Source organism: Thalia democratica, chromosome 4, assembly GCF_965202585.1.
Source record: "Thalia democratica chromosome 4, ktThaDemo2.hap1.1, whole genome shotgun sequence".
NCBI classification, from domain to species: domain Eukaryota; kingdom Metazoa; phylum Chordata; class Thaliacea; order Salpida; family Salpidae; genus Thalia; species Thalia democratica.
Genome location: NC_139168.1, coordinates 69,578,305 through 69,650,393, shown reverse-complemented (window position 1 = coordinate 69,650,393; position 72,089 = coordinate 69,578,305). Strand labels below are relative to the sequence as shown.

The following is a 72,089-nucleotide window of genomic DNA, read 5'->3' as shown; positions in this document are numbered from 1 at the left end:
AAATTGCTTAAAATATTCTTAAGAGAAGAAGAAACTTGATTGATCAAACTTTTGAGAAAATTGGTTGTAAATAAGTTTATACTTGAAATTAGTAACAAAACTGTTTATATTTCATTAACTAGTTGAAATTTTTAGTTCATGAAGTTTTTCTTTTAGGATATATTTCAAGCTTAACAATATGGGCCTGAGTTAATTGATAAAACAGTACTCTATTATTGAATTAATAAGATTTTGACCAACTATGTCTAAACATTTAGTGGTTATTGGCCAGGCAAATCAGCTTTTTACAATATTCAATTTTAAAGAACCAATAAACATGTATGAATAACATTACAATTTAGAAAATAGCTGTGTCATAAATTACTTTTAAGTAATGGATCTGTTTCCCATTCTTTACAATATTTCCTCTTGTATTTCTTTTGAAGCTCAGTTTTCGACATCTTCTTCTACAATATCTTCTTCAACAAAAATTTCTACAGTTAATGGCTGAAAAAGAAATATATCAAAATTAAAAATAATACATTTCATTACTGGTATACTTGGTTTTCAAAAGAATGTTTTATAAGACTTATTTAAAACTACAAAACCGTTACTAAAAATAATTATATCCATAAAATACTCTTGTCAAACCTAAAAAAACACTTATTTTTAACCAATAATAAGTTTTTACTTACTCTAAACTTAACTAAATAGTCTTCATTTTAAACTAATTAGCTTAAAAAAGTAGTTTTCTTTAGAGTTTTGGAGCCTGTTTAAATGTATTACACTATATTTTTTTATCTAAACATCTAAATGTTTATTTATTTAAGCTAAAATAAAAAAGAAAACAAAGTCAGATTTACTAAAAAAAAGATTTGTAAGAAACTTTTTGTCATGTTAAATAATACTATTTCATTAATAGTATTGAAACCTTTGTAGAAAAGTAAAAACAAATGTACTATTGATCTTTTCTATTTATCAGTCTTTTTTTTACCTTAATGTCTTTTTTTAGTATTTTTAGAATTCTAGTTTCACGAAAGTGTTAAACTTTATAAGTAAAGTTTCTTAAAATTTGAGGTAGATAACTTTAATAAAACATTTAAATATGAGAATCTGTAAAGAAATTACAGTGTGTTTCATGTACTTGTATATGCTCTTATAATATATCAACAGTTAATTAAATATTTGTTGGTTTATGAAAACTTTCTTACCATTTTTTCATTAGCTTTTATATAAGACCTTATGTTAAGGTGACAAGAAAAGGATTTCAATACTCTTTTAAAACAAAAGTTAACATAAGCTCTTGAATGAGGACTCAAATTAAACAATATAAAATGTTTTTCATTAAATACTTGAATTGTAATTAAGTATAACTTTAAGGTTTAGTTTAGTAAAAAGTTTCTGGTACAAACTTATTATGTGGAGTTTTATATTTCCAATTTTCAAATATTTCAATCAAATTTAATTAAAATCAAAGAAATGTAATAAAAATTATTTCTCTACTTACTTTTTAAGAAAATTAATTCAAACTTTTAGGAAAAGTTTCTTTCATTATGTGAAAAAATAAGTAGTAAAAATTACAAAACATTAAAAAAGTAAATACTTTATAACCAACAAGTAAAAAACAGTTATATGGTTTTTTTGTAAGTAAATTTACTCAATTTTTTTAAGCCTAGAACAGGGCTGTTTATTGATAAGTCAATGTTAGACTGAGAATGTTTAAGAATGATTGCTTATAAACTTTGTGAGTATTAATGATATTAATGAAATAGTCTAATTTGTTTTTCTTTTTAAATTGTGCCACTGATTTTAATAAGAACTGAATAAACTCTCTGACTTTCTTTCCTTAAATGTTAAAAACTAGTTTAAGCACAAGTAAAGACTAACTTCTAGCCAAACTGAAAACTTAAAATTCAAAGTATTTTTAAAAAAACTATCTTACCCCTCTTGGGCCTTAACTATTTTGAAAAATAGGTTTTTATTACCTTAATAAATTATTTTTTTATGAAACTTGCTAAAAATTTAACTATTTCTTTGTAAAATTTAATCTGCTTTATAGTTATGATTACTTGTTTCAAATATAAAATGTAAGTAAAGTTTAAAATGCCTAAACTTAAATCATAATTTTAGTAAAGGTATTTATTTAGAACAATGTTTTTTAAATTTTTATAAACTTTAGGCAACATAACTACTAACATTTTAATAAAAAGCTGTTTTATTTGATTATAAGATGTTTATTGAATAATTTTTTTTATACAAGTTTATTAAAATTTGTAATGTTTCTAATAATTAAGCAGTTATATTTATCAAAATGAGATTTTGTTATTTAAACAATATAAACTATAAAAAAAGCCCTTACACACAACTTTAGTCAGATGAAATCAATTATAAATAAATTAAGTAAAAAAAATTAATATACAAAAGTTTAAGGCATGTTTTTAATTATTATAATCAAACTAAAAAAACAAGATGTTAATTTAAACTCATGTTTTAATAAAATTTTATAGTTAAAACAAGATATGTCAATATAAGCTAAAAAATACTAATCATTGAATAATTTACATGTTTTTTTACTTTGGCTGTACTCATTTCTGAAGAAACATTTATATAGAAATTTAACCATTTCAATTTCTGAAGTCATGTGTATTTTGAAGACAGATTTTAAATTCCTTCGGTAAATCCCCTTTTCATTGATCTTATTTTTGGCCTTGAACCTAAGGTCGGATCCCATCTATACTTACATGTAGATGAACTTTTACAGCTAGAATAAACTTCGCAAAAATTGTATAGTTCAAAAATTTTGTTAGCATATTTTCTTCAAATTCTTTTCTGTTGCCGATGTTTTTGTTGATGCAATTAGAGTACATGTATAAAAGCGAACGGTACAGATTAAATATTTTGTCCATGTAGTCTTCTAAAAGTTTAAGTGAAGTTTGGAGGTTGTTTGCTTCCAATAAACGTTTACTCTTGTCTTCATTCATTTTTATGATTGTTCAAGAGAAAAGTTTAGTTTATGTTTCTTTTTTTACAAAATTCTAGTGTACAGTAGAACTTTATGATATTTTTGATATATTTTTAACAAAATACAACTAGTTTTAAGAGACTTAGAAAAAATTATAATGTCAATTTCATTGTTTAAATTTATTTAATTTTTCGACATACTAAACTAAAAACCAACATTGTATACTGTGTGAAAACTTAGTCACATATACTTGTACGGAAACGAATCACTTTTGTACGAGCGTCTTTTTTCCACGAAGGGTCATTTTTGCACAGCGACTCTTTTGGACGAGGGGACGCTTTTAAACGGCGTCACTTTTGCAAGAAGGATCATTTTTACACGAGAGTAAAATAATAAAAAAAAAAAATTGATTACAAAAAAACGATAAAATTTATAAAAAAACTAAACAATAGAAATAAAACAGTTACCGACCAGGGTAAGGGTTAGTGGTAACAATGATAGTAAATTAAAAAAATACATAAATAATAAATAATTTTTTAAAAAACAATAAAAAAAAAGTTAAATAATAAAAAAAAAGGAAACAAAAAAATACCGACCGAGTTTAATGGTTAACAGTGATTTGAAAGTAAATATACCTAACAAAAACTACAAAAATCAAAAAAATAAAAATCAAAAATGTTCCGACTTAGGATAAGGGTTAGGGGTAATAGCGATAGCAAAAAGAATAATGTTAATAAAAAAAAATATTTTTGCAACCTGTGTAAAAATGACTTCGTAAAAATATGACCCTTTGTGCTAAAGAAAAGACGTGCAAAAGTGTCCCTTTGTGATAAAGTGACGCTTGTTCAAAACAGTCGCTATGCAAAATTGTCCACTCGTGCAAAAGTGACCTGGAGTGCAAAAGTGACGCTATGTAAAAGTGTCCCCTCGTGCTAAAGTGACCCAGTGTCCAAAAAAGTCGCCGTGCAAAAGTGTCCTCGTGCAAAAGTGTCCCCTTGTGCAAAAGTGACCCCACCTACTTGTACAGTTTGTAAAAAAATTAAGTTAAATTACTTTTCTAATTACACTTTTGCACTTTTTTGTTATAAATAAATACTCAGTAGTCTATATGTTCATTAAAAAAAATATATACTGACACCACCGTTTGTCAATACGTTTATGCAAGCTCTATAAAATTAACTTTAACTATTTAAAGTTGAAAGTTAATTGCTTGCTAATAGAGATCCGAGCGAAACAAGTTTACGAGGGTATATAATAACAAATTAACTCAAGACTCATTCTTTATTAAACTAACAAATATTTCCAAGCGTTAAAAAGTTAACACTCTTTAACAGAGCTATGAAAACTGAATAAAAACTCTGTTGATGTAGAAATTTGTTATCTAAATTAATTTTATATATTAATCTTATATTCTAAATTAACTGTTAAGTATATTTTAAAGCTTTTATAAACACTCAAAAACTGCTTCAACATTACTCAATTTTAAAGCATAGCTTTTAAAGCATAGCTTTTAAAAGAGTGATGAATTTTAACTAATGAAACTTACTAATTTATTCTTTAAGCATAATTGTTTACAATAAAACAATCCCACTTTTTAGTAGAAGCTAACAACCTAATTAGTATTTTAAGAATTTTTTTTTAAATTTTATAAGAAATTATTAAAAGTTTACAATAAAATGAGTTATAACTAAACAAACTGTTTTTGTTTTGGATAATAAATTTTTTTTAGGTTTTATTCAATTTTTTATATGTTTTACTTTATACTTATATAGTTATGAACCTAGTGTCTTTTTATTGATAAAAGTTTTAAAAAACTTATTATCATATTGCCAGACATTAACATTTTTATTATTTCAGACATAATTGAAAGTACTAAAACTGGTAAATTATTTTTAACTACTTAACCTTAATTTCTTAAGTTAAAAAAAAACCTTTTAACTCTATAAAGCTGTAATGACAATGCAAAATTCCTTGCATTGTCATTGTTTTAGAGAGTATTTAGAGTTGATACGGTTGAATGAACGAGCCAATGAGAATCATCTGACGTAATGTTTCAAACTAAATACTGATGCAACAAAACATCAAAACATGACAGGCAGTTTTTCATGTAAGCAGTCAGTTAGTTTGGTGTGCAGCTTGAAGCAACAACATATCTTGAAGTTTATTGTGAATGCTTATTGTTAGTATCTTTTTATTTAAAAAGTGAATATTTCAACTGGTGTTTAATTGTTTAAATATTTAAGCCAGGTTTATAGTTAAATAGTTTATTAAACCTTTTAAAGTTTCTTGTTTACTAAAAGTTTTATTTAACTTTTAGTTTATTATTTTAAGTCTTTTGAAATAGATTTAAATAACTTCCAGTTCTTAAAGTGTTTGTTATATTAATTTTATTTTCAATATATTGTTTGTATTGTTTTGTGGCTCTTTATATAATAGATTCATCACTCCAAACTGTCTTGTTCGATTATATAAAGTAGTCTGAAATAGAACTTAGTATTTATTAGATAGTAATTAAATAAGGTATTATTTAATTGTGATGGGTAGTACTATTATGGTAAGTGTACAACAATCCACTGCTACAAAGCGTGTAAGTAATGAAACCCTTTTTCTTTCATTTAATTTTATGTTGTTTTATTTCAGAATGATAAAAATGTTAAACAAAAAATAAAAAAGTATATATATACCAGCAGGCCAAAGCCTACTGCAGAAAAGTTGAGAAAAAAAAAAATCCACCAAAGAATATCTATTCATCTAATTCAGACAACACTCTGAAGAAAATAGGGACTTCAACAAACTACTATTTACCAACAAAAATACACTTCTTCAGTCATTTATGTCAAAATAAACATGTTTCGTACTGTATTTTTTTATAATATGTAGTATACCGTTCACTGATACCTATAAGTTTGAACTCAATTTTCCAAGTTTAACTTTATCGAAGGTTAACATTTTAAAGAAGATTTGTTCTTAAGTTTAACTTAGAATTAAAAAACAATTGAATTAGTAGCGACAGTTAAACTTTATTTGATAATCAAAAAGTAAAATTTTATTGTGTTAGGTTGTTAATACATCTAAACAAAAAATTTTATAATTAATTGAAACACTATATAAATTCTTCCAAACATTTAGAAAAGGACTTGCTTATAGGAAATTACTGCTTTAAAAGTTTTTAGTCGTCTAATAAAAAACTTTTAAAACGTACTCAAAATAAATTATAAGTTTTGGTTTATCATTTTGACTCATGAGTTATTTAAAAGACAAATGGTATATTAAATATGAGAACGGGTCTAAATTTAACGAAGACAAAAATGCACGAGGTTACTAAATTGCACGAAGGGACTAAATTGCACGAGAACAAAATTGCATGTGTGCACAAAATTGAACAAAGCCAAATTTGCACGAAGACGTTTTTTTACTAAGGGTCAACTTTGTACGAGTTACATTTTTGCACGAGAGTAAAAAATTCAGAAAAAAAACTAAAAAAATTAAGAAAAATAAAAAAAAAGTTACCGACCAAGGTTTAGGGGTTAGGGGTAACAGTGATAGTAAAAAAAAACAAAAAGGAATTTTTTTTTTTTTAAATTACAAAACAAAAACAAAGTAAAAAATTACCGACTGAGGTTAAAGGTTAGGGGTAACAGTGATAGTTTGAAGAAAAAAAAATCTCTTTTTTATATTTACAAAAAAAAAAACCCACACCGACTAAGGTTAAAGGTTATGGGTAACAGTGATAGTAAAAATAAAAACTAAATCAAAAAAATTAAATTAATACAGAATTTAAAAAAATGAAAAATAAAATTAACCCGTGCAAAAAATTCTCCGTGCGGAATTGTCTGCTCGTGCAAAAGTACTTTCGTGCAAAATGACCCTTCGTGCAGAAATATCTTTGTAGCAATTTTTTGCACTCGTACAATTTTGTCCCTTCGTGCAATTTTGTACACTCGTGCAAATTATACAGCTACCCATTAAATATAAAATGATGACCGAAAAGTAGTTTATTAAAAATAGTTTTTAATCAAACTAAAGAACAGCATTTGACATAAAACTTTATCATCCTACTAAAATCAGTTTTCTAAATTTTATTTTGTTTAGCCAAAATCCTCTAATTAGAACCAATGTATCCGTGCTTCCAAACTCAGAAAACTTTGGCGAAAAATACTGTTTGACAAATTTTTAAATTATTGTTTGCCGGTTGGTATGTTTTACGAAACGTTTTTATCTTATAGTTTCAGCTACTTATTAACATTTAGATATTTCGATTTCAGCTCAGTTAGTGTCAAAGTCAATACTGCAATAAAACTCATAATTTATATGCATGCTGCTATAAACGATCAACCTTATTTGTTTTCGGGTTTAGGCCTTGAGCTGGTAAGCAGTTTTTAGAACTCGTAGTTAAAAGGTACAAAGCCATTGCTGAGATTAAAAAAAAAAGTAAGTTAGTTGATTTCGCTACACTTTTTTCTACTTATTTTAAAACTGTTTACTATTTTACGATATACTTTACTTATTTTACTTATTACGACTGAAAGATACTTATAATAAAAACTTTCTCCATAACTAAGTTTCAAGTACTTTTTAGATATACCTTATAGCTGGCTGTATTTAAAATTAATAATAACCTATTTCCTAGTATTAGATGATGCGAAGTTGGCAATTAGTTTCAATTTTAACTTGAAAGTCAAAACCTTATGTTTTTGATTTAATTTATTAGAAAATGTATGACTCTCTTAAAGCAAATACTTTAAACTTAAACGCTTTTGAAACAGTTTATTAGCATTTAGTTTGTTGAATTTTTAAACTTATTAAAGTAACATTATATTTATTCTAAATCAAGATTACAACAGATTTTTAAAGTTTTTTTTTAATAAAAATTGTAGCTTTGATGAATTTAGTAAAACTAGTTTTTGAAATAGCTTCAAATTTTGTTTACTGTATTTTATTTTTCTAGTTTGATGACAATTAATTAGTTTACTTGTAAAACATTATTAAATTCTGCTTGAGTGCTAATAATTTATGAATAAACTAATGAATTAAGTGAAACAAATGACTAAAACGGGTAGCTGTCAAATCTGCACGAGCGTACAAAATTGCACGAGTGCACAAAAATGCACGAAGACATTTTTGTACGAGGGGATAAAATTATACGATGACTTTTTTGCTCGAGCAGACAATTTTGCACGGAGATAATTTTGCTTAAATGACTTTTTTTAATATTTTTTGGTTTATATTTTTTTTTGCTATCATAGTTATCCCTAACCATTACCCTCGGTCAGTAACTTATGTATGTATTTTGGTTCTAATTTTATTTAATATTTATTTTAGTATCACAGTTACCCCTAACCCTTGCCCTCGTCCGGTATCTCTTTTTGTTTAAATATATACTTTTTTTTGATTTATTCTCTAAAATAATAATTTTAATAATGAAAAAAATTTTTGTTTATACTTTTCTTTATCCCTGTTACCCCTAACCCTTACCCCGGTAAGTAACTTTTTTTTCATTTTGTTTTTTGTTAATTTATGTTTTAGTCTTTTTCTTCTGTTTTTTTTTTACTCTCGTGCGAAAATGTAACTCGTGCAAAATTAAACCTTTGTGCAATTTTGAGCACTCGTGCAGTTTTGTTTTTGTGCAATTTAGTCCCTTCGTGCAAATTTGTCTTCCTGCAATTTTGACCCTTTCACGACTAAAACATAATGGAACTTTATTATTTTATCTATACATACAAGAAAGAAATTTTAGTAACATATCAATAAATATTTTATAGAAAATGGTTCAATCAGTACAATTCAATTTAATTTTAATAAAAATAATTATAAAAACTAAATAAGTTCTAGACAAGCATTTCTCAACGAGGGCAATGTATCAGTAATTGGGGGGGCACTAACTAGTAAGAGTCGGTTTAGTTATTTTGGGCATTAACAAATATTTTAGTAAAACCAGCCTACACTGGATGTTAAGGGTCTAAATATACTAAAAAATAAAACAATGTCAACGATAATTGATTTGAAATTTGTTTTGTGGAACTTTTTTATCCAAATATAAAGGGGTTGATTGTTTTCTTCAAAGGGAGCGAATATGGAAATTAGTTTCGAACGAGTCCAAAACTTACTAAACTTACTTATACTTTTTGTGTTTATTACATCACTTGAAATCTTTTAAATCTTTGTTAACCGAAGTTCGAATTATTTATAAAAACGTGTAATTAATAGCAAGCATATACTTTACGGGAACCGCTCAGTTCCGACCCGTTATTAGTTCCGAATAAAATCTTAAAATCGCTAACTGCCATAGATAAGGGTTGGAGGTATCAGTTAAAGTAAGAAAAAAAATTAAATAAAAAAATGAGTGAGAATTGTGCGGGTAGGAATTGTAAGTATACCGTATTTTTTTTCTGAGAAAATTTTCACATTTTATGAACAGCAGTAACTTAAGTTAAAACTAAAAAACGCAATTAAATTTAAAATAAAATATTAATTTATATACGTACTTTAAACTACTAAAATTTTAAAATAAAGTTATTATAAACAGTACTAATAGATGGAAAAAAATATTTTTAATAATAACTTGTTTTTTTTTTTAGAAAATGTCAGTTCTTACAATCGAATAGAAAAAAAAGTGTCTTTAGTAAATGTAAGTTAAATAAGCATTAATATTCGAAAATTTATTATTCTAACTTTCTTCACATAAATAATTTTAAACCGTAACAAGTCAACCTAAAAATCACATAAAATACTCAAACAAAAGCGTGCCTACAGAGAGGGCATGTGTTGTGGTCAGCGAACCAGACGTCAATGCAACTCTTACAGAAACAATGCTGACCATCGCATGTGAGGCGTCTCATCAGTTTACCAACTTCCACGTTTCCCATACAGATACTACATTGATCACCGACATGCGTATCATCAGCTGTGAAAAGCTGGAACCCCTGAATTTTTTCTAATGTCAAGCCCTTGTTGTGTTGTTGCGGTAATCTAGCGATAACTTGTCGAGCTTGCTGGGCAAATTCATTTTTTTTCCGCTCAAATATCGTATTAATTTGACGAAACATTGCAATCTCTTTATCTATTTCAGTTTTACCTTTTTCAATATCTGCTTTTTTGTTCATTTCAATCAAAAAGTCTTTATTTTGAAGAATAGCTTCTTCCCCTTGCTTGATTATACTATCCGCTCTATTAGCTTTTCTCAAGTTCTTTTCATTGTGACTTTTAGCGAATTTCTCCAATTTATCAATTTTTTTCTTGAGTCTATATTCACAGTTTATAATGACAACTTCAAAAACTTCCATAAACCTGTCATATTGATCAATGCTTTCCACAATTTGCAGACTGTTCTGCAAAACTTGAAAATCTTCTTCGAGTTCCCGTTCAAAGTTTTTGAAAAATTTCTGTTTTCAATTTGAAATTTTAAAACAAAACAAAATTTAGTTTTAATAATTGTATATTATATCAACCTTAACTTTTTGAGTATCTTTTTTTATTGTAGAAAGGAATTTTGCTGGTTTCAAAACCCAATTACAACTTGAAATTACTACATTTTTTATTTAAAAAACTTATTAAGTACTTAATACTGTTTTAATAAGTTTGTTTACTTAAATAGCTCAAGTTAAGCTGAATGAATATATTAATTTTAAATTTATTAAAAATATAAAACTAGTCAAAAATTTATAGTTCTACAGTAGGGTTGGGCGACGCATTCAATCAACGGGCCGGATTCAGAAAAATTAAGTCTTTTGCGGACCGGAATATTTCAAATTAGTGATTTACCGGATCCAGTATAAGAATCCGGCCGAAATATGACTTTTTAGATCCAAATCCGACTGCATACTAAATTTTATTCAAGATCTGGATCCGGTTGAATTTTAATTTTGAAAAAAGTTTTTGATCCGGCCGTATTCTAATTTTATGGATACAAGTTGATCACTTTTTTGAATCCTCAATATTCACAAAACTTTCTTAAGTCTGACAACTTAAAATGTAGATTGAGATGTGTCAGATGTTAAAATAATGTCTATAAATAGAATTGACATTTTAATTGACAAACATCGTATTTAAAATAACATTTTGCTTGGGGTAATCCGTAAAAAGATATTCAAACTAAGTTAGAACAACACAAAATATTAGGACAAAGTGGTGTATTTATTATTACACATTAATTTATTTAGTCATTTTTTAGCATTTTTTAAAGTCAAAATTTTGCAGTTTTGTTTTGTAAAAGCATTATAAAATGTTTTATGAAAATTTGTAATATTGACCCTTCACAAGCCTGTCACTTTCTTGCGGGCCGAATCCCATTAAAGTTTAAAAAATGGGCCCAGCCATTTTCAATTTTGCGGGCGGGATCCGGCCCTCGGGCTCTACGTTGCCCACCCCTATTCTACAGTATGAATTAATAAAATTTAAATCAGCATACAACCAACCTTTAGAAAGTAAATTGATAAATGTTTAAACAGGCTCAGTAGAGCTCAAAACAGTAAGTTGTTTTTTTATGCTCATTAATTTCATAAAGATACTTTCTGGACATTATAGATAAAAAACAGGAGGGAATACTTTAATTTTGAAAAACAGTTTCAAAGAAAAACATATTCAATTTTATACTTTATTTCATATAGAATCTGGTTCGGCTAAATATCAGTCATTATCAATAACAAAACTGTGCAAAATAACTGAAAGTTAGTCTTAAACAACTAAATACACTGTATAGGTTAAGTAATAAAATGTATTAAAAATTGTATATTAAAAAAACATTAATTACAATAATTTTATTAAGTTATAGATGCGCAATAAAATTTATAAATGGTAACAAAAACTCATATACAACTAATTAAAAGCTTTTAATATGTGAGTAACATCCGATTTAGTTAATTGTTTGTTTAAAATTGGATTATAAAATTCAATTAAAATAACTTCACCGATAAAAGTCTCACATTTATTTCTACATTCTTTTATTATACCAAAATTATCAATAGTTATTATTTTGTTTTTACAATCGTTTCAATTACCACTACAGTCAGATACAGCTTTTTTACCTTTTAAATCTTTTTGACTCTTTCCATAAGTCGTAACTGAGTAAGTCAAATATTTTGATTGCTCTTATCCTTAGAGAACTTGTATTCGTCAACCACGTTAGATATCTTTCTATTCATGAGGTGTTTTGTCTTTGTTGCTGAAGTAATTACCTACTTTGCTTTTAGTAAACATAATTTGAAGTCTTCAATATAATTGTTTAATAGTTTTAATAGTAACTTTTTTTATTAACATTTTTGATTTTCATATATAAGGTACTTTTAAAATGTTTTTGAAATTTGAACTATTTATTTTTTTATTAGTATATTCTTTATTGTTGTTATCAGATCTTTTAATTACTTCATCAAAAAATTTTTTTGGGGAAAGGTTTTGTTTTTCTCGACTTGTAAATGTATGGACCGTGCAAAGTACATAAAGAACACAACTCATTGAGAACAACTGTATAAATGTTTACTACACCTTCACAGAAATTAGCAAAACTTATGAATATAATTATTCAAACCACATATTCTAAAACAGTATTCTGTAGAAAAACTTCAGAGAATTTTTAGAAAAAACTCTTTAAGTACCAACTAAAAGATGGTGACTACTGTATTAGCTTTGACGTAGTTTCATTATTCACCAATATACCATAAAATAAAACGTTACAGACAATCATAAATGGAGTTCCTTATAGTACAATACGAAAGTAAAGTTTAAGTAAATATGTAAAATAAATATGATCATACTTTTAAAATGTGTTACTGAAGGCTTATTATAGTATAATAAAAAATATTTACACAAATAGACGATGTAAGTATGGGAAACCTGTTAGCTCTTACTGTAGCAAATTACTTTATGGGAACATTTAAAAATAATATATTTAAACCAAAGATAAAAACAATCTAGCGCTATAACTTTGATATGTGGATGACACTTTTGGTATTTTTTGAAAATATATTTTATTTGAAAGTTTTCAAAATTTTTAAATAAATTATATAAATCAATCAAATACACTTATTAATTAGGTGAAAACAAACTTCCATTTTCGGGTAATAAAATCAAACTAGTATCAAAAAAAGTAATTTCATAGGTACACAAAAAGGAAATTGATACAGATGTTAATTTTAATTTTAGTTCAATTACACCAACTAAATGAAAAAAGGCGTTAATACTATGGTTTTTGAATACTGCAAAACTTGGAGCTTCTACTGATACAATTTATAAAAATGAAATCACAAACTTAAAAGAAAAGTTCATAAAAAAAGGTTATCCAAAGAAGTTTGATGATTACGTAATTGAAAGATCTGTTAAAAATAATAAAGAAAATAAATAGTTCAAACTTTAAAAACATTCCAAAAAGTCATAACCTAAGAAAAAAAAGTAGTATTTATAAAAAAAAAAAAAAGAAAAAATATTAAGAACAAATATTTTAAGGTTAATTTCACTAAGTTAAACAAAGTAGGTAATTATTTCAGCAACAAAGACCAGACACCACAAGTGTTAAGTTAGATTGAATAAAATTCTAAAAAATGTCAAAACTTTATATCTAAATATTTTCTTTATCTTAATTGCTAATTAAAAACTTTAATTTTATTCTAAAAAATGGTTCTTTTTCTAATAACTAAAAAAAATTCTTTGGATATGGGTTTCGTTTTTTGAGTAGGGCCCTTAGAAACATTTGAATTTTATAGATTTTTTTTTATTTCATGAGTTTGAGTAAAAAAAAAAATAATGAATTTTTTTTTTTTAATCTTCTTAATAATATATGTATAAACGGCTATAATTTTTTTTTTACTAACTATCAGTATTTTGTACAATTTGGCCTTAACTTGGTTTTTTTGTGAACCTTTTTATATTTTGACTTTTAGTTCACAATTCATAAAATTCATAAAAAAACCTAAATAAGGCTAAATTGTGCAAAATATTGACAATTAGTAAAAAAAAAATATAGCCGTTTTACACATATTATTAAGAAGGTTTATAAAAATAAATTTATTATTATTTTTTTTTACTCAAATTCATAAAATAAAAAAAATAAATAAAAGCCCAATTTTTTCTAAGGGGCCCCACTTAAAAAAACGAAAACCCAATCCAAATGTTTTTTTTTAGTTTTTAGACTAAGGACCGTTCTCTAGAATAAAAAAAAAGTTTTTAATTAGGTATTAAGATAAGGAAAATAAATAGATCCAAAGTTTGGACATTTAAAAAAAAATTATTCAAGCTAACTTCACACTCGTCAAGACACCTCATAAATTGAGTATCTGACGTGATCTACGAATATAAGTGCTCTAAGGAAAAGAGTATCAAATACATAGGAGATACCTCAAGACTACTAAAAGAATGATTCAAAAATATTTAGAATATAAACTAGCTGTATCTGAACATATTAATAATTGTTATAATTTATAAACAATTTTGATATTATAAAAGAATATAAAAACTATTTTAAGACCCTGGCCAGCACAGCTATTTTCATCAAACGTTATAACCCAACTTGATACAAGTAATTAACTAAACCGATCATCTTCTACACATTAAGAATTTTTAATTAGTTGTGTATAAATGTTTTTACCGTGTATAAATATTCATGTGAATTTTTATTCTTGTAATTTAAGTGTAACTTATATTTTTTAATAATTAAGTGTTTATTTATATCTTATTACTTAATCTCTATTGTACATTTAGTTGTTCAACACTAATTTTTACTTATTTTGCACATTTTGTTTTTGATACTGACTGATGAAAAGTCGGAACGGCGTCTACATAAATTAATCTTATTAATTTATAAATAAAAAAAGAATTTAAATGTTTGTGTAAATTGCTTAAGTAAATAAACTTAGTTATTGAAGTAATTAAAAAATTCATTTACCAAAATAAAATAATCGCTACAATCGTTTTACTGGTTGTTAAAATATATTTTAAATCTAATTTACCTACTTATCCAAGCGTCAGTCTACTATATAAATGTAAATAATAGGAAGTTATAAGTACTTAAAGTAGGTGTAACTTGGTTTAAATGTCAAAGTTAAGTGTTTTTATCTTAATTGACAAAATACTCAATATAATATTTAATTTGAAATAGAATTAAAAAGTTCTATGCAAAATGATCTAAAAAGTATTTACTTTCAAGTAAAAGTTGTCGATAATTAAAGCATATAAACTTTTAACTTATATGCATATTTAAAATTTAATTTACTTCTTTTAAATAACAATTAGAGTAAACTGTACAATATACATTATACTCTTTTACCATTTCAAGCACAACGACTTATACTTTAACTTTTAGTTAAGTTAATGTAAATAAATAAAAACTGAAACAAAGAAGACAAGTCGAACAAAAAATACTTTTATCAAAAAATTATAATTACTTTAAACTATTATACAGTATATAATTACAACATAATTGAAAATTTTGAATTTATATCAATTACATAAAAAAAAATACATACCTCTCTGCGTTGATTCTCAATTAGTGGAGAATTAACACTACTTGAATGGCCATCCATTAGTTGTTTTTATTATTTTATAACTTTGGAAAACAATTTCTTTTTGAAAAAAAATACTTTGCACAAACTAATACAAGATAATTACAAGTTACTAAAGTAAAATAAGTTATAAGTATCTCAAGAACAAAAAATTAACTTCAAAAAAAAACAAAACAAAGTATGAATATAAAAACTTTTTATTTATCATCAATAGCCTACTATGATATTAAATTAATTATGATGTAATTCACACATTTTAAAGATAAAAAATTTTAATTTTAACTCAATAAGCTGCTTAGTTTAAATCAGGGTATCCTAAACAGGGCCTCCTTGGGCACCATTATACAGGGTTGCCACCCGTTTTTCAATTTTTTTTCCAGGTTTTTCAAATTTCTTCCAGGTTTTAAAATGTACACATTTTTGGGCTTATTTTTGGTTTCAAATTTAATTTAAAGTAAAAATCAGTGCTAAACAGTATCAAAAGATTGATATGTAAAGATGTGTGTAAAGATACTTAAAATGTGTTTTTATATAAAAAAATTTTTAGTGATGACAAAAATTTTTTATCTATATGATAAACTTTTTAAGTCAAACCAAAATTTTACTACTGAACATGTTTAAATTCTTGAAAGTTCCAGGTTTTCTAGGTTTTTTGTACAAAATTCCAAGTTTTTCCAGGTTTTTTTTTTTGCCTAAATTATCACATTCCAGGTTTTTCCAGGATTCCAGGTAAAGTGGCAACCCTGCATTACAGATATATATGGGGCCATTTGCAGCAAAAGGGCAAAAGGTGGGCATAAGCAGTAAAAGGGCATTGAAATTATAAATTAAAAAAAAGTGTTATACCTGTTTAATGGTAGTTTCAGAAATAATTTTAAAGGGGCCATAGCATGTTAAGTTTCTTTAAAGAAGCCTCCTTTTGAAATAATGTTTGAAAACAATTAAAGTTATGCTTACTTAAAACCAAAGTACCACATAATTGAAATAATGATATTTTTACCATAATTTTTGTTTTCACAATTTATTTAAACTCAATTTTATTAATCAATAAAAATTAAAGTATTATTTCAATTGAGTCAAAAAACAATTCTAACATATAACTAAAACTTTAGGAAAAAAAAATATTTGAATATTCAATCTATCATTGTTTTAATATACAAGTCAGGTTTATAAAATCACATTTATAGATTATTACTGTACTAAACTAGTGGTCACAAAAACTTTTCCTCAAACTTTTATAAACAGCCTACTAACTTTAATATTTAATTATTTATATATTATTAACTGTGTTTGTGGTAATAAAAAATTCAAATTTATCCATTCACAGGGTTGCCACTTGTTTTTCAAAATTTTTTCCAGGTTTTCCAAATTTCTTCTAGGTTTTTAAAATTACACATTTTTAGGTCTATTTTTAGTTTTAAGCAAATTTCTATATAAGAAACTGAGTTAAATAGTATAAAATAATAAAAAGTAACTGTAAAGTTACTTTAAATGTGTGTTTTAATAAAAATTTAATTCTTATTTATATGATAGATTTTTTGTGTCAAATTGAAATTTTACTACTGAAAATGTAAAAATTATCAAAAATTCCAGGTTTTTTTTAAATTTATTAAATTCCAAGTTTTTCCAGATTATTTATGCCTAAATTGTCGAACTCCAGATTTTTCCAGGTTTCCAGGTAAAGTAGCAACCCTGCAGTTACTTATTACCAGTGTTTCAAACTCAATGTAGCTTTTAATATATAACAGATCAAAGTTTGAGAATTTCACAGGCTTCTATGGATATTTCTTATGGATACTTCAAAAGTAAATTGAAATTGTTCATTCTTTAACTTAACTAGGATACAGTTCAAACTTTAAGCTTTTGTAAGGTATCCTAAGTCTATTATAAAAAAAACCCTTATAGTTTATTATTAAAAAAAATTGAACAAAAATTTTTGTCTTAAGGACCTGGGTACACAAAAAGACCTCTTAGTTATCGAGTTGCATACCCAACTTTAATCAAAATTATAAATAGCTAAAAAATAAAATAAAAAATAAACAGTATAAATTAAACTCTAATACGAATAACTCTTTAAAAATGAGACTATTAAGGCAATAGGGGAGGTAATCCATGTTTTTTACAAATTGATCTTATGTTAAAGAAACTTTTCTAAGCTTAAAGATGCTTTTTATAGTTTAAAAAAATTCAAATTATTTTTTGAGATATGACTAGTCTAAGACGGGCCGCATAATAGGTTCCCTATGGGAAGGGAAAACTAAAAAATCGAAAAAATACTATTTTATTTAAAATCTATCTCCTCCTACATTTTTAAAGCAGTCTTCTTCAAACTTTTACAGTCTAATCTTTATACAATAACAAAAAAACATTACTTTGAAATTTAAAAAAACACTTTTTTTTAATTTTAGTGATAAAATTTTTATTTTTTTGCACTATTAAAATACTAAGGTATTTTTTTACTTTTAATATAAGGAACATTTCCTGAAACCTTGAAGAAGATTGCTTGAAAAATGAAGGAGGAGATAGATTTTTAGTGAATTTATATATTTCCGAGAAAAATGACCACAAAAAGTTTGCGATCCATATGTTTGTATCAGAAACTTTTACAAAAAATAAAATATCTCAAAAGTTTAATGATATTTTTGAATTCTATAAAAACTGGCTTGTAGTTTGTATTTCTAGCTTGCATATAAAAGCCAAAATTAATTTTTGTTTAAAAAATGTTAGCCTCGAACTTGATAACATTTAGTATTTTCTTAAAAAAATATCCAAAAAATAAAACATATATAAAATAGTATCTAACATATAACACACATTAAGGGCATAGAGGAGTTAACACTTTTCACAATTTGATCTTATTTTAATAAGTTTTTACTTAACTACAAGATGCATTTTACAGACTTTAAAAATTCATAATAATTTTTTAAATATAGCCGGTCAAATTTGGAGGCAACAACAGGTTCTTTATGGGAGTCGCAAACTAAAACAGCAGTTAAGGTACTTACAGGGTTGCCACTCGTTTTTTCAAATTTCTCCCAGGTTTTTAAAAATACTCTTTTTCAGGTTTATTTTTAGTTTTAGATTAATTTCTGTATAAGAAACTGTATTAAATAGTATAAAAACATCGAAAAGATAGTGTGAAGTTACTTTAATTGTGTTAAAAACAAAAGAAATTGATGGTGACAAAAAAATCTTACTTATATGATAGATTTGTTGTGTCAAATCAAAATATTTTACTACTTATAATGTTAAAATTATTAAAAATTCCAGTTTTTTCCAGGTTTTATGATCAAATTTCAAAGTTTTTCGATGTTGTTTTTCAAAATTTCTCAAATTCCAGGTTATTATACCTAAATTGTCGAATTACAGCTTTTTAAGGTTTTTCCAGGTTTCCGAGTATAGTGGCAACCCTGCATTCATAAAAAAAATGAAAATCGCAAAAAAGTTAGTTTTAATATACCTGAGCCTGTATTAATAAAAATACTAAATTTTATTGACTTTAAATTTATATTTCATTAAAAACTGTTAGTGAAAGTTACCCATATACAAATAACTTTAATTTCATTCAAAAATATAATTTTAGAATCTTTAATAATTTATCTTAAGTAAATGTGTTTTATTATTTCTTTATAAAAGAACTTTATTTTTCATAAAAACAATAAGAGTTTTACATATTAAGTTGCTTGTATTCTTGCTGCTTTCAAATACTTTTTCAAATAACTTTAGTGTTGTAGAAATAACTATAACACAACGTAGCATAGTAGTAGTAAACTTAATAGCTCATAAAACATATTTGTATTAGAAATAAACTAGTTGTTTATTGATAAGTTGTTCTGGACATATTTTCTAAAATAAAAAATTCATAAAACTCTTTAACTTAACAATGCTTACTTATTGTTCAACTTACTCATCATAAATTTGCATATTTATGTTTTTTAAATCACATTAAGTTAGTATGTAGTAAAACATTGGTTATAAGTTGTTAGAAAAGAAAATAATGAATTGTTTAAAATCCTACTTTTAAATTTTATGAAACTAACCTCAGTAAAGTACTACAATTCCATTGGAATCAGAGCATATTCAAATGTTAGCAAATAGCAACTCTATGTTTCAGTATTCAAACTTTTAGTTTTAGTAAAATTATGTATCATAGACAAAAACTTAAAAATTAAAAATTCAAGAAAAGTTAATGTATAAAAGCGCAGTGTACTAAAAATTTAAAACTTAAACAAAGAGTTTAACTTACTACTTGTCTACGATAACAGGTATAAAATTATGCTCTAGTTTGATTTAATTTTTGTCCTGGTCAAGACGTTACAAGGTATCCAAGTAATGTATCGCTCAATAACCGAAAGGTTTTTCGTACACCAGGTCCTAGGATCAGATATTTTGAGCGTTTTTTGAACTTGTCGTTAATACTTTGCAAGTATTTTGATGATGAGAAAGTGACAACTAGCTTTATTACTGTTTTGAAAACCTTGTATTTAAGTTTAGGCAATTAAAAATTCTTTCACACTCTTTAAGCAAATAGTTTGAACTTAAAATTTTTTAAAATGTATTACTAACAGTTAGTTTAATGTGTTTATAAACACCAAAAAGTTATGTGAGACTATTTAAATATGGTTATGATTATATAGGACTTACAATTTATTTATTATTAACCATTTGCCCTGATTAAAATTAGAATTTTTTGAAAAATTATTTTGGAATTAGAGTTAAGTTTTGATTTATTTTTTTGTTCTTCTAGTTTCGGAACAATTGACTAACATGAGTAGCTGTCAAATTTACACGAGTGTACAAAATTGCAAGAGGGCATAAATTGCACGAAAATTTTTTTTTGAACGAGGGTAAAAATTGCTCGAATACACTTTTGCGAGAAGACAATAAACCTTTTAAAAATGAGTGAATTATGTTTAATTTTTTTAGTTAAAACTAGTACCAAAACCAAACTGTTTAAGAAGCTTTTTAATAGTTTTAAATAAACCACACAGAAAACTATTTGCAATGCCTAAACTTTATAATATTAAAAAACATTTTACATAAAAAGTACAATGTCTATAACCTAATAAGTCTTACAAAAATCATTCAAGAATAACGAGCTCTAGTAGTTTACAAAACCTTTAAAATGTTGTGTTAACTAGTATGAAAACATTTATAGTTGTTAAAAAGAGTCATTGATTCTTGTGTGGTTTTATTTAAAGTTGTTATAAAAAAAGCTTTGCTAAATACAGGGCACGTATGTTAATTTAATTGTAAGAACAACTAACAAGATATTATTATACAAAAAAATAAAGTTTTTATTTAACAGAACTAATACACTTTATTGTTAAAACTTATATTTAAAATAAAAATGCTAACAAGTTTTAAATTTAACAAATAGTAACTAATACGAAACCTGAGTTTTAAATACTATATAGGTTATTATTAAAACTTGTACTTTTAGCTTTATACTAAGCTTGAGATTATAAATTTTTTTAGTAAAGTTAATTATTGAATGTTAGTTTTTGTTTTTTTTTTTTTTTTTCAAAAGAATTTTAAATAAAAGTTTCATCTGATTCGGTTTATAACTAATATAAACTAAATTAACATTTTTACACTTATTAAGATTTATTTTATATTTGTACTTATATAAGAGAGCGATGATAGAGTAATTAATATTTAAAACAATTAAGTTTTTAACTTGTTCTTTATTTTAAGAAAAAAAAATTATGACAAAAACTTTTTAAATGAAAAATTCAAAGAGCATATTTATTTAAGTTTATTGTTCATCGAACGACAAAAATACGTTCAAAAAAGTTGTTGTTATTAGTACCTTTCTGTTTTCGAGTTGCACACCACTTAGATACCTTTTGTTATATTTTCCAGGAAAAGTTAAATAATTAAATTAATAATATGTGTTTTTTGCTGGTTTTCGTCGAAAAGTAGTAAGTTAAACTCTTTGTTCTAGCTTTACCGTTAAACGCCTTTGTACCTTAACCCTCATTGGTTATTTATTGAACTTGCAAGTTTTAAGTCTTTGTCCATGATACATAGATTTACTAAAACTATTAGTTTGAATACTGAAACATAGGTTTGCTTTTCGCTAATACTTGAACAATGTCCTCTGGCTGGTACGAAATAAAAGTATTTTACTTAAGTCATTATCATTTCATAAAATAATAAGATTTCAAACAATTTATTAGTTTTTTTTAACAACTTATAAGCACTAGTTTACTGCAAATTAACAATTTTTTTTTGAAACAAGTAAATACGCAAATTTATAATGGATAAATTTAGTAAATAATGAACATTTTTAACTTAAATAGTTTTATGTTTTTTTTTTTAGTTTTAATTATATGTCCAGAATACCTAGTAAATTAAAAACTAGCTTCAATCTAATATGAAAATGTTTTATAAGTTATTAAGTTTATCACTAGTATGCTACATTGTGGTATCATATTTCTACAATGCCAAAAACATTAAAAAAAATTTTTAAAACTTTTAAACATACAAGCAATAAAATGTGTAAAATTCTTGGTGTGTTTGTTAAAAACAAAGTTTTCTTACAATTTTCCTAAATCATATTTCCTAAGGATAAATTTGTAAAAAATTCTTAATTTTAATAAAAAAAAATTAATTTATTTAAGCATATCTCTTAACAACAGTTTTGAAGAATTATGTATTTGAAGACAATAACAAAAACTATTGCTTAAAATATTACATTTTTTGGTTATATTGAAGCATATTCTTGAACACTTGTCAGTTTTTAAGGAATACTTTTAATTTCATTATTGCAAAAAATTCAGTTATCTCAAGCATAATAAGAAAAAATAAAGTAAGTATGCTGCATATAAAATTTTTAGGAAAATTTTTTGTGGTTACTAGTTTAGTACAGATGACAATATATAAATGTGATTTTATAAATCTCTTTTGTATATTGAATCAATGATAGATAAAATAACCAAACTGTATTTTGTTGTTAAATTTTAGTGATAGTTAATAAAATTTTTTAAGCTGAATTGAGACAATACTATAGATTCTTATTGATTAATAAACTGCAGTTAGTATAAACTGTGAAAATAAAATCTACGTTAAAAACAACATTGTTCTTATTATTCGGTGTTTTAGTTTTAAATTAGCAGAAGTTTAAATGTTTTTCTTTTACTATTGTATTGCTTTATCATTTAAACTATGGTATTAAATTTTATTTTTTTCATATTTTTACGGATTTGTTATTTTCATAACCCTCAAACCTTGCTGAACATTTTCATGTTCAGCATGTTCTTTATTATTCACAATTTTAGGAGAACCAGCGGAATGTTGTGCACCAGATTAAGCCACCTCAGACTTTTCATCTGAAAGAACAGATTGGATTGATGATTTTATTTCCCGCCAAAACTGACCGTCGTTGTTTTTATGATGAAACTTACCAACTTTTTATCCGTCTTGATTCTATACACTGCTTTAAAATAATGTTTAAAATTTCTAACATAAAATAACAGTTAGATTTTGAGATAAAATGTTTCGAAGATGTAATTTATAAGTAGTTTAAATTACAAGTTATTGTCAGGTAGATCTAGGAATGTGATAAAACTTTGTTAATAAATTCAACTAAAAAAAAATTAAAACTAAAACAATAAAGAACTGTTACAAAAAAATTATTCTGATTAAAACTTCAATTTTAGATATACTTTATTTTGTTATAAGTATAAAAAAGTGTTTTATAACTAAAATATTGAGAAGTTTCACTAAGATTTGATATAAGTAAAAGCAATATTAGACGAAAGGTTATAATCGTTAAACAAAAAAAAAATAACTACCAGCTGCTCAATAGTTTTTAATGTAGTTTAAAACATATATTATACAAAATAACAGTTTTACTTTATATTGGTTGTTAATTTGTAAATTGTGTTATAGCTTACTAACAAATTTTAAGTTCATCTAAACCATGAGGATTTAAAAAAAAAAATCATCAGGTTTGTATATAAGAATATTTTATCCGTACCAGAACTGTGATATTTTTAAATTTTAATTATTATTAAAGCTTTTTATTTTATGTTAAAAGTCGGTATTAGTTGTAGTCACAAAACTTAAAATATACCATTAAAATAGATTTTACTTATAACACATAATACTATTTTAATCATAAGTAATTTAGTTTAAGTTATGTAAGAGTAAAATGCGAACAATGTGTTATAAGGTAATTTAACATTCAAATGGTCCGTTGACTTATCTAGGTTTAATTTTATAGAACACTACTATGTTGAAAATAAAAAAAAATTGCTAAATGCTAAAACTGTATTGCACAGATTTAGTTATAAGTTTTTTAGGTATTACAAATTTATAATGTAAAAATTTTAATCAAAAAAATTGTTAGTACATAAAGAAAAGTATTGGTTTATGAAATAGAATTAAAAAACTAGTTTAAATTAGCTATTATAAGATAATTTACAATTTTCTAAAAGTAATAAGAAGTCTTAATAAATATTTACAATTAAACTTTATTTTATATATACTAGCTAAACTAATCTATATAATAACTAATCTGCATGTAAATTGGTTGGTTATTGTTTTGCTTTGTTTTAAAGTAAATATTGAATGTGATCAAAAAAATTACTAAAAGTTTAGTTTCAGTCTGGACAAGACTTTAAAAAAATAAAAAGCTGGTGTTGAAAATGCAGATTTTTAATTATCAAAAATAAGTTTTCATAAAAATTAAACATTTCAAGCAGCGAATATTTAAAACTGTTTATTTGCTCAAATAAAAACTGGCTCACTGTCAATAAAACGAAACATTTTAATTGTTGTATAAACATTTCAACGCATAATTTCACACTCAAATATGATATGAAATTTGTTATTTGTTTTGGACGCAGTAAATTTGAAATTTATTATCTCAGCAAAACAATAAACAATCTTAGATATATTTATATTTTTATTAGTTTTGTAAAAAAGTTCATGTATTAACTAGGGTGTTTGTTTTGAAAATAAATTATTAATAAAAAATAATGATCATCAAACTATTTTGATAATAAGTAATTTTATACTGTCGGATTTTTTTTGCAAATAAAAGACTTAGAATAAATATAACCAAAAGAATAATTGACTAAAGTTATTGACCTTAGTAGAAAAAAAGATGTTTAAAATGTTAACTTTATATAACTATAAAAAAAACATATTTACAATCAACGAAAGCTATTTAATTTAAAGTTACTTAAAGTTACTCAATAGTTTGAAGCTATATGAGTTTTGAGAAATGATTACTTAACCTTTAAAAATCCACAACTTTAGATAACGTAACTTTATGTTTCGTTATGAAGTTAGATAATATCAATTTCATTTACCAATGAACGTGATATAAACTTGTACTAAAGTTATAATTGTAAAACATAAAAGACATTTTTTCGGGGTACAAAATTTATATAAAAATATCGACTAATACACTGCAATTTTATTGAAGTATATTTTTTTTTTCGATAAATGGTTTTCAACTACTATTGTATATATCTAAGTTATATAATATAATTTTTACATTTGTTAAGGCCTGACAATAAACATTTCATAATAATTCTAAATAAATATTTGAAATATAATACTCTACTTACTTTTAAACTGTTTCAACTGCAAAGCTTTTGCGAATTGACAAATAGATTTCAAAGAATATATTATTATAACAATATATTTTTTATACTATTTATTTTTGTTGAATACTTTGGTAATAATTTTTTTTTCAAAATTTAGTTTTGAAATTATCTATCGAGATCACTTCTTAAAATGTTTAACTTATTTAACATTCAACCTTATTACAAAAACAAAAAGTCAGACATGATTTAAATTTATAGAACTATTAATCATTACATTGAATTTTTAGTTTAAATCATTATAAATTATAATCAATTAATTTGTATTTACGCATAAGATTGATTAGATTAGTTTATCTGAAATGCATAAATAAAGGTTTCATTGTAAATTCAGATATCTATTTACTTCCAAGGAACTGTAAGTTATGTTTACTTAATTAATTTTAACTTGTTTAAACATTTTAACATTTAAGTTAAAGTAATATTTTTATTTACTTTTATTTATTGTATGCTATTTACATAATGAAAATGTAATAAAGTAAAACTTTTTAACTAATTTTTGTTTAAAACTTTACAGTACAGTTTTACATTTTTAGCAATTATAATTTTTTATAGTGATTGGTTAACATCAACTGATTTTTTAACATGTCGTTTTATATTACCTTTATGAAAGCCGCATGGTAGTTTATCAATAAATAAGATCAATAAAAAAACGTTCATATTTATATCTACAAACTTTATAGTACTTTATATTTTTTTAAATAGGCTTAAATACAACTCAGTACATTGACTTATTTTAGAAGTATATTTAATCTAGAGAAAACACATAAAAAAAGTATTTAACTTGTTTTATTTTACAAAAAAATCTTTAGAGTTGAGTTAAACTTCTGAAAAACTAATTATTAAACTTAAAATTAATCACCACATTCAATATTTACTTTGAAATATAAAGTTAAATAAAAAAATTGAAATATATATTCAGTATCTTATTATTTTTAGGTTTTTTAGGCTATTTTAAACTCATAAAAAACTAATTTTAATTATTTTTCATGAGAAAATCCCCGTAATGTTCTTAAATTTTGAACTCATAACAATATAAAACCTTTCAACTAACTTATATCTAAAACTGTATGAAACAGTTTTAAAGTTTTTATAATAAAAAATTTGCTGGTATTTTTAAATATGACGATGTTCTATAAATTTTAAACCCAAGGTAGTTCAACGAAACATTGAAAATGTTTAATTACTTAGAAATACACTATTTTTAACTGTAACCTATATCAGTAGTTAAACCAATTTAATAAAAAAAAAGTTATTTGTTTAAAATAAGGTTTATTTTCATTATAATATTGTGTAAAAAAAATGTAACGACAACTATTACCAGCTTTTAACAAAAACTTGATGAAATGTTTCAAAATAATTAGAACTAAAAAATAGCACAGTTCGGGTAGTTATAAAACATTTTTATACACAAACTTGATGATACTTAAAAAAAAATTTGTTAGGTTAAGATAGGTCTAAACATTTTATAGTATTCTAAGTAAACTATTACAAAATTTGATAATTAAAAACCAAAAAACTTAAATCAGAATTTTTTATTTAAAAGCACTTTAATTCATATTAAAAGTTTATAAAATTTTTTCATCATGTATATATAAAACAATTTTTTACATTTTAATAATATAGAGACTATATGAAACAATGTTATTTAAAACAGTTCATCATTGTTACAGTTCAAGTGTTTTTAAAATTTATTGTATGTACTAATATAAGTTACAATCATATTCCAAGATCTGCTTACCTACCTTTCTGGTAAGTAAAATAAACAAAATTTATATTAAATTTTCAAAACATTAAACGTCAAACTTTTAATTCTTATATTTTAAAAATTCTAAGTATTATCTTAAACAGGTATTTGAAGCAAGATGGATAAAAAATTTGCAAGTTTGAAGGCAAATGTTGAGTTGAGCGATTTACTCGTTGTTTGTGGATTGTCACTAGCGGGCGCCATGGTGTTGGATCACAAAAACAACGACGGTCAGTTTTGGCGGGAGATAAAATCATCAATCAAATCTGTTCTTTCAGACGATAAGTCCGAACCTGGTGCACAACATTCCGCTGTTCCACTTAATAATGTGAAAAATAAAGAACATGGTGAACATGCACATGTTCACCAAGGTGCTAAGGCTTGTAAAAATAATAAATATGAGGAGGGTGATTCTGAAATTAATGTTTCTAAAAGAGTCATGAGAGATGATGAAAAGATGGCTTTTGATGTTTTAAACAAGTCCGAACAGCAGCAGGATGATATAAACAGCATGGTTGTTAAACCTGGTACAATTGAAGATCAGTTACGATCTTGTGATATGGAAGCTAAATATGAAGATAAGTGTAATGAAGAAGCTAACAACAAGCAGACCGTCGCAACTGGGGAAACCGAAGAGCAACAGCCTGACCCTGATGCACCTGAAGCCCACCATGAGGGCGCCCCTATTCAGGAAGGCAACGCTACTGCTGAACAAGATGAAGCCTACTGTGAGGGCAACCCTAATCAGGAAGGCAACGCTGCTGCTGGACAAGATGAAGCCAATTGTGACGCACCAGCAGAAGTTGAACAGATAAGTGGTGTTGCTGCTGAAAAAGCAAACTGTGACGCATCCGATGCAAATGATCATGTTAAGGATGACAAACCTGCTTCAATAAATCAGTAGGGTGGTGCTGTTCAAGATAGTGTTCAACAAATCACTGGTATAGATCCTAATGAAATTGGTTTGAAGAAAGTTCAAGGAAGTAAAAGAAATAAAAATAAGCGAAGAGGTAAAAAAGGAAGGTAAAGCAATGCTGAAAAACAGTAGAGTTATTTCTTTTGGCTGACTTTGTGTGATATATTTTTCGTCAATTTTCGACTTTGTGTTTCAAATTTAATTTGTTAAGTTGATTCTAATGGTTTTTTTTTGTTGTTTTGTAAGTTTTTATGTATACAATAAACTAAGTTGATAAAACAAAGTCTTATAATTTTAGCTAGCTGTATTAAAAACCATTTACTGTATGTAATAGTGGAATAAAGTTTAACTACTTCATTAAAACTAACATTGTGGGTAAGATTCAACATGAAAAAAGCAAGGTTGTGTATCTTTGATATCATGATAATTGACTTATAGCCAAGATCATGATTTAAATACTAATTGTTTATTTCTGGAATAGTAAAACTTATAGCCTTATTAAATATTTAAAGCTATTATCTATGCAAATTTACATTTAAGACTAGACAAATTGAAGTATTAAGATCTATTAATTGAAAATTTTTATAGTTTTGTAAACGATGGAATAATTATCTAGTATGTAAGTTAGGACCCAAAGTTTTCTGCAGCGTAGCAAAAGATTTTGAATTAGTTTTTGACAACTTATTATATGTATAATCGTAATTACATGATTCAATCTTAAGTTTAGTTTTTAATTTTTAATTTTATTATTAACCAACGTTTTTAACTCTTTGGCAAGTTCTGTGTTTTCATCATGAAAAAGTTAGTTATTTACTTTCTTCTTGAGGTAAAACACAATCTAAGACATATATATTTATATATAAGAATTGAATTAAAAAAAAAAATTGAAATTTCATCACGTTATACAACTAGTTTGTTTTAATAAAAACTAATTATCCATAAAGTTTGTAGTATATATTATTTAGTATAAAACACACCCTTTGGCAACATAAATCATCTGTTGTTGGCTTGTTTGTTTTGTATTCTTTCACTGCCACTGTAGGTTGCATTCTTCATAATAACAATAGGCTAGTTAGTAAAACAAATTCTTTGTAGTTTCGATTCTATTTTAGCTAATTTGTAATGATTCTATTTTACATCTAGAAATATTTTTAGACGCAATTTTTCCTTGATAAATTTTGAAATTTAGGTCACGCCTAATGATGTTGTATTTATACCGGATAGTATACTTAGAATTTAATCTAATTTGCGTATTCGCTGAGTCAGCAAAAAGAATTATTTCATCATGTTTTTTATAGTTTAGATTATTACACATTATTTTTTAATTAATTGTCATTATGATTAAGTAGTTATGTTAGGGAATAGAGTATAATAAAAAAAAGATTGAAAAAAAGGTTATTCAGCAAATATAATTCAGAATAACCTTAAAGTACACTTCTCATTTATATATAATTCCCTACATAATATCATTCCGTAAAATCATAAAAATAATGTAAGTACAGCTTTAGTTCAAACTTAACAAGAAAATATTTCACTTTTATCCAATTTCATATAAACTTAAAAATACAGGAAGTAACGCTCAAAAGGTTTTAGACATAGTAAAAATCTGAAAACAGTTTTAACAACTGTAAGTTGTTACGTTTTACAATCAGTCACCCAAAAGCAAAACATTTGAAAACAAAATGTTTGTGCATTATAGTAAACTTTTCTATACTAATAATTGCAATGTAATATAGCAGAAATTCAGTTGCCCGCCACAGGGTTTTGTCACCAAAAAAAGCTGTTTGTGTTAAAACTTTATAAATGTTAAACATTTGATCTAAAACTTTTTTAGTTTATAAGTTATGTTCAATGCCAACAACTGGTTGAAGTGATTAAACATGTGCTACTTTTAAAGTTTCGAGAAAAGTAAAAAAAATATATATCCTTATCGTACCACATGTGTTAGAAATGGAAGTTTTGTAACAAACAAATTAAAATTAGTACAAGTTGAAAATTGTTTATTATTTTACTAATTGAATATTTTGTTTAGATACGAAAAAAAAAATAAATAACACTAATATTTTTTTAAGTGTAACTTATAAAACAAAAGCTTATAAATTACACAGTAATAGAGTGTAATGCCAGTTTTATTTATATTTAAAATAAGTTTTGTTTTTCATTCTAAGAAGTACTTTAAATTATTAACAATTTAAAGTGTTTTTTATAGTGGAAATGAGTTATTAGGAAAATTAATATTTTATTTCTAAATGACTAATAAATATTTTAAATCGTTAAATACTTAAATAATTTTTGCATAACGGAAAAAGCATATTAAGAAAATTAATAATCTGGAAAGCTTTCATGTCTAACCCTACTTCCGAATACAAGCTTCAAAGTAAACTGAAAAAAAAACCTGTTTTTTAAGTTTTGACCATAAAACAAAACAGTTAACACGTAAATTAGATAGCACCGGTAATAGCTTACTTTTATATAAATAATAGAAAATAGAATTCTATGTTCCAAAAAATAAATGAAATTTTTCAAGGATTAAGTAGAAAATAAATTTTAATACTAAAATGTAAATAACCTAAATCTACACTGTCAGACAAACGGTTAGTTATTTATTTAAAAGTTTTTTGTATAATACGAATTTTTAAACATTTCTTTTGAGATATATCTCCTTAAATTTTTTCAAATACGTTATATATACGTTATAGCTTCTACTGTAAATTACACTAATTTTTTTTACTAAGGGTGGTTTAAACTAACATTCTGTAGGTTTACTAACAAAAATAAACTAGAATGTTTTACAAGTTATTTTTTTTCAATATTAGAAACACACACTAATCGTTAATTTCGTAAATTGCAATTACTAAAATACATACAAAAATGTAGTACCCATTATATTTTTATAACTTTTTTAAGTTGATTATGAATTAGTTTTATGAAACTGATTTTAAATTAAGAAAATATTTCTTTTTTAGTTCAAAATTTTCTAGTAAATTATTTATATTACATTCACGTTTATACAAATTACTGTTTAACTAGCTGTTTTTTTTTTCATCCGTGTATAGCGAACTATTTTGTCAAATATTAACGTCTAACTAGTCTAAGTATTATTGAAGACTCTATATAATCAAGTAAAAAATATCACTTTTAAAAACCTACCGAGCCATTATTTTTCGAAGAACTTGTATAGCTATTTTTTATTATCAGAAACTGTTTACTAATTGTTTTCGTTCAATCATTAAACGTGAAACGCAATTTTGAAGTATGAATTCTGACGCTATTCATAGTGATTTACTAAGTTGTTTAGATTAAGTTCACTTATTTTAATAGTCGTTATTGCTAGAAACTTTGTACTACGTTGCTTTTTTTACAACACGTGGAGACTGATTAAGTATTTACAGTATCAAAAGTTTTTTTTTCGAAAACGTTTAAAAGGCATTAAATTACTGGTTAATTACTACAAGTTAATTTTTTTCTTTGTTAAAATTACTAAATTTTAACAAGTTTTATTTTTTAACCATACTTGCGTACATAATGGTATTTAAATTTCTCAACCGCATTAAAAATGTTTAAGATTATTGCATATCAAAAAAAGTTTAATACGTTAACTATAATAATCGCTTAAAAGTCTTAATTGTAGTTGTATAGGTTTTTCGGATAAATTTTTAACAACTACACCAAACCTAATGAGTTAATCATTACACCAATTTTAAAATTTTATTGTAAATGTATAAATCTAAAACACTGTCTATATAATTGACAATAAAATAAGTACATTAAAACAATAATTGTTTTTATATAGTTTGCGTCTTAATAGTCAATTAACTTACAAAATATATAAAAGTAATTCTAAAACATGTACTTTAATTTCAACTTCAAAGCTACTAAAAATTGATAAGTAAAAGTCAAAGAATATTTTTTAAAAGTAGACGTTTTAAAAATCTATACTTTTTTATTAGTTTTTGTATTCATATTGTCTAACATTTTTGTACTATTTGATTTATGTTTAGAATTTTAATACTGGATTTTTATTAAACATTTTTTCATAAACTACTTGTTTTAAGTACGTCTTTAAACAATAATTTTATTTAAATATCTTAATAAATTTTACAAGTCATTTACTTTTAAAAATTATGTTAAGAAAAAAATAAATGTTCAGACTTGAGATAAGTTTTTACAAACGTCAATAATAATACTCAATATTCACTTAAAGTTATAGTAAAATGATAATCAAAGAATTTAAGTAACATTTAATAATTAGATAGATTAGTTTAGCTAATGTGTATAAATAGACACTTTGTTGTAAATTTAACACAGCATCTTTTCACTTCTTGGAAGTTGTAAGTTTTGTTACATTAACGTAGTTAAATAAGCTAATATTAACTTGTTTAAAAAGCTTAAATTGTAAACTAATGCTTTTATAAGTGATATAAGTTTTGATATGTTCTTAAAATCATGAAGCTAAAATAAGATAGAAACTTACACTAAACACTGAACTGTTTTAGCAATTGAAAACTTATTGTTATATAAACCCATCTTAATGTTGTATAAAATTTAACTGATATGTTTACAATCTACAAAGTCTTCGAATTGCTAAACGGCTAAATAAAATATTGTTTTCATTTAAGTTGTAACAAGTTACGTAAGCCAAAATGTTCTTCTGTTTTATACAATTTTTAAGAATATATTATTTAAATCACAATGTTGTCATCTAAGTAAGTTTTGTAGCTACAGTTAAGACCAAGCTTTACTACAAGATAAATGAAGTCTTTTAAAATAAAAAAAGTTTACTAATAGCGTAGTTCCAATATTTCATAAAATTAAGAAATAAATTTAATGATGTTTTTGAAAAAAAAATTCTTTAGAATATATGTAACTTTGTATTTTAATTTCCAAAATATGTAAATTTTAATTTTAATTGTCAATTCATTCACAAATTTTAAACAATTTTGTAAAACAAATATTATTTTAAAACAGGTTATAAAAGCAAGATGGATAAAAAATTGGCAAGTTTGAAGGCAAATGTTGAATTGAGTGATTTACTCGTTGTTTGCGGATTGTCACTAGCGGGCGCCATGGTGTGGGATCATACAAACAATGACGGTCAGTTATGGCGGGAAATAAAATCATCAATCCAATCTGTTCTTTCAGACGATAAGTCTGAGGTGGCTGAACCTGGTGCACAACATTCCGCTGGTTCTCCTAATAATGTGAATAGTAAAGAACATGCTGAACATGCAAATGTTCACCAAGGTGTTGAGGCTTGTGAAAATAATAAATCTGAGGAGGGTGAGAATGAAAGTAATGGTTCTAAAAGAGTTATGAGAGATGATGAAAAGATGGCTGTAGTTGTTTTGAACAATTCCGAACAGCAAGATGATATGAACAGTATGGCTGTTAATCCTGGTACAGTTGATGAGTTACGATCTTTGAATGATAAGGAAGGCAAATATGAAGATGAGTATGAGAAAGAAGATGATGAACATTGTGCAAATAACAAACAGACCGTCGCACCTGAGGAGACCGAAGAGCAACAGCCTGACTGTGAGGGCAACCCTAATCAGGAAAGTAGCGCTGCTGCTGAACTAGATGAAGCCAATTGTGACGCACCAGCAGAAATTGGTCAGGAAAGTAGCAATGCTGCTGAAAAAGCAAATTGTGACGCATCTGATGCAAATGACCATGTTAAGGATGACGTACCTGTTTCAACTAATCAGGGAAGTGGTGCTGTTAAAGACGACGTTAATCGAAACACTGGTACAAAGCCTACTCCTGTTGGTTCGAAGAAAAATCAAGAAAACAAAAACAAGAAGAAGAAAAAAGATAAAAGACGAAACAAAGCTGGCAAATGGTTGCGTTATTTTGTTTGGCTGACTTTATGTGATATTTTTTTCGTGAATTTTCTATTTGTGTTTCAAATTTAATTGGTTGAGTTGATTCTAATGATCTTTTTGTTGTTTTCTAAGTTTTTATGTATACAATAAACTAAGTCGATAAAACAAAGTCTTATCATCTTAGCTAGCTGTATTAAAAACCATTTACTGTATGTAATTAGTGGAATAAAATTTAACTGCTTCATTAAAACTAACATTGTAGGTAAGATTCTACATGAAAAAAAAGCACGGTTGTGTATCTTTGATATCATGATCATTGACTTACAGCCAAGATCATGATTTAAATACTAATTGTTTATTTCTGGAATAGTAAAACTTATAGCCTTATTAAATATTTAAAGCTATTATTTATGCAAATTTATAGCTAAAACTAGACAAATTGAAGTAGTAAGGTTTGATAATTGAGAATTTTTATAGTTTTGTAAACAATGGAATAATTATCTAGTATGTAAGTTAGGACCCAAAGTTTTCTGCAGCGTAGCAAAAGATTTTGAACTAGTTTTTGACAATTTATTATCTGTATATTCGTCATTATATTAACCAATCTTAAGTTTAGTTTTTAATTTTTAATTTTATTATTAACCAACGTTTTCAACTTTTTTGGCAAGCTCTGTGTTTTCATCATGAAAAAGTTAATTATTTACTTTCTAAAATAGGTAAAACACAATTTAAGATATATATTTATATATAAGATTTTAATTAAAAAAATTAATTGGAATCCATCACGTTATATAACTAGTTTGTTTTAATAAAAACTAATTATCCATAAAGTTTACAGTATATATTATTTAGTATAAAACACACTCTTTGACAACATAAATCGTCTGTTGTTGGCTTGATTGTTTTGTATTCTTTCACTACCACTGTAGGTTGCATTCTTCATAATAACAATAGGCTAGTTAGTAAAACACATACTTTGTAGTTTCGATTCTATTTTAGCTAATTTGTAATAATTCTATTTTTACATCTAGAAAGTAAGTTTGGATCAAAATATTTTTAGACGCAATTTTTCCTTGATAAATTTTTCAAATTTAGGTCACGCCTAATGATGTTGTATTTATACCGGATAGTATACGTAGAACTTAATCTAATTTGAGTATTCGTTGAGTCGGCAAATAAAGTATTTCATTATGTTTATTATAATTTAGATTATTACACATTGTTTTTAAATTAATTGTCAATATGATTCAGTAGTTATGTTAGGGAATAGAGTATAAAAAAATAAAAAATAAAAAAAAAGCTTACTCAGGAAATATGACATCACAATGACCTTGAAGTACACTTTTCATTTATATATAATTCCCTACATAATATCATTCTGTAAAATTATAAAAATAGTGTAAGTACGGCTTTAGTTAAAACTTAATAACAGCATCTTTTACTTTTATCCAATTGCATTTAAACTTAAAAGTACATAAAATAAGGTTTTAGACATAGTTAAAATCTAAAAACAGTTTCAACAACCGAAAGTTGTTACGTTTTACAATCAGTCAACCAAAAGCAAAAAACTTGAATACAAAAATAGACTACAAAACTCGTTATTGCATTGCAATATAACAGAAATTCAGTTTCCCGCCACAGTAATTTTGTCACCAAAGAAAAGTGGTTTGTGTTAAATGTTTATAAATGATAAGCTATGATCTAAAACTAGTTCAGATATATAAGTTATTTTCAATGCCAACAACTGGTTGAAGTGATTAATTTCAAATAATTAATTGCTTAATTTCAAAGTTTCGAAAAAAGCATAAAAAATATATATCGTGCTACCTCTGTTAGAAATAGAAGTTTTGTAACAGCTAAATTAAACATAGTACAACTTGAAATTTGTTTATTGTTTTACTAATTGAATAGATATTAATATTAGATATTATGTAAGTTGTTTTTATGTTCCGAGTATTTTGTTCAGATACGAGAAATAAATAACACTTACATTTTTAACTGTAACTTATAAAACAAAAGCTTATAAATTACACAGTCATAGAGTGTAATGCTAGTTTTATTTGTATTTAAAATAAGTCCAGTATTTTATTTCTAAGAAATACTTTGATTTGTAAACACTTTTAAGTGTTTTTCATAGCGGAAATGAGTTATTACGAAAATTAATTATCTGGAAAGCTTTCATGTCTAACCCTACTTTCGAATACTTGACACGCTTCATAGTTAAACTGTAAAAAAGCAACTTTTTGTTTAGTTTCGATCATAAAATATGATAGTTAGTAAGGAAATTAGGTAGCACCTGTAATAACTTACTTATACATAAATATAAGAAAACAGAATTATACATTCCTAAAAATAAATGGAAATTTTCAAGCAAAAAGTTGAAAAAAAAAACTAAAATGTAAATAACTTAAATCTACACTGTAAGCCAAACGGTTAGTTGTTTTATTAAAAGTTTCTCTTTTAATACGACTTTTTAAACATTTCTTATGAGATGTATGCTCTTAAACTTTCTCAAATACGTTATATATACGTTATAGCTTCTCCTGTAAAATACACGTTTTTTTTTACTAAGGGTGGTTTAAAACTAATATTTTGTAGGTTTACTAACAAAAATAAACTAGAATGTTTTACAAGTTATATTTGTTTTCAATATTAGAAACACATACTAATCATTAATTTCGTATTTTGCAATTATTATCAAAACATACAAAAATGAAGTACCCAATATATTTTTTATAACTTTGTTAAGTTGATTATGAATTGTTTTTATGAAACTGATTTTAAATTAAGAAAATATTTCTTTTTTAGTTCAACATTTTGTAGTAAGTAATTTATTTTACATTCACGTTATACAAATTACTGTTCAACTAACTTTTTTTTACATACGTATGAAGCGAACTATTTTTTCAAATACTAACGTATAACTATTTAAATATTATTGAAGACTTTAAATAATCAAGTAAAAAATATCACTTTTAAATGTCACCCGAGCCATTATTGTTCGAAAAACTGGTATAGTTGTTTTTTATTATCAGAAACTGTTAACTAATTGTTTTCGTTCAATCATTAAACACAAATCGATATTTTGAAGTATGAATTCTGACGATACTTATAATGATTTATTAAGTTCTGTACATTAAGTTAACTTATTTTAACTAATATTCGTTATTGCTAGAAACTTTGTACCAGGTTGCTTTTTTTAGAACACGTTGAGACTTTGATTAAGTATTTATCAAAAGTTTTTTTTTGGAAAACCTTAAAACAAATAAATTATAACTAGTTTACTTCTTCGTAAAAGTTGATATTTTTAAACATATTTTATTATTTTATCATACTTGCGTACAACATGAAATTTAATTTTTTAATTGCATATATAATGTTTAATCTTATTGCATATCAAATCAAGTCTTGTACGTTATGTATAATAATCGCTTAATAGTCTTTATTAAAGTTATAGTTGTATTAATATTTCGAATAATTTTTTGTAGTATTACTCCAAACCTAATTAGTTTGTTCATCATAGTGAGTTTAAATTTTTATTGTTAAACGTATAAATCTAAAATATTGTCTATATGACTAAAATTAAAGTAAGTATTTACAAAATGTTTATATGTAGTTTGCGTCATATAAATCAAATAACTTACAAAAAACACAAAAGTATGTATATAATTACGCTTTTTTTTTAACATTTACTTTAATTTTAACTTCAAAGCTACTAAAAATTGATAAGTAGAACTCAAAGAAAAGTTTTAAATAGTAGACGTTTTAAGGAACTTATAATTTTTATTAGGTTTTTTATCTATGTCGTTTAATGTTTTTGTGATATTTAATTTTTGTTTAGCATTTTAATACTGGATTTTTATCAAAGTTAGCTTATAAAACTACTTGTTTTAAATACGTCTTTAAATAATAAATTCTAAAATTTTGTTTAAAGTTCTTAATAAGTTATATAAGTCATTTCGTTTTAAAATTTATACTAAGAAAATAATAAAAATATTTAGACTTGAGATAAGTTTTTACAAATGTGAATAATAATGCTCATTATTCACTTAAAGTTATAGTAAAATAATAATCAAATAATTTCAGTTATCGCTTAATGATTAGGTAGATTAGTTTAGCTAATATGTATAAATAAGCATTTTTTTGTAAATCTAATACAGAATCTTTTCACTTCCTGGAAGTTGTAAGTTGTTTTTCATTAACTTAGTTAACTTAGTTAGTATTAACTTTTTTAAAAAGCTTAACTTGTAAACTAATGCTTTTATAAGTAATATAAGTTTTGATAGGTTTTTACAATCATTAAGCTAAAATAAGATAGAAACTTACACTAAACACTGAACTATTTTAGCAATTGAAACCTATTGTTATTCAAACACATCTTAATGTAATATAAAATTTTACTGATATGTATACAATCTACAAAGTCTATGAATTGCTAAACGGCTAAATAAAATATTGTTTACATTTAAGTTGTAACAAGTGACGTAAGCCAAAATGTTTTTTTTGTTTTATACAATTTTTAAGAATATATTTATTTTGATCAAAATGTTGTCATCTAAGTAAGTTTTGTAGCTACAGTTAAGGCCAAGTTTTACCACAAGCTAAATGAAGTCTTTTAAATAAAAAACGTTTTCTTATAGCGTAGTTCTAATGCTTTAAAAAATAAAAAAAATTTGATGATGTTTTAAAAAAAAAAATACTTTAGAATACTTGTAACTTTTAATTTTAATTTTTAAAATATGTAGTGTTAAATTTTAATTGCCAATTCATTTACAAATTTTAAAAAATTTTGTAAATTAAATTTTAATTTGAAACAGGTTATAAAAGCAAGATGGATAAAAAATTGGCAAGTTTAAAGGCAAATGTTGAGTTGAGTGATTTACTTGTTGTTTGCGGATTGTCACTAGCGGGCGCCATGGTGTGGGACCATAAAAACAACGACGGTCAGTTTTGGCGGGAGATAAAATCATCAATCAAATCTGTTCTATCAGATGATAAGTCTGAGATGGCTGAACCTGGTGCACAACATTCCGCTGTTCCACCTAATAATAAAGAAAGTGCTGAACATGCAAATGTTCACAAAGGTGCTGAGGCTTGTAAAAATACTAAATATGAGGAGGGTGATTCTGAAACTAATGGTTCTAAAAGAGTTATGAGAGATAATGAAATGATGGCTGTAGTTGTTTTGAACAATTCCGAACAGCAAGATGATATGAACAGTATGGCTGTTAATCCTGGTACAGTTGATGAGTTACGATCTTTGAATGATAAGGAAGGCAAATATGAAGATGAGTATGAGAAAGAAGATGCTGAACATTGTGCCAACAACAAACAGACTGTCGCACCTGAGGAGACCGAAGAGCAACAGCCTGACTGTGAGGGCAACCCTAATCAGGAAAGTAACGCTACTGCTGAACAAGATGAAACCTACTGTGAGGGCAACCCTAATCAGGAAAGTAACGCTGCTGCTGGACAAGATGAAGCCAATTGTGAGGGCGACCCTAATCAGGAAAGTAGCGCTGCTGCTGGACGATATGAAGGCAATCGTGACGCACTAGCAGAAGTTGAACAGGAAAGTGGCGTTGCTGATGAAAAAGCAAATTGTGACGCATCCGATGCAAATGATCATGTTAAGGCTGACGTACCTGCTTCAATAAATCAGGAGGGTGGTGCTGTTCAAGATAGTGTTCAACAAATCACCGGTACGAAACCTAATGAAGTTGGTTCGAAGAAAATTCAAGGAAGTAAAAAGAAAAAGAATAAGCGAAAAGGTAAGAAAGGAAGATAAAGCAATGCTGAAAAATAGTAGAGTTATTTCGTTTGGCTGACTTTGTGTGATATTTTTTTGTGAAATTTCTATTTGTGTTTAAATTTTGTTTGTTTGAGTTGATTCTAATCGTTTTTTGTCGTTTTCTAAGTTATTATGTATACAATAAACTAAGTTGATAAAACAAAGTCTATTGATTTTAGCTAGTTATTATAAAACTACTGTACTGTCTGGATTTAGTTGAATATAGTTTGACTCATTCATTAAAATTAACATTTAGGTAGACTTTAGGAGTAAAAAAAAAAAAACTAAGTTGCGTATCTTCGAAACCGTGATCATTAACTCATAGCTAAGTTCATAATTTGAAAGTCTGTTTCTGAAGTAGTTAAACTTGAAACCTTATTAAATTATAAAAGCTATTATATATACAAATATGTAGCTACAACTAGACAAGTTATAGTAGTAAAACCTATTAAATAAAGGATTTTATAGTTTACTAAACGAACTTCCGTAAATTAAAAGCTAACGTTTTAAACAAGTTTATGACAGCTTATTATTTGTACAATCGTCATTACATAATTCATAAGTTTAACTTGTAGTTTTTAATTATAATTACAACAAATGTTTTTTAACTTTTTGTGCAAACTTTGTGTTTTAAAAAAGAAAAAGTTGATTTTTTGCTTTCTTGAGAAAAACCGCATTCAAACATAATTGTATTTTGTATCAGTAGTATCTAACATTGTTGAAATACATAAAAAATAACTGAAAATAACTTTGGTTTTAAACTAGTTATGGACCATATTTGAACATTATTATAGTTGAGTTATCATATCTGGAAGTTGTTACGTTTTGCAACTAATCAATCAATAGCAACACAAATCCACTAAAAAGGTTTTTTCAACTTTTTAACATTTTCCAGCTAAATTAGATTTTACACAAAAATGCAGAATATATTGTAACAATGTTACAAAATGTAAATTTATGAATTAAAATAAACTCAGACCTATAAATACTTTTAAACAGCTGGTTTAATAAATTAAAAATTGCTACTTCTTAAATTAAAAAAGCTTAATTGTATATCTTTCTTAGGCCACATCTACTAGGAACGGAAGTTTTGTAACATAAAATTTATTCTAAAATTGTAATGAGTTTATTGTAATACTACTATATAAAATTGTTTTTATGATCAGGTTGTTTTGTCGACATACGCTCCAACGACGAAATTAAAAATAATTAACTTTAGCTGTAATTAACAAATATTTTTAAATTACTCAGCAATAGAAAGTTACGTCAGTTTTGTTCATAGTTTAAAGTCAAACATTTTACTTGAAACATTTTCAATTTGTTAAATACTTTAAGTGTTTTTACATAACGAAAATAACATATTAGAAAATTAATAATCTGAAAAGCTTTCATGTCTAACCCTACTTCCGAACATTTGACAGGCTTCAAAGTTAAACTGAACAAAACACCTGGTTTCTTTTTTAAGTTTTGGTTTTAGAACAAGTTAATTGGGTATCACTTGTAATCATTTACTTTCACATAAATTTTCAACTATTTTTCATCTATAATCATTTAAAAATTTATGATATTTAAGCATTAAATAGAAAATAAACTAATATCAAAAGTGTAAATACCCTTAATCTACTTAGCATAACGGTTGGTTTTTACAAAATACTTTTTTAACGTTTCGCCTTTTAAAAAACTATATTGTTATTCATTTTAATAGTATAAACTTTAAATGCTATTTTAATTGCATTTTAACCGTGTTAAAAAATAATATAAATTAGTATTTAACGTCGTTCGATCTAATATAACTAGAAAACAAATTTAACTTCAAAGGAATTTCTGTTGACACTAACTTAACAAAAAAAAAAATTTAAATAAACTTCTAAATAGTATAAAAATCTTTAATACACGTATTATAGTTTTCTTTCTAAAATTTAACGGATTTAGAATCATATCAATCTAGCAAAGCATTTTATATGAAAGTATTAAATTATAAATAATAAGCTAACTATGTTTCAAAAACTAAAGTAAATAAACAAGTTTTGTTTAAATTACCAATTAACTTACTACAAACTAATTTTCTTACTTTCTAGTGAGACAATCAAAGTTTCGTAAAATATTTTTGTTCACATAAACTTTATTTAGCCAGTTTCAAAAAGTAATAAGTTTCTATATCAGTTCTAATACTTTTATAATTTAGTAAGTACTTTTCAATAAAGGTTGAAAGCTTTTATAACTTTTAGGTTATCAAAGGTTTTGTAAATTTTTTAAATGCTGAAGGTGGTTTACGCACATGTGCTTTATGTTCACTAAGAAAAAATAACTAAAGTAATAATATATTTTAAATATAAGTTTCTAACACACTAAAACATTTACTGTGGATACTTTAATTGTAAGAATACATACCAAAAATTGTGTCCAACATTTTTATTGTAACTTTCTTATAATGATTCAAAATTATTTAAATGAATTTTGTTTAGACTTAAATGTTAAAAAAAACTTATAGTTAATAATTTATGAGTATTTTTTTTTAATCTATTTTTTAAATTTAAACTACTACAAACTATTGTTTAAAACTGATTTTTTATTCGTATGAAATAAATCATTTTGGAAAACTTAAATGTATGAAGAAAGCTAAACATTATTTAGAGTATCTAAAAAGTATAGTTTTAAGTTTTATTTTCAAATAACTTCAAACAGTTAATAGTCAAAAAAATTATATTAAAATAACTTTATTATTACTTATTATTAAAATTTATTTATTAACTAATTTCGTTAAGTCATTAAACATCAAACACAGCTTTAAAGTATGAATAGTGTTGTTAATTTTTTTAAGATTTATTAAGTTGTTTACATTATGGTCACTTTTTGCAACTAATTGTTATTTTTACTAAAAACTTTGTACTACGTTGCTCTTGTTACAAATACTTGAAAGCCTTGATAAAGGATTTTTGAAATTATATGTTGTTTTTGACCGAACTATGTAAAACAATTAAATTTCAGGTAAGTGTTTTTAAACTAATAAACTTGTCTTTTAATGTTAATGCTTATTATCAATTTTAACTATTTAATCGTCTTTGCGTACAAAGTTTATTTACCTGTTTTGAAATCCCATTTAAATATTTTTTTAAGTTTATCTAGCATAAGATTAAGTTCAATACGTTATGTGTAATATTATTACTGATTATAGTTAAACTTAAATTCTGATAAACATTTGTATTATTGTACTAGGTCTAAAATGTTTTACAGAGCATTGAATTAAAAGTTCTAAGAACTTTAGTAAATCTTAAGAATTTGAAGTAAGTTAAAAACAAGTTTTTCTTTGTTTTCTAGAATATTAATTAGTTGTAATATCTCTTTTCCGTTTTTAAATTTTAATTTATTTTTTCATTGTAAAAAATATACACAGGTAATTATTTAGGTGAAGTTATAACAAACATGTGAAGTGTTTTCAAAGATTTACAGATTATTTGAAATTTTTAAACCAAAATAAATTTTCTAATTTTTGATACTACTAATACATTTTTTTTGTAACAAAAGGCGTTTTAGGTGTTTTGTTTTTGAAATAAAAGATATTTTAAAATGAAAATTTACTAATTTTACTTTTATAGCTTACAAAAAAAACTTAAAAAAAAGTACTATTTGTGTTTAAGCGTATAAATAAACGTTTAACTGTTAATGATTAACAACTGTTTATAAACTACCTTGAAAATTATGAACTTTATTAAACTAGAAATAAAAATGTTATTAATAATTTTATGCAAACTATATTTCTTATATAAATACTTACGATCGTGTAAAGTGTAGACTTTATGTGTTTCTTAACTGTTTTATTGTTGTGTATTGCTTAAAACCTAGTTTAAAACGGTCAAAAATTATGTTATTTTTTTTTATTACTTGCAAGCTTATCTGTTATTGTATTTTACTTCGTTAAGTAGTAAATAATTTAACGTAATAGTTAAATAATAAAAACTTACACTAAACAATCTGAGAAAAATAAATCAAACTACATAAAAAAATTAATTGAACTAGATACAATTCTATTAATAACTGTATTTTCATTATTTAATCAATAAAACCTATAGCATAACAAATGATCTTTCTTTTTAGTGAATTTTATTCCGCAAAAACTACTGGATTCAAGGTAAAAAAACAAAGGTTAAGTTAACATAGCTTTAAAGCTCATCTCTCACAAAAAACCAACTATTTTAAATTAGTTTATTAGTAAGAATTTTAGGTCAACAAAAACTGAAGTTTGTTACACAAAATCTAATTTTTTTACGAAAGGTATATTTGTAATAATTTATTGTTTTGATTAGGTTTTTATCAATTTAATTGTGGAAACTAACCAAGCTTAAAGCATAAAAAAGCAACACAATATTTTTTAACTACAATTTTATCTTTAATATTACTACTTATAAGATAAGAAAAATAACGTTAAATTTGTATAACGTTGCGTCACAAAAAGCTTACTAGTATAAACTGCAATAAAGAAAAATAACAAGGTAATTATCAATTAACAGCACTGTTTTTGTACGAATCAACTAAACTTCTGGCATACAGAAAACGACTATAACACTTCTTTGATATTTTGTTTACTACAAAATAGCCATGTCGAAAACAAGAAAAAAAACGTTGAAGTTTACATAGCTTTGAAGCCTGTCTATCAAAAAAAAAAACTGTTAGTTTGAAGTAGTTTTTATATAAAATATTTGATACAAAGGTAAACAAACAAAAGTTTGCAAAACAAAACAAAAAAAAGAATAGTGTAACTACAATGTTTAGTTAATTTCATTGAGTATCTACCATTAAGAGTGTTAATTTAATTTATTAGATCAACAAAGCTTAAAGCAAAAAAAAAGCACTGTACTTTTTTTTTAATTTTCTTATTTTGTTCAATGCTACTACGTCTAAATAAAGAAAAATAACGTTGAAGTTTACATAGCTTTGAAGCTCGTCTATGACAAAAAGCTACTGGTAGCTCTGTTGGACGTGAATAGTTTTTGTCAAGTGGATACTTATGTTGCTTTTTTTCTCTGATAAGCCCTGTCTTTTGTTGGTGTTCTTTATCATTGTGGCCGGTTTATTGTAACTTTTTACTAGTACAAAGCAAAAGTTTTGTTACAAGAAAATGCAGTGTTTATGTGTAATTTTAGTTAAATTTTCGTGTTTAATTACATTGTTTAATAAACAGAAATCTTGTTAGTCAATTTTTAGTTGATGTTATAATGGAATCTATTACAGTGTTATTGATTTTGAAATTTAAGTTAAAAAATATTTATTAGTAGTATGAGCTGAAATTAACTTAAAAAAAAATTGGAAAAACAGTAAAAAAATTAAATCTTGTTAAAATAAAATTGATGAAGTAAGGTTTTTAATTGGTGTTCAAATGTATTTTATTATATTTTTATTTTTTGACAGGTTTTGTTTTTAAAACTATTAAATAATGTCAAAAAATATTTGGTGAAACAAAATGAAAAGTGGTAAATACAGTAAAGAGTTTGATCAGGTTGGTAGTTCTTGTATTAATAGTTTATCAGAATACTACGTAAAGCAAGTTTTGATTGTTTTGTTTTTAAACCTATATCTGTTTTAAGCAGCTCATTTATATACTGTAGTGTTCAATTATGTTTTTGTAATTTTTAAACTCTAAAAAAGTTTTTATAATTTTTTTTTACATTAAATTTATTTTGAACAAACTTAATAAACTGCTTTTGTTGTAAAACTGATACATGATTTAACTTAACAGTTAACATAATTTGTACATGTATCAATATTTATCATAACCAACTTGCAAGGATTAGTCTTTTAACTGTTTTATGTTTTAAAACTTGTCTGTCTTTTATATTATGTTAGTGAGTAATATATTGTCTAATTTTCTAATTACCTACACAGCTAGATATTTGAAGTACTTATTTCAAGCTGCTTCATTTGGTTATATGAGTTTTATTAATAGTTTAAAAAACAACATTAAAAACATGAGTGTAACAGTAAAACTTTATATAAGCCATTTTGTTTACTAAAGTTTAGAGGAAAAACTAGTTTTGTTTTGTTTAAAGCTAAAAGGAGTAAGTTGATACGCTGTTTTATTTTAATTAATACTCAAAATAATGTTATTTAAAATTTAAGTTATTGAGTTAATTTTAAATTAGCTTACTTTTATTGTAAGAACTTGCTATTAATAATGCGTATAACGTTTTAAACACTTATTATTTCTATTAAAAAGAATAAATAATCACCAAATCGATTTAATAAATACATGACGCATAAAAAAAGTATTAAAACCAACTACTATCAAAAATTCATTTTTTTAAACATCAATTATCTTGCATGTAAATTTTATTATTAATATTATTTATTATAAATCTCAATTAAAACATGTTCTGAAACTGTTTTTACTCAGAATAAACGTTGAAACTTGAGAACTGTCAAAGTGAACTTTAAGGAGCTTGTTATATTTAAAAGTTATATGTATTTACTATCTAGTCACTCAAAACAAGTGATGATCAATGCGTATATCAATCATATTTCGAATAATTTAAAATTTAATAAAATGCTTAAAACAGAAAACTACTGAGTAAAAATTATTTATCTTTTCTCGCTATGAAACATTCCTTAACAATTTTTTGTGTTATATTTTGTGTTTACTTTAAAACCTAATTGTCTTTTTGAATATTTATTGCTCGAGTGTTTAAGAGTATTCTGTTCAAATCTATATAACACTAGTACTTCTTTTAAAAAGAAAAAAATTAAATAAAATGATATTTTTTTTTGTTTTACATTTATCTATTTTAGTTTAAAGCATTTTTCTTTGCTATTTTACAATTTAAAGCATGGTATTTAGTTATTTTTATTTGTTTTTTTTCTGTTGAAATTTTAACATAAACTTTAATTTTGTAGAAATCATCTAGAGAAGACTTGAAGCTAGCAACTGACTCGCAGTGTTTAAGCTGCACCCGAAAACGATCGCCATTGTTACGTCACAAACAATATAATGACGTAGATCATGACAGTAGCATATTATTACGTCACAAACAGTATGATGACGTAGATCATGACAAAAACAACTTATTACGTCACAAACAGTATGATGACGTAGATCATGACAAAAACAACTTATTACGTCACAAACAGTATGATGACGTAGATCACGACAGCAGCAATTTGGACGCCAGGTATCAATGTTCAAAGCTGGAAAATGCTTTACTGAAACTTCAAAACGAAAACTACAACCTAAACAGGTTGCAACGTAGAAAGAATAAGTTTGTAAAGTATAGCTAAAAGATTGAAAATCAAATTTTATCAACAAGAAACAAGTTCTATGTATAGCACTAGTAAACATATTTTTATACAACTACGTTAAAGTCTTAGTAGTATTGACATGATTCAGTGTTATAAAGTTTAACATTCATATGTCCCTTTAACTAGTGATAGTAAATTAGTTAAACTGATATTAAAGTATATTGTATCAAAAAAAGTTTTATTTACTTTAACATCAACTAATAATAAACTGTTTTATTTATTCAAATTTTTTACAGAATGATAACTCAACAAAATAGTAATGACCAGTTAATAACACCAGAAACTTTCTATCAAAGAGAAAACAAACAACTGCTAAAACAACTGAGGCTTTCAGACCTAGAGAGGGTCGAACTGAAAATAGAAGTTAAAAAACTTAAACATTTCATTAAAATGAAGATTTCAGACGTATGTATAACTAAACATTTTGACAATCAATTTTAACACACTAAGTTTAGCTTAAGTTTTATGCAAAATCCTGTTTTTACTAAAGTTTTTAAGTAAAATTGCATTTACAAAAATATCATTAAAAGTAATAAGAATAATGAATATTTCTAGATCAAAGAAAATAGAACAACTGAAGAAATAGTCAAGTAAGATATTTGCATTAGTTACTACAAATGAAATTTTTTTTTAAATAAAACTGAAAAAATGATAAATTTGTTTAGAATTTTAATAAAACCTTAGATTGATGTGTTTGATGGTTTAAAATAACTTAAATATACCTTTATACATAAATTTACACGTTTAACTAATACTAAATAAAAACACTACTAACTTCCATCTTTTTTCTTACTGACAATAACAAAAAGTAAAGCGGTTTACTAATTTGCATACCACTGGTAACAACTTTCTACGATAATAAATGAAAATTTAATTAATAGATTTAGTTTTGATTTCTTACGCCACTGTTTAATACGAAACTAGAATATTGTTATACTTGCAGTAACTATTCTTCGACACTTTAGATATATATGGAGACTTATTACGAGTTTTTTATTTTATTTTAATTTAAACAGGGAATATCATTATAGTAACTGTATTTTGCTTGGCAGAGCTGTATTTTATACTTAGTCAAACAAACTATTTAAAACTGTATAAAACATAGTAAAACAAAAAATGACCCAAAAGACTAAACAAGTGTTATTGTATTCTTCTTTGTATAAACAAAATGTAGTTAAAACAGCTGTTTGAATTTTGTTTTATCAAAACCACACAAACTTGAATTGAGTTAGTTATTGATTTTGAAAAAAAAATAAAATGAAGTATTTGCTTTGAAATAAAAAAAACGTTAAAACACGACGCTAAGCGTGTTTTGGCAAAACTGTCAAATTAATTTGCATCCGAAGCTTCACGTATGAAAGACCGAGATGTCAAACCTTCATTGTTCGAACTTCGACAAATTTTAATCCCTCCTGTCAGGCGCTTTTTGTTTTCATTGACCTTTTATTAATCTTTCCACAATTCGCTTGTGAGAGTTGTTTTTGTTGGCAAAAGCTTCACTTTTTTCCTGTGTAAAAAGTCACACACATGTTTTGTAAGATTTTCAGAAATAAAGTTTTGGTGTTCTGTGCCTTTAGTGATTTTTTTGAAATATAACTTTTTTGTTTTTAGTTGTAAAATGTATTGAGAAAAATAGTTTTGCTTGTAAAGAAACAAGTGAAAAAATTGTATCTAAAATAAATAATATAACTCTTTATAAAAAAATTAGTAAACCAAAAAAGTCTTAACCAAGTCTAACAAAACTAGTGTTTACATATTTAAAAAAAAATTAGCAAATATTTTTATTATGCAAGTAAAATTGAAAACAAAACTGAAACTAATTTATATGATGTTTGTTAAAAGAACCGAAGAACTAAAAGAAAAATTAAGAAAATCATACCTCATGGTAGAAGATGGTCTGAAACAGAGAAAAATTCTTCAACAACTATTAGCAGAAAAAGATAAATTTGTTGCTGAAATGCAAGGTAGTAAATAAACTTTTAGTGTTTGTATACATTTTAACTTTTAAACATTTGAAAATATAAAAACACATAAAATAGTTTTCAATTTTTTAAACAGTAAAATAAAACAGTTATGATTTTAAGATGGTCATTTTAAACTAAAACGCTCACTCATTCTAATAGTTTTTATTTATTTTCATAACTGTAAATATTTATTTCATGACAGTCGTTTATGATTTTTATTGTCTTTTATGTGCTACACTTGAAAACAACGCACTAATTGAATGCACTTGAATTCAACAAAGCTTTTATTTAAAAACACTTGTCAGTAAACATTTTACTAGATTTGTTAGATATTTTAGTTTTTAACTTAAAGTATAACATTTTTAGGTCAGAATAATTCATTGAATTTTTCATATGTTTTCTATTTCTTAAGTTAACTAAAAACGGTCAGTAAATATTATGTTTAATTGTACGAAGTACATTGTGATGAATAAAACACATTTTATAAAAAAAAAATTGTAGTCAAACTGTCAACGTTGGAAACAAAAGTTCAAGAATATACTTTGAAAGAAAAACAAATCAACGACAACAAAAAGAGTGAGGAGATAGACAAGAACATGGTTGTGAATCTAGTAGACAAATATGAAAAACTAAAAGCAGTACACATACAGTTAGTTTTAATATAAACATATTTCATAACCACCTTTGAACTGATATTGTAGTGACCAACTATTTAAAGCTTTATTAGACAATTAATGTTAGTATTACATATATTACTTTTTTTTCAATATAGAAAATAATAATAACTGAATGATTATTTTTTTAAATTAGTTTAATAGATAGTATAAAATTTGTTTTTGTTTATAACTATGTTAAATTTCAATTTAGACGTTTAGTTTATTTTTTAGAGAAATTAAATATTTTAGAACTCTTAAGGCATACGAGACGCTAAATGCAAAGTTTCAAAATAAAAAAGCAGAAAAGCAAACAAGTAAGTATTGTTTAACTTGATTATTAAAACATAATTTAATTTATGAAATAATAAAATATAATGTCTATTAAGGTTTTGGATGTGGTAGTAGAATAAAAAAAACTTTAAAAGTTTAAGTATTTTAAAAGTATAAGACTAAGAAAAAAAAACCTTAATTAATTTTTTATGATAAACAATGAACTTTACCGCAAGATCAACAACAACAGCATCCGAGACAATCCTACGACCGGTTTCGTCCTTATTAGGACTCATCAGGCAGGAATAGTCGCGAGAAACCGCTATTGTGATCTTAAACAAGCGGGCTTAAGTACGAAGTACTGAAGCGATCGTTTGTGGGTAAAGTTGAAAAAATGACACAGCTAAATCACTCACAGCCCAACGTCTTAGACATTGTCAGCTTGTTGTGAGATTGTAGTCTGCGCTCGTTTGATCAGTTTTAGAATTAGAAAGTTTAGTTCTAAAACTGATCAAACGAGCGCAGACTACAATCTCACAACAAGCTGACAATGTCTAAGACGTTGGGCTGTGAATGATTTAGCTGTGTCATTTTTTCAACTTTACCCACAAACGATCGCTTCAGTACTTCGTACTTAAGCCCGCTTGTTTAAGATCACAATAGCGGTTTCTCGCGACTATTCCTGCCTGATGAGTCCTAATAAGGACGAAACCGGTCGTAGGATTGTCTCGGATGCTGTTGTTGTTGATCTTGCGGTAAAGTTCATTGTTTATTATCGATGGCATAAAACATCTCAACTTCGTTGATGATGGCCGAAATAAATACTGGCTAAAATTAATTTTTTATGATAATTAAACAGAAAGAAACAACACCACTATGACTAAAACGACTGAAAAAATAAAACCAGCCAGACCCAAAACGTCCATGCGCAAAAAAATCCCCCCGTGCGAAAGCGAGAGCGATGACGTAATGAGAACGGACGAGCTGCGACCTATGACGTCATCAGTGAACAAAACCAGGTTGATAAAATTAAAATGTATTACCTGTTTCTAAACAAAAATTTAGATACGAGATATTCATAAATGACTCATACAAGGCACAAAATATTTCGGCTTTCCAAAATCAACTACAACTATTTTATTCATAACTACGTCATAGTATATACACATCTAATAAGTGCTGAACAAGATTAAAGTTACCTATTGTTTACAATAGGTTCTAATAAATAAATGAACTAAAAGGGAATTTATTCTTTTAATACTTATAAACAAATAATACCAGGTTGAGGAATAAAATCGGGTTTCCTAAGTTACAATCTACTCCTTACAAGCAGGACCTTAATACATCGTCCGTTCTCAATGCCAACGAAGTAGTTTTTAACTTCTTTCTTTTTTACTATTAATAAAGCATTTTGACAATATAAATGTTTAATAGCAAGTAACAATATCATATCCGGCTAAGTTACTATCGATAGCATTTATTATGTTTAAATTTTTCACATAATTAAAAAACCACTTAATTTAGGTTAATAAACATGATATTTCATATCTAATTTTAACTATTTGAAAAAATATTTTAGTTCAAAAAACAAGTAAATTTGTTTTTAGACATTGAGGTCACTGAGCTTGCCTCATAAAGACTTGTCACCCAACAAGAGACAAATTTCCAGTAGCAGTTTAGGGGAAACCCGCCAGATAGAACTGCCGACGATGAGCATGGCTGAGAAATTCCACGACTTCACTTCGGCATTGGTGCAATCGAGTCACGTAGTTAATAACTCAGCCAATAAGGAGGAAGATAAGAATAAATCGGTTAGTTTAGTATTAAATTATTTCTTTGACGACTGGTCAGTTTAAGATGTTAAAATATTAACAGGCAATAACATAAACTATTCTATAACATTTTAATAAATGTTATTTAAGCAAAACGAATACCGTGAGACAAGCTTAACTTAACATATGATTTGATCAAATCACTTGATCATCAGATCACAACTCTCGGTAGATTGAGACTTGGGTTTCGTTATTTTTAAAAACTTGTTAGTTAGTCAAAACTGAAAAACTGCAGTCGTCAATCTACAAACGGTTTATCATGTTTTATTATAGCGGTACCATCTGATGATTGAAGTTTGTAGATACAAATTCAGGTTTTTCAGTATTGAATGACAGGCAAAATTCAATAAGAACAAAACCCGAGTCTCAATCTATCGGAACCTGTGGTCTGATGATCAAAATGATATGATCAAGCCTATGTGTTAACTAGAAAGCAAATAAATAATGGGCTTGTTAAAGTTTGAGTACGAGTAAAATAAATAAACTATAAAAAATGTTCTTTTCAATTGTTAAAAATATTAAAAAGAGTTTATGCATTATTAAAATTTAAAAAACATATTTTGTCCCACTAAGAACAACTTAATTATTGTTTAATATACTGTTTGTGCTGCTAAAATCTTTAGTTTTACTTGGTGTATATATTTTTTATTGTCCATAAAGTAAAATAATGTTCTATTGTTTTATTCAAGTTTATGATTGAAGCTTAGCGTGTTGATTTTAATATGTTTTGTTAAAAAAGTTTTTCCGATCAATCCTGTGCATACTTTTCTGGACACTACCTACTAAATTTGACTTTACAGGAAGTTCATAATTCAATATGGCTGCTAAACTATTTTGTAACATAATTTGGCTCTGCAATTGAAATCGATTTATTGAATTAAAAATTTTTAGTTTTTTCATTGAATATAAAACATAATATATTTTAAGTAAATTCAAATATATAATACCAGATAACAGTAATTATAATAAAGTTTTCTAAGTTTACAAAAAGTCAATAATTACTTTAAGCGCTTATAAATTTTATAAGACTGTAAACCTAATTCTTAATTAAGCAATTTAAAACCAAAGTTATAATTTTCATGTTTTTTATGTTTGTTTGGTTGGTTTTGCATTTTCAGTCGTTATACTTAAAGTTATACCAGTAGAAATTATGATAGTTTGACAAAAAAAATATCATACAAACTAAATTAAAATTGTAGTTTATTGCATAACTTTTTTAAATAATTTTAAATTTTCTTCAAAAATTAATTTTCAAAATACAGTTATATAATTTTCTTTAACAATAAACTGATATCTTTAGTTATTGTCATTAAATAAGCAAGTTTAAAATTTTTTGCATACTCAAAGTAACATGATATCTATAGAATATTGATTAAGAAACTTAAGTAGGAATTTTAAAATACCAAAAAAAAACATTTTTTTTTCTATATCCTTGTTGTTATTTCTATTAAAAAATTTAACCTTGATTTTGTTGAAAAAAAAAAAAATTACCTAGATTTATTTTCTGAATTAGTTCTATGAATTTCTTTAAAAAAATATTTTAAAACAAAAATTTTAAATGAATTAATTTTATTGGTTTAACTAATGTTTTAAAATTAAAACACTTAATATACATTTATTATGTTCAAAAACACTAGTGTTTTATAAATTTAGTGAGTTTTAAAAGATAATTAGTAGGTTTCTAAGTAATTTTATTTAACATTTAGTTATGTTTTTAATAATTTAATATTACTTGAAGTTACTATTAGAAAAAAATTAAAAAAACATTAAGATAAAATTTGCTTATAACTGAAGAAGTAAATTAAAAAAAATAAGTTCAACTAAATATCAAAAACTTTTCTACCTTTTTTAATATTTACTTAACATTATAGTTTTAAATTTAATATTATTCTCATGTTTTATTGTTTTTTAATAGTTACATGGTACATTGATGCAAAGAAGTGTATAGAAAATAAAAAGGTTTATTTAAACTTTTACGCATAACATAAGGCTAAAAATATACAAACTTACTTAAAATTTAAACTGAAAAGACAATTAATTACTCTTTAAGTGAGCGACATTACATGCCTGTGCTGTGTAAACCTACTTCATTAAAGTGAGAAGAGAAATTGCTCTTTTTGCGCTTATGTGAGCAGTGTGTGCGTTTATATATCAAAATTTGTGCCATTTCCACAAGTCCTACATGGTCTAGTGGTTAGGATTCCTGGCTTTCACCCAGGCGGCCCGGGTTCGATTCCCGGTGTAGGAACGTTTCGCTGTAATCGTATAGTGGTTAGTACTTCACGTTGTGGCCGTGACAACCCAGGTTCGAATCCTGGTTACAGCACTTTTTTTTTAAATTTTAAGATTACGTGTGCTATTTTAATAATTTATTAATAGTTTGACTTTTAAATGTTATAAAATATTATAAATAGATACAAATATATATATATATACATAAATATATTACTATACATTAGTTATTTTATTCAAACTTATTAATAAAAATGCTTTTAATTTTTTTTTTAATACAATAAAGCTTTTATGATTTTTCAAAAATCGTATAAAACTTTATTTCTGATATGGTTATTTTAATGAAAAATATTTTATAGTGATAGTCTTTTAAAAGCAAATAAAATCAATTTTTTTTAGTTTTTCATTAAAATTTCTTGTCTTTATTTCAGACTGAAAGCTAATTTTTCTATATATAATTAATATATATCTAAATTTTTAAAATTAATACTGTTAGTTTAAGTAAAATACAAAAATAGTAATGCATTTACAAAATAGCATATTTTGTATAAGCTTATATTTTTACATAAAACAAATATAGCTCATACACTTTTATTGATTTTTTTTTCAGATTTATTTATTTGAAGTAACTAATTGAATATATGTTACTTTATAATTCATTTTTTAATAAAATATTATCAAAATGAAAATTTTTATATAATTTTGTTCAATACTACTTGATGTGGTTGTTAAACTTTATATAAACAAGTATTAAAAGATAAATAAGTTTATCATTTGACAAATGTAGCATTTAAGATTTATATAAAATTTACAACTATTACTATTAATTAAAATCACAAATTAAAAAAAAAAAGCACAATTTATATTACCATTAACTGATATCGTTTAAACAGAAGGTGAGTGACGAGACAAGTAGAAATGCAAACGTTCTTGGGTTTACGTCAACTCAACAGGAGTATATTGACAGTTTGGTTGAAAAATACAACAGAATGCATAGAGACAAGCAATTAAGATGATTTTATTAATTTAGGTTTAAGAGTTTTTTATAAACTAGTTTAAATATTTTTCTTTTAACTTATATTAAATTTTTTTTTATGTGCTGCAAACTAATTACAACATACTTTAACAATACTTCACTTTTTTAAACACGTTTTAACTTTTATGCATTAATGGTTTTAAATTTTTATGTGAATTATTTATGTTTTTCGTTTCTATTATAAAAATGAGTTTAATTAATTTTGTTAATTCATACTTAAAATAATCTTACATAAAATTGCAAACGTATTTAAACAATAAAACTTTATAGCACTTTTTACAGTAGACTTGCTTCAGAATTTTAAATAAAGACTAAAAGTTAGTTTAAATACTTAAGTTTTAGTTTTGTTTTTCTTTTTTTTATACACTACCTTTTTGTTAATTTTTTAAGAAGCATTTTTTCATTTGTTGTTAAGCATTATTTTTAAATTCAATACTGTTGATATAAAAAATTTATGTTTTAATTGACTGTGAATAGATATGAACATTTTTTTACTTTAATCTAATTTAGAATTAGCATAATTCAAAACTAAATGTAATTTGAATAATTTTTTTAAAGTGTTAGTTGTTTGAACCTAATATTAAAAACGTGCTTATATAAATAATTACAGATTAAATGTAATACGAGGTAGGTGTCTAATAATTATTATCTAAAAATAAATATTATCTGACTATATCTTTCGTGATAGTCTTTTAAAAGCAAATCAAATAAAATTTCTGTTTTTCATAAAACTTCTTAGAAGTAATATAAGACTTATGAAAACTTCGCATACTTTTTGCAGTTTTATTCTAAGGTTTCCTAATTATATAGCTTAAAGATTTATAGTTTTTTAGTTAGACTTGAATTTACTTTAATATTTTATTTTATCTAAAATAAATTACATCTATTTAAAAACTATGTTGTTTAAGCCATTGATCAAATTTTATTTAAAGTTGTTTTAAATATACGATAATAATTTAATTAATTGTTTTAAATATCATTGCAAGCACTTTTAACTTAAGTTTTGGAAAAAAAAAAGTTTATTACGTAATTACTCGTCTCATTTGAACTGATACATATATATATAAAAAAATAATTTATGTTGCTTTAAGTTAACTTGTAATGAATGCTTAAAACTTAATGTAGTTTAAAACACTTGTTTTATGTATATTGCTTTTTTTTGTAGTTTTTAGAACAGGAAATAAACTTTAAAAAAGAATTGCTAAAAAAAAAACTAAACTTTCAAAATATTATGTTTAAGAGTTCTACTGAAACCATTACTGAAAAATTATGCTCCAATTTCTAAAATGTATATTACTTGTATAAGGTGTTTCAGTTTGTTTTTTATGTAGTTAAGTTTTAAATTCTTTATTAAATAATCAAATAACTTACATATACTGTAAAAGCCCTTATAAATTTACAACTTTAGAGTTTTATTAAGAACTTTTTTTCTCCCTTAAAGGTTGTAAGTCTGTACAGACGGATACATGCACTGTATCAGATATAAAAAATCTTTAAATCATATTAAAGAGTAAATAATAAAAGCTATATGCACTTAAATAAAATAATACTCTAATCTGACAGTTTAATAAGCTTAAAATAACTAACTGGTTATTTAGTTTTTAATAAAAACAAAAACTAAAAAAAACATATACAACACTTTAATACAATTACCTATCTTTTAATCCTTAAATTAGGGTTAAAGTTGATAGTTTTGAGCAAAGTATGTACTTAGCGTAGACGTCAATTTAGATACAGCTTTGTAGCTAAATGAAAAATGTTTTGAAAGCAAAACCGTTAGTAATGAATATTTTTAGTCTAGCCACTTTGTTATGCGCACTTTAACCGTCAAAACTAAACGAATAATGCTTTTAGTTCAATAAATCATAGTCTTTACAACTAGTAGAATGTTATAACTGATAATTTTTTATTTACTTTAAGCTACAATGTAGTACTTTAAATAATCTTTAAATTTTTTTAATACTTAAGTGGATACTTATGCGGAGGATTACTATATTATAAGTTGCATATTAAATTATCAATCAAACTTGCAAACGTAAGTTTAATTCTATTTGTAGCAATATCTTCTAACGTAAGTGGCAAATTAAACGTTACAGCCTTTATATTAAATAAATTATTTTTACTACAATGTAATACTTATATTTAAAAGTCTAAACGGTAAACTAAGTCTGATGCTAACATTTTTTGAAATCGAAAAAAAGAAAATTTTTATTTGTTAAGGCAGCAGCTGGTATAAAAAGATTGATAAAAAATAAAAAGAAAAATTTGACCACCACTCGATCTTAAGCTGCATTCTTTTATGCAGCTCAAAGATAAAAGGCATTGTAGAAATGTTTAGTGTTTAATCAAGTTCAATCTTTTATCGTTTTAAGAATCATTTTTGGTTGGCAGTTTTTTTTTTCCTGTGAAAAGACCACCTACGTTTTATTAAAGATTTTTTGATGTTTTTGCAGCAATTAAAATATGTTGTGATTTATTCATGAACCGAATTCGATAGCTTTTAGCAATGTTAGTTTTAAATATTTTGTTTGAAACTTAAGTTTTTGTGTCATCTTACTACAAAGGGGTTTTTACAGATTTGAAAAGACCGAAATTTAGTTTTTTTTATAAGCAAATCAAACCGAATTTCACCTAAAATCAATTTTTGTCTAGAGTTTTTAACATTTTTTTCGTCTTAATAAAATAAAATAATTATACTTCTCACTACTGGTTTTATTTACAAGTTAAAAAGAACGAGTTTAACAAAAGTATTTCTACTTTTACAAAGTTTAAATTTCAATATATTATGCAGATTTTTTAATATTGTAAAAGTGCTTTAAATTTAGACAAAATATATACGATAATAAAAAAAACATATATAAAAATTGTACATATCTGTAAAATTGATTTGTAGTAAGGTTAAATACAATGACAGTAAAATTAAACTCGATCAAAACTTGTGAGAGAAAGCGTTTTTTTTATATTTCATTACAATGTAGACATATGATATATTTATTTCAAATTTCAAACCTAGCTGTCACTTTTATATTTAAACACGTGTTCAAGTTCATTAAAGTTAAAACAATATAATTGACACTCGTGAGGGAACGCGTTTTCTTGTGTTTTAGTACAACAAAGGTATGTAACATTACATTCAATATAAATTTAAAACTTAGCTGTCACTAAGATATTTAAAAATGTGTTTAAGTTATTAAATTTAAAAAATATGTTTGCTAAAGCTTACAAGCTTCTTTAGTAGAGAATTTAGTTTTTGAATTAACATGACATTTTTTTACTATTTACAAACTTATGATTAAAAATTAGACATAGCTTGTTTTAAAAAGATTTTATTTAAAACTTGAATAGAAGTGTTTTTTAAGTTGACACAAATAATTAAGTTCAAAAAATTAGTTAATAAAAGTTAACAAAGAGAATCATTATAAAATATTCGAACTCTACAAGAGTGAGACTGATATAAGTAAACATTTTGTCATTTCTTTGCTGTCATTTAAGTATTGTTTAAAAAAAATTACCAGCTTGAAAAAATTTTCACTAAAACTAATATAAGTTTCAGTGGTAGAAAATCACCTTTTTGTAATACATGACAAGCGTTACGTCTAATATTACTGCAAGTAATAACTATACTATAACTTTTAGTGTTTATATTTAATTGACAGAGTAACATCAAAGGTTATAAATATTAAACTATATTTTGTAAATATTCCAATTTTATGTATTTAGGCTTAAGTTAAAAATACATGTATTCAATCTTGACAGATTTATAAGAATTTAAAAATTAATTTTAGACAAAATTGTAAACAGTAACAGAAACATTCTGAACTTTGTTTAAGCAGCACAATCATAGTAATCTTTGAAAGTTGTTTAAAAATAGTAGTTTTCAAACATAATTTTAAAATATTTCTAAGCATTAATCAATAAATTTGAATAAGATAATCATAGTAAGGAAAAAAAAAGTAAAAATTAGACTTTAAAACATGAACTACAAAAATGTAGAAAATGTTTACAAAACTATTAGTTAACCTGGTTGTAAAAAACTTTAGTTAGTTAGATTAATGTCTTAAAATTCATATGTTTTTAAATAGCTCTTTTCTTATCCAAAAAGTGAAGCGAAGCACAAATTAAATTTCTCATAAACAATAATTTTTATTTGTTAAAAAACGGAAAAAAAGACGGTTAACTTATTTTAACTTAACTAAAAAATTTGATGGCTTGAGTAGAGAACAATTTAAGATAGAGAATAGTCTTTTGGATGCTGTGAAACCAAATCCCCAAGTAATTAAAAACTTTACTACCAATTTGGTTTGTGGGTGTGTTTTGTGTTTAAAAGTACAAGGAGCTTTTTTGATTAAACATTTTAACTGATAATAGTTTTTGGTGTGAATTTATCTTAAGTAGAAAAAATTTAACTTCGATTTATTCTAATTATTTCCGATGTAAAAACAGACATAATTGTCAGCTGACACCTTTACCAATATATTCTTTTAATGTTTTTTGAATGAATGACAACTTCAATCTTTTTAAAACCTTCAGCTAAATCACTTTTATGAGTAGGTGATTTAAATTTTCAAAATACCAAAGTTAATAATGAATTGTTTTATTTTACAATTATTACAACTTAAAGTTAAAAACGTGATGTTAAATTAGCCTGGAAAAATATCTTTTAAAATCTATTTTTTAATGGTTTATGCATTTGAAGAAACTTAATTTTTAATTCAGTTGTTTTATAGCATAGTTTTAACCACTCTAATTGAAGTAAAGTTAATCTTTTCAACTGGTAAAATAAAGTCAAGTCATTAAAAAAAGCATTGACAAAACGGTGTTTTTGACTAACAATATTGAACTGCTTACTTTCGTAAGCATACAGTTAGTGTTTTATTTAAAAGAAATGTCTACAAAAAGAATATTAACCTCTAATTTTGATAAAACTGTAACATTTAAAAATTTTGTTGTAAGTTAATTTGTTTTTGCTTTGTAAAAATAGATTTGGAGTAATCCAAACTTATCTTCTTGCATAAGTTTTTTTTTATTGATAAAAATGGAACTATTTAAAACTTATAACTATAAGTAAAAAAAATATTTTGTACTTCTTAAGTTATATACAAAGCAATTATTTAGAAGATTTAAATATATTCAATCAGAAGTCGGTAATCGTTAGTAGTCTAGGGTAATCTTTCTAAAGAAAAATATTTGAGGGACGTAGATGTAATATTAGTTGTTACCCTTCATAAGAGACCCGATATGCTTAAAGTAAGTTTTGAATTTCAGGTGAAACGTACATAAGACCTTTTTTCTGATCATTTTTAATCAAATAACACCTAGTCAGTCTTTTTTTTGTGTGGGCTAAACATATGTAAACCTTTTATCTATTTGTCTATATTTTTTGTTACGTAAGTAGGTTTGACGTTTTATGGGCCATTTAAAACCATCCCATTGAAAACAACTCGACGGCTGTATTAAATGTAGGACAAATTTTCTACAGTTTTATTATTAATGATGTAACTTTAAACATTGACTTCAAAAACCAATGAGTTTGAATTAGAAAGGCACTGACGGTGATTATTACGTCACAACAAGTTATACTTTTATTACGTATAAAAAAGTACATGCGTTTTTCACTTGGAAAAATTTGTCAAATCACTAGTTATTCGTGAACAAAGAGAATTATAACAATAAAGAAAACTGTATTCTAACAAAAAAAGGTTCTTATTTTTTTAAATTTTCGAGTTCTTGCGATAAGTTATGGAAATAACAGCGTTGAAAAATACGTCAGGTTTAAAGTATATGAGTAAGTTGAAACTTCAAAGATGTATTGTTTGTTAAAGTATAATTAATTTAGTAAATATGTCTATTGTTTAACAAGAATATTCTATCTTTTTAGTTCTAAGAAATCATTTTAATCTAATATTTCCGATAAGTGTAATAGTATACAACCTTCTTCAAAGAAAAGTATTTTGATAAATTAAAATTCGTCTAGACACCTGTAACAACTTTGAATGTATTTATGAGTATGTAATTTAACTTTACATGGCATTTTAACAATCATTCGTACTTATTTCGAAAAAAAAGACAATACTTTTCCCATTCCTTCATTCAGATAACATTATAAAAAAACTTTCTAACAGTTGAAAACTTTAAAGTCGTTTAAAGTATGTAGCTTTAAGTTTACATGGTGCTTTTACAACCTGTTTTATTAGTTAAAAAAAAATTCTTTTAATTCTATACTTTCTAATCAACTTATAAAACAAACTGCTAACAGTTAAAAAAAAGGAATAACTGTATGCGTATGTTGTGTCATTGAAATTTTTATTTGAATATTTATCATAAAGAGCAAAATGTTTTTTTTATTCTGTTGACAGCTTATTAAACTTAATACACGCAAACTAATTGTTTGTGTTTGAATAATTATAACTACCCTAATAATCATTTTTTTAAGTGAATTTTATGTAAAGTCAAACAAATTTGCAGTTTTTTTTTTAATTTATTTTACAGTACTTTCTATAATTATTTTTAGACATATGTAAATATGTACTAAATGTGTACATATATTAAGTACATATGTACACTTAAAGGTAGAGTAATATAATATTTAAATAATTTTTAGCAAAAAAAAAAACAACCTTATTAAAAAAAGTGCAATATTTATAGAAACGAAACTCATCATTAATAATGTTTGTTAAAACTGTTAGTTTCTCTTTTTAGTTTTTTAGTCTAATACTTAATTAACATCTAGTAAAAATCAAATGCAACGTGTTTGCTGTCTGCCGATTGAGTTTGGCCACACAGTGTTTTAAAAACTTTGAAATGTTTCCAGCAGTTTTTAATGGAGACAGGATTAAACAAAAACATCTGCTAATCTATAGTTAAAGAATAAAAAATGTATTCTACAAATATATTGATAGATAATGTCTACGCTTTTAAAACGTGCTCAAGGGATAAGCCGCTTTTTATACTTTTTACCGCCGGTACTAAACACATAACATTTTCAAACCAACCCTGGCATTATAAAAATTCTCATATTTCGAGTGCAAACTTATTGGCGCGAAAACTTTTTATCTGAAATTTATTGTTATTAATATTAAACAAATAATTAGCGCTGCAAATTTTCTATAATATGAAACAAATCGTTCTTTAATTCTTAACATAAAATAAGCTACAGCCCTTAAAAACTGAATAAGGTTCTCTACTAGAAAATCTAAATAATAAACAACGTGTATCAGACGTAAGTTTTTAAAACCGATAAATAAATAAAAAAGATATTAAGAAATGTAATCTGTTACTATTTTATGGAGGAAAATAATCCTTGTATTGACAAACAATAAGCTTATCATAAATAACCTGTAACTTAAGGTATTGAAACAATAAAAAACTCACAAAAAAAACATTTTATCACGATTACTAATCCCTTTACATTAAAATTAGCTTAAAATAAGGATGATTTTGAAGTTTAGAATAGAGTAGTAATATACCAGATAAACTTCAAGGAAAACACTTAAAGCTTAAACCGTCAAGGAAAATATTTAAAAATTAATTAGCAGCTTTGTGTTAAAAATATATAAAAAAAAACTCACGAATTTTTAGTAACTGTTTTAAAATTGCAACTATTTTCATTAAAAATGTTTTAGTTGTTGGTATAAGTTAAGACTTTATGCAATTTTTTTTTCAAGCATTGAATATCATAAAATGTTTTCACTAGAATAACAACTAAAATGTCATCAAAATACTTTTTTTTTAATAATCTGTTTCCAGCAAAACTTTTTAGATTTTAAGTAGTAAAAAATAGCTATTTTGCTATGTTAAAATTAAGTAAACTTTTAAGTAGCTACAAAATAGCTAACAAAAACAGGTAATTAGGTGTTCCGTTGTTATGGCAACAAAACTTTATATGACCGGCTACTTATTTTGTAAAATCTGACTATAAGTAGTAAGTATCTTTTAAAACAAAGCTGGCAAGTCTGACACAAATTATTGTGAAAACTAGCTTATAATGAACAAAAGCGGGTTCATTTGTCAAGTTTTACTAACAAATATTGTTTTGATTTCAGCAGAGATCTTAGTTCTGAAAAAAATCTGTTTACAAAAACGCCTTTTTTTTGATGGTTAGTTACACAGACATTTTACTTTTGTCTAAATCGTTTCTCTCTTCATATTAGTTTTAAATTCTATTGTATTTTTTTGTTATCCTTTAGTTTAGAAAATTAAGTTTTAGTCGTTTTGTTGTTGTTAGTTTTAGAAGAAATATAGTCTATTATGTTGAAACTATCCTTAAACGTCTTTCAAACTGTGCTGAATTCGCTTTTCATTGGTATTAGCAGAAATATTGGCAATTTCATCTGGTAATCGTTACTTCTAATTTTACTATTTTTTGCCAAACAATTGGCAAGTGACCAACTTCAGTTCTCGCGCGGAGAGTGTGAATTTTTGTTATAAAACCATCTGAAATATTACTATAAGTCAAAATAATAAAAAATTTATAGAAATGTAAATAAATGTTTATTGTTTGTTAAAATGAAAACACTTTTTATAAACTTTTAATTTTTTATAATTTTCAAGTTTGACATATTTTATATAGCTTAATTGAAATAATGAAAATTATAAATACCAAAAATAATTTTTAAGTTGAAAGAAATTATCTTTAAACTAAAAAAAATTTATTTCATATATTTTTTTTTATTAAACTTTTAAATAAAAGTTGTGGAGTATAAACAATATATTAAACTTTTAGTTTCTTCAGGCTAAGCAGGTTATAAACAACAGATAGTAGAGTTGAAATTTTTTTCAATCCAATAAAAAATGAACTAGCAATAAGTATCTATATATGTTGCTGCTTTATTCTTTTCTCGAAAGTAATACTTTTATCTAGCAAGTAAACATGTAAATATTACTAAACTAACCGACATTTCATGTTTTTAAATTAATCAATTAAAGAACTCAACAGTTTAACTGTTTATTACGATCACAAAATCTTTAAACTTAAGATCAGTGTAGAAATAAGATGCTTTTGGTACAGTAACCCTAGAAAAAGTATCAAAAATAGTAACTTTAGATATTAATTAAAAGACCATTAATTAAAAGAACCCATTAATCTTTAATAGAAAAATAAAAACACGCATAATAAAAAGTATTAACACGTCGAAAAAAAGTAATTTAAAAGAATTTTTTAAATGGCTTTCAAATGTAGTTTAATACATCATATACTAGTAGTATGTATTTACATCATATGAATAGTAAGTTTTTAAAATTGGTTACATAGTTTTTAAGTTAGACTATTTAAAATGATTAAAAATATTTTGACATATCTTTAACCTTTAATCTCATTTAACACTTAAATTCTTCAGAATATGAACATATATCTTATTAAAATTGTAAGTCATAATTCTGTAACCATTGGAATTATTTTATTAAAATAGCGTATTTAAAAATAATTTAACATTGTTATTCCGTTTTAATTTGAAGTATGTACTTGGCTAAGACGTAAATTCGTTAAGACGTCAACTTTGTAACTAAATGTAAAAATGATTTCAAAGTAAAACCAATGGTAAAAAATATTTTAAGGTCTAGCCTCTTGATAAGGCTAGACTTTAAAATATGTTACAGATCAAGGCTAAGCAAACAATAGACTAAATTCAATAAACAACTGCATTTTGAAGATTAACAAAATAGATAAAAGTTACTTTCGATACTACAATTAGCTTTTAAATAAAACTTAAAAAAGTTTTTTAAGACTATTTAAAGTGCATACTTAAGCAGAAGGTTATTATATGTTAGGTTATTTAAAAAAATTTAGATAATAAATTTGAAATCATAAGCTTCATTGTATTTATAGCAATAGTTATCAAAATACGAGGCGAATAATATGCTAAAACATTTTATGTTTCACAAATAAAGTTAACTTTGATATAAACTTTTTCTAAAAGTCTAAAAACATATAAATCTGATGCTTAGGTTTCTTGAAGTCAAACAAAAAGTAAAACTTTCATCTCTTAAAGTAGCTGTTAGTGGAGTAAGATTGATATGAAATTCGAAATATTTGTTACCACCAATCGATCCTAAGCTGCATTCTTTTATGAAGCTCAAAGATAAAAGGCATATAAAAAAATTTGTGATTAAACAAATTTTTTTGTTATCGTTTTAAAGGATCAGTTTCGGTCAGCAAAATTGTTTTCTGAGAAAAGGCCACCTACGTTTTATGAAAAATGGTTTTTGAACTTTTTGCAGCAACACAAATATGTTTTGATCGATTCAAAAACCAAACTTGATAGATTTGAGCAAAAATAAATTTAATTTGTTTTACTTGAATTGGCTTAAGTTTAAGTGTCGCCTTACTAGACAGAGCTTTTAAGAAATTTCAAAATATCAAAAGTAAGTTTTTTGTAATCGCATAAAACCTAATTTTTCTCTAAAATATTTATTTGTCTAAACTTATACCCTTTAAACTAACTTAATGCTCATATAATAAAATAATTTTTCTTGCAACTTCTACTTTAGTGAGTTATAACTACATTTTAAGAAGAACGTGATTTATATTAAGAAAGATTAAGTATAAAAGTTAATGCTAAATAGAGTATATTTTTTATATTAACCTTCAAAAATTATGATTAAAAATGAATTTTAACAATGTCGTATATGATTGCAAAAAACAAAACCTATTTGAAATTTTCGAGGGAAAACATTTGATGACATTATATTACAACATAGACATGTGATATTACATTCAATATAAGTTGATACCTAACTGTCATAAGCTCAAACATGTGTAGAAACTAATTAAAGATAAACCAGTACAGTTGCTTAAGCTCACAAGCTTCTTTAGTGAGAGTTTTGTTTTTATATTAACTTTGCCACTTTTTTAGTACTTCAAATTTATAGTTACAAACTATGTAAAGCTTATTTTATAAAGATTTTTTTTAAATCTTTACAGAAGTGATTTTTTAAGTCCATAAAAAGAATTAAACATAAGTAATTCAATTAAGAAAAAGTTACTAGGAGTAACGTAATAAAACAATCAAACATTGTAAGAAAAAAACTGGCAAAGAGTAAAAGTTTTTTGTAAAATCTACTGTGCTGTCATTAAAATAGTTTTAAATATTCAATGACTACCCGCTTGAATAAATTCTAACTAAATTAAATACAAGTTTTGATAGTAGAAAATCACGCTTTTTGCAAAATATTACAACCCTTATTTTTTATTTTATTGCAGATTGAAAGTTATTGTGGAGTTTGTTTTAGAATTTATTTTATTTTTAAATTGACAAAGTATCATCTCGGGATGGAAATATTAAAAACATTTTTTTAAGTATTTTAAATCTTATAGTTTAAGTTTGAAATACGATATTCTTTTTCGACAGCTTTTTAAGATTTTTAAGTTGAAAGTTTAACTCGATTTTTAGGACTAAAAGATGCACGTCTAACTTAGTTTAAGCAGCATACTTATCTACTTTAAATACTTTTCAAATTTTGTAAATTTTGTCAGAAAACTTTGCTATGATGTTTACAGTAAAATACTAAACAGCAAAGTTAGATTCTAAACATGATGTAAAAGGTGAACCAAAGTAAAAATGTCTAAAATTTTATGACTTAAGCCGAGTACAGATAATCTTTTATCAGTAATTTTAAGATTTCAAAAGTTTTGTGTTTTCAAATAGAACTTTTATTATTCAAAAAGTTAAGGTGAATCTACTAATAAACAATAAGCTTTAAGTGTTAAAAAACGAAAATAAGATTATTTATTTTAAGTAAAGTTAAGATGGATGACTTGAGTAGAGAGTTAGTTAATAGACAGATTATCCTTTCGGTTGCAGTAAAACCAAATCCCAAATTAATTATAAATTTACTATTAATGTTTTTAATGAGTGTTTTTTTATTTTTAGTAGCTTGCACAGGGTACTTAGAGGTTTCAATTGTTTGCTGAAGTAATTTAATACCTTGGTCTCGTACAGAAGGTGTTTAACTTCGATATATCAAAATTATTTCCGATTTAAAAATAAATGTTTTTTCAAACTGACAAATTTACTTAAACTTTACTTTGATGATATTTGATTGAATGACAACCTCGATCTTTTTAAAGCCCATAACTAAATAACTTTTATTATTAGGTGATTTAAACAATTTTAACCAGTATTTGATGATAATCTGTTTTAATTTACAACTTGTACAGCTTAAAGCAGGGTTTCCCAAACTCAATTACTATATCGCCCCCTTTTCAGAAATTTGAAAAATAATCGCCCCCCACGATTTTAAAAAGTAGTTTTTCTCTTGAGTACAAACTTTAGAGCCTAAAAATTTGTGTTCGATATGTAATTTAGTCTGGTATTTCTTATGCACGCACTTTTGGGCTGTGTTTAAAGTAGTCTAAAGGGCTTGGGATATTAAGTTACAGTTGTTTTCTTATAAGCCCAGTAAAGTGTCTTAAATTACTTAAATTTTAAAAAGCCTTGTTTAATCAGTAATCAATCCTGATTAAATATGATCTGTTTTGAAATTAATAAAACTTTTAGGGTTGTCGTGGACAACTTTTGTAGTCAGCAATTCATGTTTACTAAAAAAATTTTTCTTGTTTCAATTCGTTAAAAAAATGTAATTGCAGGCTGCATATTTTAAAAAAATAACAAAGAGAAAATTAAAAAGCTCGAGCATAATTGTAATAAAATGATTTACTATTATTGTGATCTAGGAAATACTAAAGTAACTGAAAACCAAATTGAAATTCTATTTCAAAATCATAAGCATCAAAAAACTAAATTTTGTTTATTTTGCACAAGTAGTTTTCAAGTTACTTAGCGGATCGAAATTTGATTGGATCTGGACCGTACGCTACCCATCTGAAATCTTAACTGAAACCTGACATTATAACTATCTCTCATTTAACGAATTTAAGACATTTAGAAGTGAATACTAAGTAACTTATTTAAGCCGCACAAAATACTTAAATTATTTTATAAGTAGGTATGTTCTAAAATTAAATACCAGAGATTAAAAAACTATAAAAGAATGAACAGATTATTTTACACATAGTAAAATAAATATTAAACCACCATTGCTGATCTAGTTTTAGGAAGTTTGACCAACTGGCTCATTATCTCATGAAAAGTGGTTTTATCAATAGCTTCTGTTAATGCAGTAAAATTATTTATTTCAATGCTAAGATATATAATAAGCAAGTTAGTTGTAAATTTAAAAAATTAATTTTCAGCATTTTAAACAATATTTTTTGTAGTAGTTAACCATTAAATAGTATTTGACTTGGAATAACCTTTAAGAAACTAAACCTTAATTTCAACATTTTTTTTTCTTAATTTAAATTCCAGAAAAATCAAATGTTTTACAGTTAGTTCTGGGAACAGAAAGTAATCAATTAAAAAATTCTTTAAATTATGTTAAAACTTTGTTTTGTCACAATAGCAGTCTTTTTGATGGCTTATTTAAAACTGTTTAATTTTATTTTTTCTCTAGTTATTTCCGTATAATAGTTTACCAGAAGAAAATAGTGAAAAACTAAAAGCTATTGTTGAATTATTAAATTAAACAACATATTCTAATAGCTAATATATTAAAAAATAAGATAAAACAAAAACAGTTGTATTAATAGTTTAAAATTATTTAATATATAAATTTTCTTACAATAATAAATCAATTAGAAAATAAATTTGAGTTTAACAATTTTTTAAATAAAAAATTTGAAGTCATTTCAAATAGAGACATCAAATCTATACTCTTTTAAAACCAATAAATAATTTTTGAAATAAAAACTTTAATGGTTATCATTTTTTTTATACAGATTAAACGAGTAATAACAAAAATATGTTAAATAAATTTCTTTCAAACAAATACTTTAACCACTATACTATAAAAACTTTTAGTGTAATGTAAATCGACAAATATAAATTACAAAATTAACCAGGTCAAAACAAAGCTATTAACATATTTAAAACATAAACCATTTTATAAATACAGTAGACTTCTTCTTCAGTTCGTATTTTGAACAAAATCAAAAAGTTTAACCTCAAAAATTGTTACCATTTTTTATACAAAATGATAAATTTAAATATGTTATATGCAATTAACATTATGAATAAATATGAAATCAATTAAAACATAAAACAAACATTCATAAAAAAAAAGATCTATATAAGCTATTAAATATTGTGTATTTTTTGTTTTATTAATACTTAGTTAGTAATAGATTTTATTTAAGTTAAATTTAAGAAAATATAAATTTGAACTTTTTTTTGGTTAAAAAGTGCGAACTCAAGAGGAAGTCTACTGTAATTAATATATATTAGGAATTATGCAAACCTGTTATAGAATAAATAACTTAGAATAATTTTTAATATAAAAAGACTACTTAAATACAATACAAACTAGGTTAAATAAGAAGTATTTTAAAAGATCAAATAAATAAATAAACCTTTCATAAAATAATGTCTGCTACAGGATTTTAATATAATGCAAAGGATGAGGTTCATGAATGCTTGCAAATTTTTCTAATCTGATTCTAAATCAGTCAAATAAAGCCTCAAGTCACCTCCTTTACAAATATATAGATTAGATATTTTGCTCAAGATGTTGATAACTAAACTAAAAGCTTTCTCAACAACATAACTAGAAGGAAAAACTATACACAACAATCTAAATTCCTCTCAAATGATTGGATACTTTTGCCTTAGTTTTTGTTGAGTCCAAAAGCTTTCATATCGTTCTTTGGAAAAAATTACTTTAAGTTCAAGGCCAGTTTGTAAGTCTGAGAAGGTTTCCTGTGAGTCGTTTTATTCAAAAAGATCTGTCACGAAAAGGATCTATATTTTTATCTACATGATAGCTTTTTTGTGTCAAATTGAAATTTTACTACTTAATATGTTGAAATTGTTATAAGTTCCAGATTTTAGATTTTTTTTTGCGTAAATTGTCAAATTCCAGGTTTTTAGGTAAATTGGCAACCCTTTATAGTTTTATTTCTTAGTCTAACTTAATAACTTTTCAAAAAACAATTGGAAGTATCATGAGGTTTAGTTAATATAGAAAACATAGATTTTTACAAAGCCTTTATGATCCTAAATAACATGTATTTCAGGTTAAAAAATAGGGAGAGGAATTCCGATCGTCTATGATCTATGTAATTGTTAAATAAGAAAATATATGTAATTAACATGAAAGTAGGAGCCATAAGTACTTGATTTTTTTTCTCTATATTTCACATAAACACAATAAACTTTTTTGTTTAAGTTTTACCTCAGGGTCAAATATTTAATAGAAAGTTAAAATTAGTAAAATAGCAAGATATAAAGTAAAAATTTTATGACAACCCAAAATTTTAAAATCGCCCCCTTTTCGCCCCCTTACTAGTTATCGCCCACCCTTTCGCCCCCTTACTAATTATCGCCCCCCGAATTACTAAAATCGCCCCCAGGGGGGCGATATCGCCCACTTTGGGAAACCCTGGCTTAAAGCTTAAAATGATATATTAAATTAACATTGAAAAGCATTTAATAAAAATTTTTTTTAGTTCCAATTATTGATGAAACGTTATATTTAAAGCTGTTAATTTTTATTAATGTATAGTTTTAACTCTTTTCAATTAAAATCACTGGTTAAGTGAAGTTTAGTTATCAAAAATGCATTGATAAAAAGGTGTATTTGATTAACATCATTACCATAAAGTGAATTCTTTATTTTTAAAAGCATCTAGCTAGTGTTATCTTCAATTTTTTAATGGTGTTATTAATCTTGCAGTATCGTTAAGTTTTTATATCAAAAACCAATGGTTATTAGCTAAAAAACACACTGACAGTGGTTATTAAAAATTATAACGTCACAACAAATTTTACTTTTATGACCTATGAACAAAGATTATACCTAATTTACTTGGCAAATTTTGTAACTATTACGAGTCACTTGTGAACACAGAGGATAATAATGATTTCATTTTAACAAAAAAATATTCTTATTTAAACTTTTTAAAATCTTAAAATTTGTGAGATTAATTCTAGAAAAAACAGCTTTAGAAAATATTTTCAGGATTGAAGTATTAAAAAAATTAAAACGTTAAAGACGTATTGTTTGTTTAAGTATAGTGAATTTGGTAAATATGTCTATTATTTAACATGAATATATCTTTTTACTTCTAGGAAGGAATTTTAATCTAATATTTCCGATAACTATAACAATATACAACCTTCTTCAGAGAAAAAGTATTTTGTAAATTGTCTAGACACCTGTAACAAACTTGAAAGTAATTACGAGTATCTCGTTTTAAAGTTTATAAGCATTTGTATTTCTTTTCAAAGAAAAAAATCAATATATTTTCCATTTCTATACATTCTAATAATGTTACAAAAAACTTTCTAACAGTTAAAAACTATCTGCATTTATTCAGTCTTTGAAACATTCAGTTGAATATTTTTCAAAAATAGCAAATAAGTTTGTTTGTTCTGTTGAGAGCTTATTGAGTTAATCACACTTAAACTGATGTTTTCAAGCAGAATAAATATCATTGCTTTTAAAAAAATCTTTTATGTAATTTCTAGTTAAGTCAAAAATAAAATTGCAAATGACAAACTTTTTTTTTTTTGATACACTTACAGATTTAAAAAACTTGAATTTGTTAATTAATAGTTTTTTTTTATAATTCGTTTTAGACTAATATATACAGTATTTATATACACCTATTGGTAGAATTGAATAATATCAAATAACTATTAGTAAAAAAACTAAGAAAACTTTATGTAAAACAATTTAACCTTTATAGAAACAATTGTATTTGTTTAAACTGTTAGTGTTTTTTAATTTTTTATTGGTGAGCACTAAAACGGCTAAGTTATAACATTCATAAACTTAAAAAAAGCAAGGAAAAATACATTTACTGATAATTCCAAGACTTTAGATTACAAACTAAGATAAAATTTTATATATAACTTTTTTGCTAACCGCCACTTAGAAATACTAAACACATATTCCTTGTCTAGTTGTTTGCTTTAAAGATGCATTTCTTAACACTACAAATTAGAATGAACTAAAATTTTCCTAATGGTTAGTAACGTAATTTAAGGCTATGCATAATTTTATTTATTTTTGTTTTAATTTGTTGTGTGTTTTTATTAATTATTTGTTTGTTTTATTTATTGCAACTACCTAAAATTTATTATTATCATTAATCTTAATTCTCTATGCACAATTATGCATATCCGATCTCGGCTGATAGCAAGCCTTTTAGTATTTTTATTAATAGTTATAAGTGTAATTGTATATCGAACACTTAGTTAACTGTTTATCATACATATAGTAGAAATTAAATGCGGATCTTGTAATAGAAATTAAGTTTTATTATATTGTTATTTTACAAATTACCTGTCGATATCATTTAAAGACCATAGGCGATGGAAAACGATTAGATTATTTTATTTATTGTATCTAGTGCCAATCGTAAAAGTTCATTAAAGAATAATTAGTCATTATTTAAACTAATTCCAGTCAGTAAAAATCGGTCTAATA

General features: G+C 24.9%; 1 protein-coding gene and 2 non-coding genes across 3 annotated transcripts; all 3 read left to right on the top strand.

The window, feature by feature from the left end:
- Window positions 1–44,736: 44,736 nt before the first annotated feature.
- Window positions 44,737–54,585, top strand: LOC145833617 (uncharacterized). Its single transcript, XM_082940771.1, has 11 exons — window positions 44,737–44,822; window positions 46,214–46,554; window positions 46,852–47,020; window positions 47,171–47,205; window positions 48,458–48,579; window positions 49,081–49,228; window positions 49,485–49,549; window positions 50,365–50,524; window positions 50,787–50,874; window positions 51,113–51,316; window positions 54,463–54,585. Exons 1-11 carry the CDS (start codon window positions 44,787–44,789, stop codon window positions 54,583–54,585), a joined length of 1,491 nt encoding a protein of 496 aa, XP_082796897.1. The 5' UTR covers window positions 44,737–44,786.
- Window positions 53,514–53,585, top strand: Trnae-uuc (transfer RNA glutamic acid (anticodon UUC)). Its single transcript has one exon. It is a non-coding gene; the product is annotated as a tRNA-Glu (tRNA).
- Window positions 53,592–53,663, top strand: Trnah-gug (transfer RNA histidin (anticodon GUG)). Its single transcript has one exon. It is a non-coding gene; the product is annotated as a tRNA-His (tRNA).
- Window positions 54,586–72,089: the final 17,504 nt, after the last annotated feature.

Bases quoted from the DNA above. Each gene is read 5' to 3' on its own strand.
- LOC145833617 (XM_082940771.1), top strand. From the start codon at position 44,787: ATGAAAAGTGGTAAATACAGTAAAGAGTTTGATCAG. The intron at 47,021-47,170 runs GTATGTATAACT...GAATATTTCTAG, and splicing joins TTAAAATGAAGATTTCAGAC to ATCAAAGAAAATAGAACAAC. The intron at 49,229-49,484 runs GTTAGTTTTAAT...TAAATATTTTAG, and splicing joins CTAAAAGCAGTACACATACA to AACTCTTAAGGCATACGAGA.